Source organism: Argiope bruennichi, chromosome X1 (genome assembly GCF_947563725.1).
Source record: "Argiope bruennichi chromosome X1, qqArgBrue1.1, whole genome shotgun sequence".
In the NCBI taxonomy this organism is placed as follows: Eukaryota; Metazoa; Arthropoda; class Arachnida; order Araneae; family Araneidae; genus Argiope; species Argiope bruennichi.
In genome coordinates, this window is record NC_079162.1 from 120,822,429 (window position 1) to 120,894,517 (window position 72,089).

General features: G+C 28.4%; 1 protein-coding gene and 1 long non-coding RNA gene across 5 annotated transcripts; both read right to left on the reverse strand.

Annotated features, from left to right (window-relative positions):
- Window positions 1-12,161: 12,161 nt before the first annotated feature.
- Window positions 12,162-37,881, reverse strand: LOC129958044 (uncharacterized). Of its 4 annotated transcripts, XR_008783111.1 has the most exons (12): window positions 37,717-37,881; window positions 35,511-35,566; window positions 33,053-33,108; window positions 29,859-29,914; window positions 27,406-27,461; window positions 24,952-25,007; window positions 22,494-22,549; window positions 20,036-20,091; window positions 16,842-16,897; window positions 14,362-14,417; window positions 13,705-13,760; window positions 12,162-12,866 (listed from the first exon to the last, which is right to left on the reverse strand). It is a non-coding gene; the product is annotated as an uncharacterized LOC129958044 (long non-coding RNA). The 4 variants fall into 4 exon arrangements; XR_008783114.1 differs by lacking the exon at window positions 22,494-22,549; XR_008783112.1 differs by lacking the exons at window positions 29,859-29,914; window positions 33,053-33,108.
- A 7,951-nt stretch (window positions 37,882-45,832) lies between these two features.
- Window positions 45,833-47,626, reverse strand: LOC129959387 (uncharacterized). The gene has a single exon (XM_056072206.1). The coding sequence runs from the start codon at window positions 47,624-47,626 to the stop codon at window positions 45,833-45,835; it is 1,794 nt and encodes a 597-aa protein (XP_055928181.1).
- Window positions 47,627-72,089: the final 24,463 nt, after the last annotated feature.

The window sequence follows — 72,089 nt, forward strand, 5'->3', positions numbered from 1 at the left end:
TAAAGATTTCTAATCGGTTTGAATTGAGTGCTCTTAAAATGCGGATTCATTGAATTCAAGGTGTATTTTTTTATTAAGATTATATTAACTTATATATAGAAATTTTCAAGGACCTATTAATAGTTAAAATCTTGCTGTTTTGTGTAACGTGGCATCTTTTGCAATATATATATATATATATATATATATATATATATATATATATATATATATATATATATATATATATATATATATATATATATTTCCAGTTGAAAGGAATGCTACTCGAAAAAAGAAAATGTTCATTGATTACATTTCTTTCCTCCATTATAATAAATATTCTGTTATTTGACTATGTTTCTTTTCATCATTGTAATATTGTATTACTTTAAGTTGAAAATGTTTGATTTTTTTCACTATATTCAGATAATTGAGGATTTTAATTTTACCTAATATTGGGTCCAATTGCAACATTCTAAAAATCGATCGTGCAGTTGTCCCTGAATCTGTTGTAAAATCCATGGACTGTGTGTATTCTCTATGGATGCCAGTTATTACGTTGAAATAAATTCTACACTGTCGGTCCTAGAATATTGAGTTTTGGACTGATTATTCGTATATTAGCATGAGAGTAATTTGAAAAATTAGCCAAATTATAGTTTAAATGATGCTGCTATTTAATTCGTTACGTAGGATGTTACTAGAAGGATGTTAGCGATTCGAAAAACGATGATTATATTCTTCCACAAGCAGGACGGCATTATGATTATACACAGAACAAATATTCAGCGTATCTTAACTTTCCTTATTACTGAACATATCATTGTTTTAGAAAACAAGCAAATAATTTTAATTTCTTAGACGGCTTTCTAGTGCTTCTTCGAGATATATTAAATGTTCAGTTTCTCAAGTTTTTTCCATCTTTTTTTTTATATATATAGAATCAAAGTTGCAACTAACGACTATTTAAAGTGAGAAATCTTATGCATTATTAGTAAATTTCTTTGAGGTTATGATAATTGGATGATGTACTACTAGAAAAATAATTGAATGTGACAATTTTTATTTCTTGAATAAATATTTCAGAAACAAACGTTTCATTGAAATTAGCGATTAGTCCCTCTAAAATTAAAAATGAGCATATCTGCAAATTTTGCATATAAAACAGGAAACTGTGGATAGATGAATGAAAGAAACGTAATTTTCTCCTAGAGTTAGTATTTAGGGAAATAAAAGAAATGAGAATTCACTTTTCATGGGTCAACATTGAATATATATATATATATATATATATATATATATATATATATATATATATATATATATATGTATATGTATATGTATATATATATATATATATATATATTTTAGTTTCCCATAAAATTGCATTTGTTTGTGTGTGTATATATATGTACGCACATGCAAATTTTACAAAAAATCAAAATGTTCAACTGCATTTTGAAAATTCGTCATTTAGAGAGAAGGGGGGGGGGAACAGTTTATCAATTCTGACTCTTAAGTTCGTCTCGATAAATAAATAATAATAATAAAAGGACTGGGTTGTTTGTAATTTTCAGTTCACAAACTCGATTCATGAATCTGACAGCTTAATCGTATTAAGCAATTTCAGCTTTAAAGAGACGTAAGGATTAAAATTATTGAAATTAAAAGTAAAGAATTATTTTAAAATGCTCTGTTTAGAAGAATGAAATTAAATATTTTGCAGATTCTTTGTCTGGATATGTTGCTGAATGCAACTCTCCTAAGACATTTTTATATTAACCCTCTATTTATTGAGGGGACTCTTAAATCTTCTCATTTTTCTCATGACATACAGCATTAATATGAATACTTTGAGACCCACTGGGTTATTATAGTCCAGTTTCACAAAGTTTTATTTTCAGTTCATGGATGCCGGCAAAAGTGTTTGGCACTGTTTGAAATATGTGTCATTACGAGAAAGATATGAAATGAATGATTTTAGTGAAGTTGAGGCAAGACAGCATTCAAAGTGTGTAGAATGTAATATATTCCTGCCTGTAAATGATAATTTTTTTTTCTAAAATCATAAGAAAATATGCTTTCTGATCACAACAAAAAGTAATAAATAAAAAATATTGAAATTTTTTTTTCTATATTTTGTGCAAAATTATTTAATAAATTTATTGTTTAATTTTTTATATCTTCCAAATTCCCATTGAAATTTCAAATATTACTCTAATATTTGACATTTTAACGGTAATAATACAATATTTACATTACATCGGTCTTCATCAAAATTCGTTTAAAATGCTGAAAGCAATTTATAATTAGTCAATATTGATCAAATTTCTCATCAGAATGTTTGCTTCTATCTTATGCTGCTTTCCTTCTGCTAACAGATGTATGTCTCTTTGCTCTAATTCTGCAATGGATCATGATGAATAACTTTAACAAAGGCAAGATGGTGAAAAATAATTTAAGACAAAGAACAACAACAACAGCAAAAGAAAAACAAAAAATCAAGACGATTAAAAATTCCGGACATTGCTTTTTAAAGTGAAAATTAACATTCACTTGAAGAAGCAGAGCCCGAATTTGTTAATTAATCTGTCTCTTTTTTTTTCCTTCATTGTCTTAAATCATGATCAAATCCCTTATTTGATAAAATACTTTGTGTGATGTTGTTTACATACTTAAAGAAACATGTACAGTGGTACCTTGAGTAATAAAAGCGTAATTCGTTCCAGAGTCTTACTCGAAAGAATGCTACATCCTTGTTGCAAACAAAACAAAACAAAAAAAAAAATCATCCAGAGAAAACCATGTACAATGGGAAAATCTGTTCCATTCCAGAAAAAAAAATATTGTAATATAAATTACTATTTTTAATGCATGCTTTTTTTTTTTTTTTTTTTTACAAGAAAACTGTCTAAAGACATTTGTCTCAGGATACGCTTCGAAATTTGGCGAAAATGAAGCACAGCATTATTCGTAAATTAATTAGAAGTGTGTATAGCTCCTATCTTATCAGGGTGATAAGACAGTAGCTTTCAGCATCTCCTTTATTTCACTGGAAGGCTGCAGTTCTGTTGAAGCTATTATTTTCTTCTTTCCAGATCAAATCTCCTCTGCAACTTCTGCAAAAATTTATTTAGTTTTTATTTACTAAGAATTAGGATTTATTTATTTATTTATTATTTATTTTTTTGCACTTTAATCCTGTTTCTTTGTTACATTTTTTCGATACCACAAAACATAATTATTATATCACACATCATAAGTAAATCTTTCATTTATTGTTCATTTGGTGTCAAATTGTGCTTGGTTTTTAATTTCACTAAAATTCACCTTTATTCTATTGCAACATAAAGATATCTCTCTACATAGATTACATGTTCATTTGAATTTGAAATAAAAACTGATGTTCAATACACATTTTCATTTTTCAATTATTCAAGTGCATGCGACTTGGTTTTTCAGCGCAATTTGTCAAAATTTTACGCTCGTACCTACTTTCTCGTAATTTTCGGGTACGAGTAAACGATGTAATTTCTTCCCCCATACCAATCTTGAGCGGTTGTGCGCAAGGGAGTTTACTTTCTCCAACTCTTTTTAACATCTATATTAATGATCTACCCAGAGCTAGTAATTGTCACTTAGCAATTTTTGCAGACGATACCGCCATACTCACACAGCATAGGGATCCACATACAATCATAGCAAACTTACAACAGTACATGACCGTTTTACAGTGCTGGCTTATCGGCTGGAAAATAAAAGTCAACCCAAGTAAATGCGCGTGCCTCCTTTTTTCCAAAAAATTGGTAATGCCTGACTTAGCCCCAATCCAAATATTCGGCCAACCCGTCTCCTTTGTAAATGAATACAAATACTTAGGGTTAGTTTTAGACGCAAAATTAAGCTTTAATAGTCATATTAAAGCAGCCCTTTCCAAAGCTACTAAAATGAGTATTAAACAGCTTAATTGCTCCATGCAGTAAGCTATCGATTAGGCTCAAGCTTCTGCTCTACAAAGCTATTCTAAGACCAATTCTGATGTACGGCTCCCAAATATGGGGGGCGACATCAGCCACTAACATCAAGAGGTTGCAAGTTTTTCAAAACAGACAACTGAGGAAAATAGTTAACGCACCCTGGTATGTCAGAGGAAAAATAATACACAACGACCTCAAAATTGAACCTGTTTCGGAATTTATTAAAAGAACGTCAATTAAGTTCTTTGAAAAGTTACCCCAGATTCGCAACGAGTTATTGAAATTACCAGCATATGATCCAACGTTACCCAGCTCTAGGAAAAGACCTAGAGCTGCAATTGATAATGTTTACATTAATTTCCCAGCCGTAAAAACGCTGACAACATCCTAACTTTGTTGCCAATCTGGTGGCTTAAAATTCTCAAAACTATTACTGTTTAGGCCTTAGATAGCTACGATGTGCTACAAGCGTGAATAATTTTCTGTAATTTTTTATTCAGCCCAATTAAAGTCAGTCCCCATAGAAAAAGGCACGTGCAACGTAAATCCATTAAAATTATCTATTTACCCCATAAATAATCTTTTCATTATTTTAATTAAATAAATTGTATCAATTTTTAAATATATAAAAAAAATTAATTATCAAATTTCATGACGTTAGAGCTTTACTGCGCTCGTCTAAACTAATTTCAATTAATTTTAACTTTCCCTAAACTAACAAATTAAAGTATCTATTCCAAATTATGATGTGGAGATGCTCGTGACCACTTTGTCACATCGCGGATAGAGATGCATAATCCACGATTTTTTGAATAACAAATAATATTGCTATTGTTATTTTTAAATATGCATTCCAAATATCTGTTATTTCAATCATATTATTAATTAATAATTATTACTTAATATTAAATATAAAATTTATTAAATATAAAATTTATTAATTATAATTAATACTTAATTTACTAATTTAAGTAACGTGTGATTGAATTAATTTATCTGTTTCAGCTTACTTATTAAGTTTTTTTTTCTCAAAACTATTTATTTAATTTATTTATTAGAGTGAACCATTTTCTGGAAAAGGTGAGTTAAAAATATATGTCATTTCTTTAAAATGTTTACTTTAGTCCTATATTCTGACAATAGATGGCGCCAGCAGTAAACAGAATACATGTAATCAAAGTCAATCATGTCACGAGCAATTAAAAATGATCTGTATGGAATAGTTCATCATCAAATACGAATATCGGTCACTCCCGTAAAGTGGAGCAGTGACTTCGCACTTTCCAGTGAAGCCTCGCACTTTCCGGTGAAATCACCGCTCCGATAAATTTCAGTGATATGCAATTCAATGATACGATACGATAATTCCAATAACCGGTCCGTTCACTTTTCAATCCAATCACAGATTTCTTTCGAGAGCTTCCATTGGACAGATCGTATCGATTGTTACTTTCCAGTGAAGTCACCGCGCTGGCAAATTTCAGTGATATCGTATCGATTGTTACTTTCTATCGTGATCCAAAACCTGTAATCGAAATATCATCAGTAAGATCGTATCAAGGATTTGAATCACACCCCTCTTTGAAAAGTATTGATCACTTGTATTTGTGACTTTTTGATATTGGTTACGTAATAACCGCTCTTAAAATATTCGTCATCCCTAGATTCTTCTGCTCTTTATTTTTTTTTTTTTTTTTGGTATAATACATCTATTACTCCTAACTGAATTCCATGAGCATAGCACAATTGCTGATTTGCACCAATCAACTTTCCAACTTTTTTCTAACTGTTGCTGCATTAGTCGTTATGGATACAATATCTTCTTCCAAGGATAACCCATGTTTCACTAATTTAGATTTAAGCAATTAATTAAGCCATTAATTAGCTAATTAATTTCGCCCGTTAGAGAGACATAAAAACAAAAACGTATATTATTTTGCTATGTTGGCGATCCCTGAACATTTAAACAATTTAAACAAGGCAATTTAAAAAAAGGAGAAAAAATAAATAAAAAATTAAATAAAAAAAGGAGACAATTTAAAAAATTTCTAGTAAATACCGAAAAACCGGTATTTAAACTTGTGAATACCGGTATTACAAAATTGTACAAATGGCTCAAAATACCGGTATTCGGTATCCCGGTATTGCAATCCCTAGTCGTCACTCCATTTAAATTGCTGTTTTCCTTTGGTCCCGATAAGGTCTCATACACAATAATGTAAAATAACCTTCCATTACCCGTCACCAAATTTAATTCTGCTCCGGATAACTTGTCCCCCTCAAAAATAGCCAACTGCATCTTTCTTCTCCATTTTGCAAACCATCATGTTGTCTTTTCAGCCCAGTCCCTTTAAGAAAGCCAAACCTTTACTGAGAATTTTTGATTACACGTACCACTTCAGAAAAACATCTATAGCTCCGCATTCCTTTCATTCAAAGCACTCTTCTCGATGAGGGGCTCTGTCAGGTGTAAACGTTTTTCTCGACCACTCTTGAGTGTGATTTCATTTCATAGCGAGTAAGCCCTGCTATAAGGGCTATTTTTTCTCTTGTAATTTCGTTGTTCGATTTCGTTTTTAACATGCCAGGAAAACGAAAACGTACCTGTTATTCTTTAAAAGGGTAGGTGGGTGGGAGAAAGACTTAATTGCACTTTTTGAAAAATCAAATGTTTTGGAAATAACTTTTGACACATGAAAAAGTTATCCGGCTTATGTTATTCTTATTGAATAATTCATTATATCTACGTTCAAATCATTCTTTTCGAAGAGCATGGAAAACAGTTTTGTTTGTTTAGTAAAGAAAGTAGTCCCAAGTTATCAATATTAAAATTTCTATGGATAAACAAAAAATATATATATAATTTTTTTCATTATTATTCTTATATATGGTTTTTATCTTTTATTTAAGTGTATAGTGTGCATTTTTTCTAAGTTTTTTAAGTACAAGATCAAACAACAATTCGAATTTCTTATTTAAACCATTTTAAAGTATGTAAGCTATAATAAATCAAATTTTCTAAGCAAGTTTAGCAAAACTTAATTCAAAGCATTTTTTTTTTACATTTTTTTATGATAATGCCTTATAGATCAAAGAAACATCCATATTTGCATATATTCCATTCATATCCATGCAATTATATATTCTAATTAGGGATTGCAATACCGGTATACCGGGATACCGAAATTTTGAGCCATTTGTACAATTTTGTAATACCGGTATTCACAAGTTTAAATACCGGTTTTTCGGTATTTACTAGAAATTTTTTAAATTGTCTCCACTATATGTCCAGGGATCGCCAACATAGAAAATAATATACGTTTTTGTTTTTATGTCTCCCTAACGGGCGAAGTTAATTAGCTAATTAATGGCTTAATTAATTGCTTAAATCTAAATTAGCGAAACAGGGATTATCCTTGAAAGAAGATATTGTATCCATAACGACTAATGCAGCAACAGTTAGAAAAAAGTTGGAAAGTTGATTGGTGCAAATCAGCAATTGTGCTATGCTCATGGAATTCAGTTAGGAGTAATAGATGTATTATACCAAAAAAATAAAGAGCAGAAGAATCCAAATACTGTGGATATAGAAACTTCGAATTCCGACAGTGAAGGGAGTAAGAGTGAGAGTGATATTGACAATGAAGATAATGACAATGTAATTGTTGAAGAAGATATTGCTAATGAGGATGAAATATTAACCCATCAAGAATTGCTTTCTATAATTTATAAAGTTCGAAAAATTGTTAAGATATTTAAACGTTCCCCTACAAAAAATACCATATTATAAAAATATATACTAACTGGAAATAAAACAGAATATATGATTATAATAGATTCTAAGACACGTTGGAACAGTTTACTCCTAATGATGGAACGACTGTTGAAATTTAGAAATCCAATCCAAAAAGCAATAATCGATTTAAACCTGTAAATTAATTTTTCAGATAGTGAATTCGACTTAATATCCAGAACTATGTCATCTCTACTTCCAATAAAACTGACTATAGAGGCATTATGTCGGAGAGATTTTAATTTATTAACAGCTAATGTAACAATAACTTTCATGTTGCAGTCATGAAAGAACAGCACACATCAATATCTGAAGAATTATATATTACACTGAAAAATCGCACAGAAGAAAGGCATACCGAAATAGAAAATGTCTTATGGTATTTACATAATTATAATGATTTTAAAAATGAAAATGAAAAAGAAAAGAAAAGAATCAATTCAAATCTGATTAAGTTTATAGTAAATTTTCTTAAAAATTTTTACCCACAAACCTATCCACATTCAGAAGAATTCGGTTCAGTTATCGAAGGTTATGATGACACTAATGTCGATAGTGAAAAGGAATTGTCTCTTGAACAAAAATTAGAATTAGCAATAAATTAAAAAAAAAAAAAATAAAAAAAATAAATTCACGGAACCAAAATGCAATACAGAAATTAGCTATATCCAAAACTATCCGACGAGAAATTGATTTATTTGAAGATGAGGGATTAAGAGGTAAATACTTGGAAAAAGTATATCGCGCATTGCTATCAGTATCACCAACTAGCGTAGATGCCGAAAGAGCGTTTTCGACAGTTGGTAATTTTTACACAAAATTACTTTTCAGGCTTAATGATAGTACAATTGATGCATTATGTTTTTTAAGATCACATTTCAAAAATTTGTAATAGTACCACAGACTGAATAGTGATATTTACACTTTTTTTGTGATTTAAATAAATAAGTTGTTCCTTTACTTTTTTGTGATTCTTTATATACTTTTATAATTTATAAGTTACATATTTTTTGTGATATTTACACTCTCTTATAAAACTGGCAAATAAAACAAAGAAACACCTGTCTTTTCGTTCTTTTTCTAAAATTTCTAATACCGGTATCCCGGTATTAAGATCTAAAAAATACCGAATACCGGTATTGAAATTTTGGTCCGGTATTGCAATCCCTAATTCTGATAGGCTCTTTCGTAACTATTGTTCACCAATGACATACGGTTAATAATACACAAGTACGTTGCGAGAAAGTTTATGAGAGACTACAATTGCTAGTTTGTTTTGTTTTCTGAACATTATATATATTTTTTTATTCAATACTGATTTTCGTTTTTCAAAAGTAGACCTATTTTTCACATATTATTAAGAACATACTGAACAATAAATGAGAAGAGAAAAATGAAATCATTTTGAAGATTTTAGATGCACCCAAAAAAGTCACGGAAATTTTTATATAAAACCTGGACAAATCAAACAGCAGAAATGATAGCCACCCTTCCATTGAGCGGATTTTCGATACCTTCAATAACTGTTCTCTGTACAGCTTGTCATAAGTTTCTATTACCTATTTTTTTTTAATCACTCCCCCACACCTACTTGCTTTTTCACTTGCGACGTCATGATAGTGTTCTGAATTCTAAATACAGCGATCTCGGAGGAGACCAATCAGCGACGCGATGAAAGGAGAAATTGGAGGGGGGGGGGAAACACTCCCCGAGAGAATGCAGAGGCGAAGCGTCAGCCAAAGAGCATTTCTCCTGGTGAACGCCATCTGTTGGTAGCTGTAGAAAACTCACCAAGAGAATAGTGAGGCGAATGAGCAGTTATTCTGGTGAAGGGAAGGGGGATTTTTTGAGTACGCCCCGTCTGTTGGTGGCGCCGAGAAATTGCAGAGGCAAAGGCGTCAGCCGAAGGAATATATCTCCTAATGATGGGTAAAGCGGCGTGTAGCCGTTGTCTCTAGGAAATCAATGAACAGACAGCCGCTCCGAGATTTTTTTCCCCCGAGTTGGGAACCTTTGAAAGGATAATCAAACACAGTATTTTAAGTGAAATTTTATTTCTGAAATCGGTATAATTTTTTCAAGGTATTTACTGACATTTATTTAAGCAATTTACTTATTGGAGAAAAAAAAAAAAAAAAAAAACTGTTGCATTCGAATAATGGCGGCTTTCTGCACAGACTTAGGACGCTGTCGCATCGATACCTGAGAGGTGTGAGGTTGGGTGGGCTCAAAATTTATTCGACGCATATTACAGTACTAAGCCGAGGCTAAAATTTCTACACTGAAGACTTGTTCACAAACAATTTCCTTTTTCTTTACAAAAAAGAAAGAAAATAAATTAATGAAAAGAGCCAAATGACGCGTGAGTTAAAAGAAGCGCTGAGGAAAACACAAAGAGAAAATGTCATATCAATAAATGATTTCAATAGCAGTAATATTCAGCAAGTTTTAAGATTACAAAAATTAGAGAAAAAACGATATTAAATCAGCAATATCTCTTAAACGAAAAGTATAAAATCAGTCTTTTATTTATCCAATCAACAGTGTGAATTTTGAATTGAATCATTTACATCAACTGTCGATTCCCAGTGTTCGTACAAAGATTTTTCTTTTCTGCTAAAATAAGTGTTGCTGATGTTGAGGAAATTCTCTTTTCTTGAAAATGTCATCACAATTCAAGTCGGATACTCTTGTTTTAAATGATGTAATATCATTTAAATTAGTAAGAATAATTTCGCAACATTTTCCTACATCAGTGAAAAATTCTAAATGTAGTAAACTGCAAATGGTAGCGAAATTTTCGTGAAAATTCTTTAATTAACATTTTTCCAAATTGAAATCAACGAAAATCCTCGATTATGAATCAACGAAAATGAATCATAATGCAAGCGGAAACAGATTGTTCTCTGTTCTAAAATGTATCAAGATCGATTTCAGGAATAACTTAGTTAAAGGCATTCAATGAACTGTTGCTCTCATTTTTTTTAAAAAAAACTAGTAAGGTCTAGTTTGTCCACCGGGGTGGGGGGAGGGAGGTATTAGCTATATTTAATTTCAGTTTAATTTTTAGGATATAACTTCCAATCTATAATTTCCTCAAACTGTCAGATATTAGATTGTTTTATTTTTATTTTTTCATATGTATTCATAGACATTTCCAATGGAGATCATAGTGCTGTTAAAAACGTAAATGTGCTGCACATCTATCTTCTAAAGTTTTTAGTACTGCAACTCTTTTTTTTTTTCTAGCTTCTAATAATAAAAGAAATTTAAACATTAAAATATTTAATGAAACAATGAAAACGGTTTAAATTTTAGGGCAACAATGTAATATAGTTTTGTAAATTAGGTAAAAAATGATTTTTAAAAAATATCCAAATTCTGAAAATTTTTCCATGCCTCTTAAACAGGTATTATTAAAGAAGAAGTTTTCCAAATTCTAAAATGATGTAAAATTAATTCATATTTTCGGAAGATACCGCGAAAAAAGATATAAAGATATTCGAAAGATACCGCGTGTTAATTAAGCTGTAAACATAAATACTGTTTGCATATCATTAAGTGAAGCGATGCATTGCAAAGCAAATACATGTATCCTTTGCCATTAACAGATTGAAATGGAAAAATGGGGCCAAATTTCAACTTTTCAAAACAAGCTTTATTTTTTTTTTTTTTTACGAAAAAACATTTGGAAAATTCTTTTTTCATAAAAAAATAGCACAGTGTTAAAAGCAGAAACATTATTAAATCATCAAAATATTCTGCAAGATGAAACTTAAATCCCCCCTCCCCGAAATACTCTACAATAAAATTTAGTCCTTGACAATACTAATTGAATAAGCTTAAACAAAGAATCATTACTCACATTCTAACAAAGTATGGTTTTATATGTTGTATGCAAAATAATTTTATATTCATAATAAATAACAAAATTTAACAAAATATTTGAATAAAAAGGTATCAAAAATCATACCCTCCCCCCTTTTTAACTCTTGGCAGAAGATTTCAAACATACTCTCGTCCATTCATTTTTGTTAATTTTATTCAACTAATATTCAAGTATAAATCAGTGATATTAAGGAAGCATGAACTTAATTTTATTAATATGTATTAGTAATTATTTACATAATGTTTTGAATATTAACAATAATCATTTACACAAGCATTTAAGTAAAATGGATTTGTGTTAAAATTTTAATTACTAAAAAGTGATTAGAAATGCATTTAGAACTTATGCAAGCATTTAAGAAATAGAATTGTATTAAACTTTTAAATAAAGAAATGAAATTGGAATAGAAAAGTGCACAAATGCATGAAGATGGAAGACAGGAAATTTCTGTAAATTTTTTACTCCTTGCCAATAAAATTTACTTTAACTAAACAAAGACATTTACAATGTTCCACAAAAATAATAATCTGATGTAAAATTCTCCTTTTATTACTTTAATTATATAATGAATAAATACAAATTAAATATCAACACATACTATAGAGGTTGTGAATCATCATAAGGCAGAATAATCTATTTCAACTAAAAAATAATATTATATCCATCAATGAGTGGTAGTTCTAAAATCTTATTGAATCCATGCTTTCAATATGATATTATTCCTTCTCCAACAAAAACAACAGATGTTTAAATATATTCAACAGTCAATGTTTTCAGAGATGAATGTGAACAAAGATCACTTATGAAAGAATTTTTTAAAATTAAAATTGTGTTAAAATGTTAAAATTAGATATTTAATTAAGTCAAATAATATAAGCTTAAACTTAGAAATATATGGACAGTACAAATTTATTTAAAATATCTGGGCTTCATTAATACATATGGGTACACTACATTCAATGGAAGTTATCACCTTTAAAGTTTCAGGCAAAATTTTACATATTACATAACATTGTTCAATATTGAAAACATATCAGAAACATTTTACAATATATTTATAATACCAACAACATCAAAGAGCATAAATATAATAAAAAATAATTTTTCAAAAATTTAGCATATACTGAAATTGTTATGTATGAGGCTTCAAAAGTCCATTCCGAGAAAAGACCAAAGCATTTTGATTATAAGAGGAAATCATTACAAGGCATATTTTAATTTGCACCTGAAAAAAATATATAAAATAAACACTACTGTAATTAAATCAGAAAAATTATGAAATAAGAAAAAATAAATAAAACATCAGACATTTCTGAACATTTTTATATACTAAAGACAAAAATGCAATAATTTCAATTGAAATTAATACAAGCAAGATCATTTATATATATAGTATATAAAATACAAAGTAATGAAGAAATAATATACTACCTTACAATGGAAATGTGAAAAAATATGTGAAGATAGAAGACAATATATTTCTTTACATTTTTGACTCCTTGCCAAAAAATCATTTTACTCCAATTAAAAAAAAAAAAAAAAAATCTCCCATTCACCACCAAATAAATAGTTTTTAAAATAATCTGAGATATAAAATTTTCATTTCATTACTTATTTACTTTAAAATACTAAAGACATACTGAAATGGCTGTTTATGAGAATAATGAACAATGATCTCTTATCTGACAGAAAAAAAAATTATATCCATTAATGTGTGGTTGTACAAAAAACTCATGATATATTAAATTTACTAATTTTGTACTTTAAATATGTCCATATTCAATCTCAAAGGAATTTAAATATATTTATACATCAATATTGTCAGACCTGAATGTTAACAGTGATCACTTATACAAGCACTTTTTTAAAAACTGAATTGTGTTAAAATGTCAAAACAAGAATGTTAATTTTGTTGAAAATATTTTGTAAAATTGAAACTTGAAATATATGGTATTCATGAATTTATATATAAAAACTGTGCTTTAAAAGACTATATGAGTGAACTACATTCAATGCAAACTACAATTTTTAATATTCATGGCAAAATTTTATAAATGACTTACCATTGCTCAATATTCAGAATAAATCACAACATTCTTGTCATGACCAAAAGCATCACCTGAAATAGAAATATAATATCAATATAAAAGGATATAATAACAATGACAAATATGAAAAAAACTGAGCAGCCGTCAAAAAAATAAGTATTTTGATTTTTTTATGTACAGTGGAATAAAGACCTGACAAATACAAACTTTAAATTCACATAGAGTACTGAATGTGAATATGGTTCTTCATGTTAATAAGACTTTCAAAGATGTAATATAACAATAATTAGTAATAAGCATTGAATGTCATTAAAAAAATGTAATAATAAACAGTATAATAAAGAAGTGTATAATTTTTTAAAAAAATTAACACATATTGGAATAGTTATTGATGAGTATAATGAAGAGTCATCTGTCATATGCCAGTAAAAAAATGTTGCATCTATCAATGATTGTATGGTAATTTTAAAATCTCCTGATGCATTAAATTTACTCAATCTGCAATTAAAATCTGAAATTATTTATTCTTAAATTTAAAAAATTGAAAGAATATTACATCCATTAATGTCTGGGAGTTCTAAAACCTTCAGGATTTTTAAATATGCTTAATGAGTACTTTAATTTGGATATCACTCATCCTTAAATCAAAATAAATATTTATAAATTACATACCATTGCTCAATATTCAGAATACATCACAACATTCTTGTCACTACCGAAAGCACCACCTGAAATAGAAATATAATATACTTATAATTTTATCATCATTAAAGGATATAATAACAATGACAAATGTGAAAAAACTGAACAGACGTGAAAAAAAATTATTCTGAAATTTTTATGTAAAGTGGAATAAAAACCTGGCAAATACAAACTTTAAATGCACATAGTGTACTGAAAGTGAATATGGTTCTTCATGTTAATAAGACTTTCAACAATGTAAAATAAGTAACAATAATTAGTAATAAGCATTGAATGTCATTGAAAAATGCATTAACAGTAGAATAGAGAAGTATATAATTTTTAAAAAATTTAACACATATTGGAATAGTAATTGATGACCATAATGAAGAGTAAACTATCATATGACAGTAAAAAAATGTTGTATCCCTCAATGATTGTGTTATAATTTTAAAATCTCCTGATTCATTAAATTTACTCAATCTGCAATTTAAATCTGACATTATTTATTCTTAATTTTAAAAAAACTTGAAAGAATATTACATCCATTAATGTCTTGTAGTTCTAAAACCTGCAGAAGTTTTAAATTTGCTTAGAGAGTACTTTAATTTGGACATCACTCATCCTTACATCAAAATAAATATTTCAATATATTAAACCATCAATATTTTCAGAGTGAAGAGTTAACTATGATCACTTATGCAAGTATTTTTTTAGAAAATAGATTGGTGTTAAAATTTTAAATGCTGAAATGCAACAAGAATAGGAAAGTGCATAAATACATGAAAATGGAAGATGGGATTTTTAAAAATTTTAGACACAATGCAAATAATATTTACTTTAATTTAAACAGAGAATGGCATTTAGCAGTTTCAACTTTTATAATAAACTTCTTAAAATGCATTAGTATATGAAATTTTATTTTCTGTCCTTTTTTACTTCACGTGACTTAAGGCATATTGGTATGATAGTTCATGAGCATAATGAAGAACTATGTATTATCTGCCAGTAAAGAGTACTATATCCATCAATATAAATCATTTGGTATGGTTGAAATTCAGTTAATTCGTTTTTAATGCACAAAGTAACAATGATTGTGGATATGGTTTTCCAGGTTAATATGGCATTCAAAGATGTAAAATGAATAATAATAATTATTAATGAGACTTTAATGATTCTTTAGAATTGAATAATAAAAACAAAAAGTACAATACGAATGAACCTACTACACTCAAAAGAATATTGAAATTCAAATAATAAATCACTGAAGGTAAATGGAGAAAAAGGCTTCAAAAGTTCATTCTGAGTAAAGACCAAAGCATTTCGATTATAACAGGAATCAATTAAAAGGCATATTTTAATTTGCATCTGATAAAAATATATAAAATAAACACTACTGTTATTAAATCAGAAAAAGTATGAAATAAGAAAAAATAAATAAAACCTTATACATTTCTGAATATTTTTATATACTATAGACAAAAATGCAATAATTTTAAATGAATTGCACGCAAGCAAGATCATTTCTATATATAGTATATAAAATACGAAGTAATGAAGAAATGTATTTCAAAATAATTACAACACATGTAAAAAATAGTTAGCGCATTCTACTTAAAAAAATGGTTCAAAACAAATCTAACAATTATAATAACGAAAGCAATACTCTATATGTGTCACTAAAGATAAAAAAAGAATTGTTTAAAATAATTATCTAAAAAAATTTTGCAGAAAAAATATCATGAGTAAAATTCTGTATAAATTCAAAACTTTCTAAAATTCAAATTTTTCAATGCACAACAGAATAAAACCATTATAAAAGTAGAAGTGATTTTACTATCTAACAATGGAAATGTGTAGAAATAGGTGAAGATAGAAGACAAGATATTTCTTTACATTTCTGAATCTTTGACAAAAAAAATTTATTTTACTCCAATTAAAAAAAAAGACACCTCACATTTCTTACCAAAAAAAACAGTTTTTAAAATACTCTGACATATACATTTTTCATTTCATTACTCAATTATTTTATAATACTAAAGACATATTGACATGGCTGTTTATGAGCATAATGAACAATAATATATTATCTGATAGAAAAAACAAATTATATCCATCAATGTGTGGTTGTTCTAAAATCTCATGTTATATTATATTTACTAATTTTGTACTTGAAATATGTCCTTTTTCATTCTCAAAGGAATTTAAATATATTTATACATCAATATTCTTAGAGAAATATTTAACAACAATAACTTATAAAAGCATTTTTTTAAAAACTGAATTGTGTTAAAATGTCAAAACAAGAAATTTAACTTTGTTAAAATTATTTTGTAAGTTTGAAACTTGAAATATAAGACATACATGAATTTATATATAAAAACTGTGCTTTAAAAGACTATATGAGTGAACTACATTCAATGCAAACTACAATTTTTAATATTCATGGCAAAATTTTATAAATGACTTACCATTGCTCAATATTCAGAATACATCACACCATTCTTGTCATGACCAAAAGCATCACCTGAAATAGAAATATAATATCAATATAAAAGGATATAATAACAATGACAAATATGAAAAAAACTAAGCAGCCGTGAAAAAAATAAGTATTTTGATTTTTTTATGTACAGTGGAATAAAGACCTGGCAAATACAAACTTTAAATGCATATAGAGTACTGAATGTGAATATGGTTCTTCATGTTAATAAGACTTTCAAAGATGTAATATAACAATAATTAGTAATAAGCATTGAATGTCATTAAAAAAATGTAATAATAAACAGCATAATAAAGAAGTGTATAATTTTTTAAAAAAATTAACACATATTGGAATAGTTATTGATGAGTATAATGAAGAGTCATCTGTCATTTGCCAGTAAAAAAATGTTGCATCCCTCAATGATTGTGTTGTAATTTTAAAATCTCCTGATGCATTAAATTTACTCAATCTGCAATTAAAATCTGAAATTATTTATTCTTAAATTTAAAAAATTGAAAGAATATTACATCCATTAATGTCTGGTAGTTCTAAAACCTTCAGAATTTTTAAATATGCTTAATGAGTACTTTAATTTGGATATCACTCATCCTTAAATCAAAATAAATATTTAAATATATTAACCTATCAATATTTCCAGAGCAAACAGTTATCTATGATCACTTATGTAAGTATTTTTTTAGAAAATTGATAGGTGTTAAAATTTTAAATGCAGAAATGTAACTGGTATAAGAAAGTGGATATATATATGAAAATTGAAGATGGGATTTTTAAAAATTTTACACACTATGCAAATAATATTTCCTTTAATTTAAATAGAGAAACTGAGCAGCTGTGAAAAAAATAAGTGTTTTGATTTTTTTATGTACAGTGGAATAAAGACCTGGCAAATACAAACTTTAAATGCACATAGAGTACTGAATGTGAATATGGTTCTTCATGTTAATAAGACTTTCAAAGATGTAATATAACAATAATTAGTAATAAGCATTGAATGTCATTAAAAAAATGTAATAATAAACAGTATAATAAAGAAGTGTATAATTTTTTTAAAAAATTAACACATATTGGAATAGTTATTGATGAGTATAATGAAGAGTCATCTGTCATATGCCAGTAAAAAAATGTTGCATCCCTCAATGATTGTGTTGTAATTTTAAAATCTCCTGATGCATTAAATTTACTCAATCTGCAATTAAAATCTGAAATTATTTATTCTTAAATTTAAAAAATTGAAAGAATATTACACCCATTCATGTCTGGTAGTTCTAAAACCTTCAGAATTTTTAAATATGCTTAATGAGTACTTTAATTTGGATATCACTCATCCTTAAATCAAAATAAATATTTAAATATATTAACATATCAATATTTCCAGAGCAAACAGTTAACTATGATCACTTATGTAAGTATTTTTTTAGAAAATAGATAGGTGTTAAAATTTTAAATGCAGAAATGTAACTGGTATAAGAAAGTGGATATATATATGAAAATGGAAGATGGGATTTTTAGAAATTTTACACACTATGCAAATAATATTTCCTTTAATTTAAACAGAGAATGGCATTTAGCAGTTTCCACTTTTAAAATAAACTTTTTAAAATACCTTGGTATATGAAATTTTCTTTTTTACTTCACGAGACTTAAGGCATATTGGTATGATAGTTCATGAGCATAATGGAGAACTATGTATTATCTGCCAGTTAAAAGTACTATATCCATCAATATATAGCATTAGCTTTGGTAGAAATTAGGTTAAATAGTTTTTAATGCCCAAAGCGCAATGATTGTGGATATAGTTTTCCAGGTTAATATGGCATTCAAAGATGTAAAAAGAATAATAATAATTTATAATGAGCCTTCAATATTTCTTTAGAATGGAATAATAAAAAGAAAAAGTACAATAAGAAAGATCCTACTACACTCCTAAGCACATTCAAATTCAAATAATGTCACTGAAGGTAAATGCAGAAAAAGGCTTCAAAAGTTCATTCCGAGTAAAGACCAAACTATTTTGATTAGAGCAGGAATCCATTAAAATGCATATTTTAATTTGAATATGATAAAAATATATAAATATATATCTACTGTTATTAAATAAGAAAAAGTATGAAAGAAGAAAAAATAAATAAAACTTTAGACATATCTGAATATTTTTATATATTATAGACAAAAATGCAATAACTTCTACTGAAATTAATGGATGCAAGATCATTCCTATATATAGTATAAAAAATACGAAGTAATGAAGAAATATATTTCAAAATTATTACAACACAGTTAAAAAAATAGTTAGTGCATTCTACTTTAAAAGATGGTTCAAGACAAATCTAAACATTATACTAACGAAAGCAATACTCGATATGTGTCACTAAAGATAAAAAAAGAATTGTTTAATATAATTATTTGATAGAATTTTGGAGATAAAAAATATCGAGTAAAATTCTGTATAATTTCAAAACTTTCTAAAATGACAAAGTTTTCAATGCACAGCAAAATAAAACCGCTTTAAAAGTAGAAATGATTTTACTATCTAACAATGGAAAAGTGTAGAAATAGGTGAAGATAGAAGACAAGAAATTTCTTTACATTTCTGAATCTTTGACAAAAAAATTCATTTTACTCCAATTAAAAAAAAAGACACCTCACATTTCTTACCAAAAAAACAGTTTTTAAAATACTCTGAATTATACATTTTTTATTGAATTACTCAATTATTTTATAATACTAAAGACATACTGACATGGCTGTTTATGAGCATAATGAACAATAATATATTATCTGATAGAAAAAACAAATTATATCCATCAATGTGTGGTTGTTCTAAAATCTCATGTTATATTATATTTACTAATTTTGTACTTGAAATATGTCCTTTTTCATTCTCAAAGGAATTTAAATATATTTATACATCAATATTCTTAGAGAAATATTTAACAACAATAACTTATAAAAGCATTTTTTTAAAAACTGAATTGTGTTAAAATGTCAAAACAAGAAATTTAACTTTGTTAAAATTATTTTGTAAGTTTGAAACTTGAAATATAATACATACATGAATTTATATATAAAAACTGTGCTTTAAAGGACTATATGAGTGAACTACATTCAATGCAAACTACAATTTTTAATATTCATGGCAAAATTTTATAAATGACTTACCATTGCTCAATATTCAGAATAAATCACAACATTCTTGTCATGACCAAAAGCATCACCTGAAATAGAAATATAATATCAATATAAAAGGATATAATAACAATGACAAATATGAAAAAAACTGAGCAGCCGTCAAAAAAATAAGTATTTTGATTTTTTTATGTACAGTGGAATAAAGACCTGACAAATACAAACTTTAAATTCACATAGAGTACTGAATGTGAATATGGTTCTTCATGTTAATAAGACTTTCAAAGATGTAATATAACAATAAGTAGTAATAAGCATTCAATGTCATTAAAAAAATGTAATAATAAACAGTATAATAAAGAAGTGTATAATTTTTTAAAAAAATTAACACATATTGGAATAGTTATTGATGAGTATAATGAAGAGTCATCTGTCATTTGCCAGTAAAAAATGTTGCATCCCTCAATAATTGTGTTGTAATTTTAAAATCTCCTGATGCATTAAATTTACTCAATCTGCAATTAAAATCTGAAATTATTTATTCTTAAATTTAAAAAATTGAAAGAATATTACATCCATTAATGTCTGGGAGTTCTAAAACCTTCAGGATTTTTAAATATGCTTAATGAGTACTTTAATTTGGATATCACTCATCCTTAAATCAAAATAAATATTTAAATATATTAACCTATCAATATTTCCAGAGCAAACAGTTAACTATGATCACTTATGTAAGTATTTTTACAGAAAATAGATAGGTGTTAAAATTTTAAATGCAGAAATGTCACTGGTATAAGAAAGTGGATATATATATGAAAATGGAAGATGGGATATTTAAAAATTTTACACACTATGCAAATAATATTTCCTTTAATTTAAACAGAGAATGGCATTTAGCAGTTTCCACTTTTAAAATAAACTTTCTAAAATACGTTGGTATATGAAATTTTCCTTTTTTTTTACTTCACGAGACTTAAGGCATATTGGTATGATAGTTCATGAGCATAATGGAGAACTATGTATTATCTGCCAGTAAAAAGTACTATATCCATCAATATATAGCATTAGCTACGGTACAAATTCAGTTAAATAGTTTTTAATGCACAAGGAGCAATGATTGTGGATATAGTTTTCCAGGTTAATATGGCATTAAAAGATGTAAAAAGAATAATAATAATTTATAATGAGCCTTCAATATTCCTTTAGAATGGAATAATAAAAAGAAAAAGTACAATAAGAAAGATCCTACTACACTCCTAAGCACATTCAAATTCAAATAATGTCACTGAAGGTAAATGCAGAAAAAGGCTTCAAAAGTTCATTCCGAGTAAAGACCAAACTATTTTGATTAGAGCAGGAATCCATTAAAATGCATATTTTAATTTGAATATGATAAAAATATATAAATATATATCTACTGTTATTAAATAGGAAAAAGTATGAAAGAAGAAAAAATAAATAAAACTTTAGGCATATCTGAATATTTTTATATATTATAGACAAAAATGCAATAACTTCTATTGAAATTAATGCATGCAAGATCATTCCTATATATAGTATAAAAAATACGAAGTAATGAAGAAATATATTTCAAAATTATTACAACACATTTAAAAAATAGTTAGTGCATTCTACTTTAAAAGATGGTTCAAGACAAATCTAAACATTATACTAACGAAAGCAATACTCGATATGTGTCACTAAGGATAAAAAAAGAATTGTTTAATATAATTATTTGATAGAATTTTGGAGATAAAAAATATCGAGTAAAATTCTGTATAATTTCAAAACTTTCTAAAATGACAAATTTTTCAATGCACAGCAAAATAAAACCGGTTTAAAAGTAGAAATGATTTTACTATCTAACAATGGAAATGTGTAGAAATAGGTGAAGATAGAAGACAAGAAATTTCTTTACATTTCTGAATCTTTGACAAAAAAATTCATTTTACTCCAATTAAAAAAAAAGACACCTCACATTTCTTACCAAAAAAACAGTTTTTAAAATACTCTGAGATATACATTTTTCATTGAATTACTCAATTATTTTATAATACTAAAGACATACTTGCATGGCTGTTTATGAGCATAATGAACAATAATATATTATCTGATAGAAAAAACAAATTATATCCATCAATGTGTGGTTGTTCTAAACTCTCATGTTATATTATATTTACTAATTTTGTACTTGAAATATGTCCTTTTTCATTCTCAAAGGAATTTAAATATATTTATACATCAATATTCTTAGAGAAATATTTAACAACAATAACTTATAAAAGCATTTTTTTAAAAACTGAATTGTGTTAAAATGTCAAAACAAGAAATTTAACTTTGTTAAAATTATTTTGTAAGTTTGAAACTTGAAATATAAGACATGCATGAATTTATATATAAAAACTGTGCTTTAAAAGACTTTATGAGTGAACTACATTCAATGCAAACTACAATTTTTAATATTCATGGCAAAATTTTATAAATGACTTACCATTGCTCAATATTCAGTATACATCACAACATTCTTGTCATGACCAAAAGCATCACCTGAAATAGAAATATAATATCAATATAAAAGGATATAATAACAATGACAAATATGAAAAAAACTGAGCAGCCGTCAAAAAAATAAGTATTTTGATTTTTTTATGTACAGTGGAATAAAGACCTGGCAAATACAAACTTTAAATGCACATAGAGTACTGAATGTGAATATGGTTCTTCATGTTAATAAGACTTTCAAAGATGTAATATAACAATAATTAGTAATAAGCATTGAATGTCATTAAAAAATGTAATAATAAACAGTATAATAAAGAAGTGTATAATTTTTTTAAAAAATTAACACATATTGGAATAGTTATTGATGAGTATAATGAAGAGTCATCTGTCATATGACAGTAAAAAAATGTTGCATCTATCAATGATTGTATGGTAATTTTAAAATCTCCTGATGCATTAAATTTACTCAATCTGCAATTAAAATCTGAAATTATTTATTCTTAAATTTAAAAAATTGAAAGAATATTACATCCATTAATGTCTGGGAGTTCTAAAACCTTCAGGATTTTTAAATATGCTTAATGAGTACTTTAATTTGGATATCACTCATCCTTAAATCAAAATAAATATTTAAATATATTAACCTATCAATATTTCCAGAGCAAACAGTTAACTATGATCACTTATGTAAGTATTTTTTCAGAAAATAGATAGGTGTTAAAATTTTAAATGCAGAAATGTCACTGGTATAAGAAAGTGGATATATATATGAAAATGGAAGATGGGATATTTAAAAATTTTACACACTATGCAAATAATATTTCCTTTAATTTAAACAGAGAATGGCATTTAGCAGTTTCCACTTTTAAAATAAACTTTCTAAAATACGTTGGTATATGAAATTTTCCTTTTTTTTTACTTCACGAGACTTAAGGCATATTGGTATGATAGTTCATGAGCATAATGGAGAACTATGTATTATCTGCCAGTAAAAAGTACTATATCCATCAATATATAGCATTAGCTACGGTAGAAATTCAGTTAAATAGTTTTTAATGCACAAAGAGCAATGATTGTGGATATAGTTTTCCAGGTTAATATGGCATTAAAAGATGTAAAAAGAATAATAATAATTTATAATGAGCCTTCAATATTTCTTTACAATGGAATAATAAAAAGAAAAAGTACAATAAGAAAGATCCTACTACACTCCTAAGCACATTCAAATTCAAATAATGTCACTGAAGGTAAATGCAGAAAAAGGCTTCAAAAGTTCATTCCCAGTAAAGACCAAACTATTTTGATTAGAGCAGGAATCCATTAAAATGCATATTTTAATTTGAGTATGATAAAAATATATAAATATATATCTACTGTTATTAAATAAGAAAAAGTATGAAAGAAGAAAAAATAAATAAAACTTTAGACATATCTGAATATTTTTATATATTATAGACAAAAATGCAATAACTTCTACTGAAATTAATGGATGCAAGATCATTCCAATATATAGTATAAAAAATACGAAGTAATGAAGAAATATATTTCAAAATTATTACAACACAGTTAAAAAAATAGTTAGTGCATTCTACTTTAAAAGATGGTTCAAGACAAATCTAAACATTATACTAACGAAAGCAATACTCGATATGTGTCACTAAAGATAAAAAAAGAATTGTTTAATATAATTATTTGATAGAATTTTGGAGATAAAAAATATCGAGTAAAATTCTGTATAATTTCAAAACTTTCTAAAATGACAAATTTTTCAATGCACAGCAAAATAAAACCGCTTTAAAAGTAGAAATGATTTTACTATCTAACAATGGAAAAGTGTAGAAATAGGTGAAGATAGAAGACAAGAAATTTCTTTACATTTCTGAATCTTTGACAAAAAATTCATTTTACTCCAATTAAAAAAAAAGACACCTCACATTTCTTACCAAAAAAACAGTTTTTAAAATACTCTGAGATATACATTTTTCATTGAATTACTCAATTATTTTATAATACTAAAGACATATTGACATGGCTGTTTATGAGCATAATGAACAATAATATATTATCTGATAGAAAAAACATATTATATCCATCAATGTGTGGTTGTTCTAAAATCTCATGTTATATTATATTTACTAATTTTGTACTTGAAATATGTCCTTTTTCATTCTCAAAGGAATTTAAATATATTTATACATCAATATTCTTAGAGAAATATTTAACAACAATAACTTATAAAAGCATTTTTTTAAAAACTGAATTGTGTTAAAATGTCAAAACAAGAAATTTAACTTTGTTAAAATTATTGTGTAAGTTTGAAACTTGAAATATAAGACATACATGAATTTATATATAAAAACTGTGCTTTAAAGGACTATATGAGTGAACTACATTCAATGCAAACTACAATTTTTAATATTCATGGCAAAATTTTATAAATGACTTACCATTGCTCAATATTCAGAATACATCACAACATTCTTGTCATGACCAAAAGCATCACCTGAAATAGAAATATAATATCAATATAAAAGTATATAATAACAATGACAAATATGAAAAAAACTGAGCAGCCATGAAAAAAATAAGTATTTTGATTTTTTTATGTACAGTGGAATAAAGACCTGACAAATACAAACTTTAAATGCACATAGAGTACTGAATGTGAATATGGTTCTTCATGTTAATAAGACTTTCAAAGATGTAATATAACAATAAGTAGTAATAAGCATTGAATGTCATTAAAAAAATGTAATAATAAACAGTATAATAGTGTATAATTTTTAAAAAAAATTAAAACATATTGGAATAGTTATTGATGAGTATAATGAAGAGTCATCTGTCATTTGCCAGTAAAAAATGTTGCATCCCTCAATAATTGTGTTGTAATTTTAGAATCTCCTGATGCATTAAATTTACTCAATCTGCAATTAAAATCTGAAATTATTTATTCTTAAATTTAAAAAATTGAAAGAATATTACATCCATTAATGTCTGGGAGTTCTAAAACCTTCAGGATTTTTAAATATGCTTAATGAGTACTTTAATTTGGATATCACTCATCCTTAAATCAAAATAAATATTTAAATATATTAACCTATCAATATTTCCAGAGCAAACAGTTAACTATGATCACTTATGTAAGTATTTTTTCAGAAAATAGATAGGTGTTAAAATTTTAAATGCAGAAATGTCACTGGTATAAGAAAGTGGATATATATATGAAAATGGAAGATGGGATATTTAAAAATTTTACACACTATGCAAATAATATTTCCTTTAATTTAAACAGAGAACGGCATTTAGCAGTTTCCACTTTTAAAATAAACTTTCTAAAATACGTTGGTATATGAAATTTTCCTTTTTTTTTTACTTCACGAGACTTAAGGCATATTGGTATGATAGTTCATGAGCATAATGGAGAAGTATGTATTATCTTCCAGTAAAAAGTACTATATCCATCAATATATAGCATTAGCTACGGTAGAAATTCAGTTAAATAGTTTTTAATGCACAAAGAGCAATGATTGTGGATATAGTTTTCCAGGTTAATATGGCATTAAAAGATGTAAAAAGAATAATAATAATTTATAATGAGCCTTCAATATTCCTTTAGAATGGAATAATAAAAAGAAAAAGTACCATAAGAAAGATCCTACTACACTCCTAAGCACATTCAAATTCAAATAATGTCACTGAAGGTAAATGCAGAAAAAGGCTTCAAAAGTTCATTCCGAGTAAAGACCAAACTATTTTGATTAGAGCAGGAATCCATTAAAATGCATATTTTAATTTGAATATGATAAAAATATATAAATATATATCTACTGTTATTAAATAGGAAAAAGTATGAAAGAAGAAAAAATAAATAAAACTTTAGACATATCTGAATATTTTTATATATTATAGACAAAAATGCAATAACTTCTACTGAAATTAATGGATGCAAGATCATCCCAATATATAGTATAAAAAATACGAAGTAATGAAGAAATATATTTCAAAATTGTTACAACACAGTTAAAAAAATAGTTAGTGCATTCTACTTTAAAAGATGGTTCAAGACAAATCTAAACATTATACTAACGAAAGCAATACTCGATATGTGTCACTAAAGATAAAAAAAGAATTGTTTAATATAATTATTTGATAGAATTTTGGAGATAAAAAATATCGAGTAAAATTCTGTATAATTTCAAAACTTTCTAAAATGACAAATTTTTCAATGCACAGCAAAATAAAACCGCTTTAAAAGTAGAAATGATTTTACTATCTAACAATGGAAAAGTGTAGAAATAGGTGAAGATAGAAGACAAGAAATTTCTTTACATTTCTGAATCTTTGACAAAAAATTCATTTTACTCCAATTAAAAAAAAAGACACCTCACATTTCTTACCAAAAAAACAGTTTTTAAAATACTCTGAGATATACATTTTTCATTGAATTACTCAATTATTTTATAATACTAAAGACATATTGACATGGCTGTTTATGAGCATAATGAACAATAATATATTATCTGATAGAAAAAACATATTATATCCATCAATGTGTGGTTGTTCTAAAATCTCATGTTATATTATATTTACTAATTTTGTACTTGAAATATGTCCTTTTTCATTCTCAAAGGAATTTAAATATATTTATACATCAATATTCTTAGAGAAATATTTAACAACAATAACTTATAAAAGCATTTTTTTAAAAACTGAATTGTGTTAAAATGTCAAAACAAGAAATTTAACTTTGTTAAAATTATTGTGTAAGTTTGAAACTTGAAATATAAGACATACATGAATTTATATATAAAAACTGTGCTTTAAAGGACTATATGAGTGAACTACATTCAATGCAAACTACAATTTTTAATATTCATGGCAAAATTTTATAAATGACTTACCATTGCTCAATATTCAGAATACATCACAACATTCTTGTCATGACCAAAAGCATCACCTGAAATAGAAATATAATATCAATATAAAAGTATATAATAACAATGACAAATATGAAAAAAACTGAGCAGCCATGAAAAAAATAAGTATTTTGATTTTTTTATGTACAGTGGAATAAAGACCTGACAAATACAAACTTTAAATGCACATAGAGTACTGAATGTGAATATGGTTCTTCATGTTAATAAGACTTTCAAAGATGTAATATAACAATAAGTAGTAATAAGCATTGAATGTCATTAAAAAAATGTAATAATAAACAGTATAATAGTGTATAATTTTTTAAAAAAATTAAAACATATTGGAATAGTTATTGATGAGTATAATGAAGAGTCATCTGTCATTTGCCAGTAAAAAATGTTGCATCCCTCAATAATTGTGTTGTAATTTTAAAATCTCCTGATGCATTAAATTTACTCAATCTGCAATTAAAATCTGAAATTATTTATTCTTAAATTTAAAAAATTGAAAGAATATTACATCCATTAATGTCTGGGAGTTCTAAAACCTTCAGGATTTTTAAATATGCTTAATGAGTACTTTAATTTGGATATCACTCATCCTTAAATCAAAATAAATATTTAAATATATTAACCTATCAATATTTCCAGAGCAAACAGTTAACTATGATCACTTATGTAAGTATTTTTTCAGAAAATAGATAGGTGTTAAAATTTTAAATGCAGAAATGTCACTGGTATAAGAAAGTGGATATATATATGAAAATGGAAGATGGGATATTTAAAAATTTTACACACTATGCAAATAATATTTCCTTTAATTTAAACAGAGAACGGCATTTAGCAGTTTCCACTTTTAAAATAAACTTTCTAAAATACGTTGGTATATGAAATTTTCCTTTTTTTTTACTTCACGAGACTTAAGGCATATTGGTATGATAGTTCATGAGCATAATGGAGAAGTATGTATTATCTTCCAGTAAAAAGTACTATATCCATCAATATATAGCATTAGCTACGGTAGAAATTCAGTTAAATAGTTTTTAATGCACAAAGAGCAATGATTGTGGATATAGTTTTCCAGGTTAATATGGCATTAAAAGATGTAAAAAGAATAATAATAATTTATAATGAGCCTTCAATATTCCTTTAGAATGGAATAATAAAAAGAAAAAGTACAATAAGAAAGATCCTACTACACTCCTAAGCACATTCAAATTCAAATAATGTCACTGAAGGTAAATGCAGAAAAAGGCTTCAAAAGTTCATTCCGAGTAAAGACCAAACTATTTTGAATAGAGCAGGAATCCATTAAAATGCATATTTTAATTTGAATATGATAAAAATATATAAATATATATCTACTGTTATTAAATAGGAAAAAGTATGAAAGAAGAAAAAATAAATAAAACTTTAGGCATATCTGAATATTTTTATATATTATAGACAAAAATGCAATAACTTCTATTGAAATTAATGGATGCAAGATCATTCCTATATATAGTATAAAAAATACGAAGTAATGAAGAAATATATTTCAAAATTATTACAACACATTTAAAAAATAGTTAGTGCATTCTACTTTAAAAGATGGTTCAAGACAAATCTAAACATTATACTAACGAAAGCAATACTCGATATGTGTCACTAAAGATAAAAAAAGAATTGTTTAATATAATTATTTGATAGAATTTTGGAGATAAAAAATATCGAGTAAAATTCTGTATAATTTCAAAACTTTCTAAAATGACAAATTTCTCAATGCACAGCAAAATAAAACAGCTTTAAAAGTAGAAATGAATTTACTATCTAACAATGGAAATGTGCAGAAATAGGTGAAGATAGAAGACAAGAAATTTCTTTACATTTCTGAATCTTTGACAAAAAAATTCATTTTACTCCAATTAAAAAAAAAGACACCTCACATTTCTTACCAAAAAAACAGTTTTTAAAATACTCTGAGATATACATTTTTCATTGAATTACTCAATTATTTTATAATACTAAAGACATACTGACATGGCTGTTTATGAGCATAATGAACAATAATATATTATCTGATAGAAAAAACAAATTATATCCATCAATGTGTGGTTGTTCTAAAATCTCATGTTATATTATATTTACTAATTTTGTACTTGAAATATGTCCTTTTTCATTCTCAAAGGAATTTAAATATATTTATACATCAATATTCTTAGAGAAATATTTAACAACAATAACTTATAAAAGCATTTTTTTAAAAACTGAATTGTGTTAAAATGTCAAAACAAGAAATTTAACTTTGTTAAAATTATTGTGTAAGTTTGAAACTTGAAATATAAGACATACATGAATTTATATATAAAAACTGTGCTTTAAAGGACTATATGAGTGAACTACATTCAATGCAAACTACAATTTTTAATATTCATGGCAAAATTTTATAAATGACTTACCATTTCTCAATATTCAGAATAAATCACAACATTCTTGTCATGACCAAAAGCATCACCTGAAATAGAAATATAATATCAATATAAAAGGATATAATAACAATGACAAATATGAAAAAAACTGAGCAGCCGTCAAAAAAATAAGTATTTTGATTTTTTTATGTACAGTGGAATAAAGACCTGACAAATACAAACTTTAAATGCACATAGAGTACTGAATGTGAATATGGTTCTTCATGTTAATAAGACTTTCAAAGATGTAATATAACAATAATTAGTAATAAGCATTGAATGTCATTAAAAAAATGTAATAATAAACAGCATAATAAAGAAGTGTATAATTTTTTAAAAAAATTAACACATATTGGAATAGTTATTGATGAGTATAATGAAGAGTCATCTGTCATTTGCCAGTAAAAAAATGTTGCATCCCTCAATGATTGTGTTGTAATTTTAAAATCTCCTGATGCATTAAATTTACTCAATCTGCAATTAAAATCTGAAATTATTTATTCTTAAATTTAAAAAATTGAAAGAATATTACATCCATTAATGTCTGGTAGTTCTAAAACCTTCAGAATTTTTAAATATGCTTAATGAGTACTTTAATTTGGATATCACTCATCCTTAAATCAAAATAAATATTTAAATATATTAACCTATCAATATTTCCAGAGCAAACAGTTATCTATGATCACTTATGTAAGTATTTTTTTAGAAAATTGATAGGTGTTAAAATTTTAAATGCAGAAATGTAACTGGTATAAGAAAGTGGATATATATATGAAAATTGAAGATGGGATTTTTAAAAATTTTACACACTATGCAAATAATATTTCCTTTAATTTAAATAGAGAAACTGAGCAGCTGTGAAAAAAATAAGTGTTTTGATTTTTTTATGTACAGTGGAATAAAGACCTGGCAAATACAAACTTTAAATGCACATAGAGTACTGAATGTGAATATGGTTCTTCATGTTAATAAGACTTTCAAAGATGTAATATAACAATAATTAGTAATAAGCATTGAATGTCATTAAAAAAATGTAATAATAAACAGTATAATAAAGAAGTGTATAATTTTTTTAAAAAATTAACACATATTGGAATAGTTATTGATGAGTATAATGAAGAGTCATCTGTCATATGCCAGTAAAAAAATGTTGCATCCCTCAATGATTGTGTTGTAATTTTAAAATCTCCTGATGCATTAAATTTACTCAATCTGCAATTAAAATCTGAAATTATTTATTCTTAAATTTAAAAAATTGAAAGAATATTACACCCATTCATGTCTGGTAGTTCTAAAACCTTCAGAATTTTTAAATATGCTTAATGAGTACTTTAATTTGGATATCACTCATCCTTAAATCAAAATAAATATTTAAATATATTAACATATCAATATTTCCAGAGCAAACAGTTAACTATGATCACTTATGTAAGTATTTTTTTAGAAAATAGATAGGTGTTAAAATTTTAAATGCAGAAATGTAACTGGTATAAGAAAGTGGATATATATATGAAAATGGAAGATGGGATTTTTAAAAATTTTACACACTATGCAAATAATATTTACTTTAATTTAAACAGAGAATGGCATTTAGCAGTTTCCACTTTTAAAATAAACTTTTTAAAATACCTTGGTATATGAAATTTTCTTTTTTACTTCACGAGACTTAAGGCATATTGGTATGATAGTTCATGAGCATAATGGAGAACTATGTATTATCTGCCAGTTAAAAGTACTATATCCATCAATATATAGCATTAGCTTTGGTAGAAATTAGGTTAAATAGTTTTTAATGCCCAAAGCGCAATGATTGTGGATATAGTTTTCCAGGTTAATATGGCATTCAAAGATGTAAAAAGAATAATAATAATTTATAATGAGCCTTCAATATTTCTTTTGAATGGAATAATAAAAAGAAAAAGTACAATAAGAAAGATCCTACTACACTCCTAAGCACATTCAAATTCAAATAATGTCACTGAAGGTAAATGCAGAAAAAGGCTTCAAAAGTTCATTCCGAGTAAAGACCAAACTATTTTGATTAGAGCAGGAATCCATTAAAATGCATATTTTAATTTGAATATGATAAAAATATATAAATATATATCTACTGTTATTAAATAAGAAAAAGTATGAAAGAAGAAAAAATAAATAAAACTTTAGACATATCTGAATATTTTTATATATTATAGACAAAAATGCAATAACTTCTACTGAAATTAATGGATGCAAGATCATTCCTATATATAGTATAAAAAATACGAAGTAATGAAGAAATATATTTCAAAATTATTACAACACAGTTAAAAAAATAGTTAGTGCATTCTACTTTAAAAGATGGTTCAAGACAAATCTAAACATTATACTAACGAAAGCAATACTCGATATGTGTCACTAAAGATAAAAAAAGAATTGTTTAATATAATTATTTGATAGAATTTTGGAGATAAAAAATATCGAGTAAAATTCTGTATAATTTCAAAACTTTCTAAAATGACAAAGTTTTCAATGCACAGCAAAATAAAACCGCTTTAAAAGTAGAAATGATTTTACTATCTAACAATGGAAAAGTGTAGAAATAGGTGAAGATAGAAGACAAGAAATTTCTTTACATTTCTGAATCTTTGACAAAAAAATTCATTTTACTCCAATTAAAAAAAAAGACACCTCACATTTCTTACCAAAAAAACAGTTTTTAAAATACTCTGAGTTATACATTTTTTATTGAATTACTCAATTATTTTATAATACTAAAGACATACTGACATGGCTGTTTATGAGCATAATGAACAATAATATATTATCTGATAGAAAAAACAAATTATATCCATCAATGTGTGGTTGTTCTAAAATCTCATGTTATATTATATTTACTAATTTTGTACTTGAAATATGTCCTTTTTCATTCTCAAAGGAATTTAAATATATTTATACATCAATATTCTTAGAGAAATATTTAACAACAATAACTTATAAAAGCATTTTTTTAAAAACTGAATTGTGTTAAAATGTCAAAACAAGAAATTTAACTTTGTTAAAATTATTTTGTAAGTTTGAAACTTGAAATATAATACATACATGAATTTATATATAAAAACTGTGCTTTAAAGGACTATATGAGTGAACTACATTCAATGCAAACTACAATTTTTAATATTCATGGCAAAATTTTATAAATGACTTACCATTTCTCAATATTCAGAATAAATCACAACATTCTTGTCATGACCAAAAGCATCACCTGAAATAGAAATATAATATCAATATAAAAGGATATAATAACAATGACAAATATGAAAAAAACTGAGCAGCCGTCAAAAAAATAAGTATTTTGATTTTTTTATGTACAGTGGAATAAAGACCTGACAAATACAAACTTTAAATTCACATAGAGTACTGAATGTGAATATGGTTCTTCATGTTAATAAGACTTTCAAAGATGTAATATAACAATAAGTAGTAATAAGCATTCAATGTCATTAAAAAAATGTAATAATAAACAGTATAATAAAGAAGTGTATAATTTTTTAAAAAAATTAACACATATTGGAATAGTTATTGATGAGTATAATGAAGAGTCATCTGTCATTTGCCAGTAAAAAATGTTGCATCCCTCAATAATTGTGTTGTAATTTTAAAATCTCCTGATGCATTAAATTTACTCAATCTGCAATTAAAATCTGAAATTATTTATTCTTAAATTTAAAAAATTGAAAGAATATTACATCCATTAATGTCTGGGAGTTCTAAAACCTTCAGGATTTTTAAATATGCTTAATGAGTACTTTAATTTGGATATCACTCATCCTTAAATCAAAATAAATATTTAAATATATTAACCTATCAATATTTCCAGAGCAAACAGTTAACTATGATCACTTATGTAAGTATTTTTTCAGAAAATAGATAGGTGTTAAAATTTTAAATGCAGAAATGTCACTGGTATAAGAAAGTGGATATATATATGAAAATGGAAGATGGGATATTTAAAAATTTTACACACTATGCAAATAATATTTCCTTTAATTTAAACAGAGAATGGCATTTAGCAGTTTCCACTTTTAAAATAAACTTTCTAAAATACGTTGGTATATGAAATTTTCCTTTTTTTTTACTTCACGAGACTTAAGGCATATTGGTATGATAGTTCATGAGCATAATGGAGAAGTATGTATTATCTGCCAGTAAAAAGTACTATATCCATCAATATATAGCATTAGCTACGGTAGAAATTCAGTTAAATAGTTTTTAATGCACAAAGAGCAATGATTGTGGATATAGTTTTCCAGGTTAATATGGCATTAAAAGATGTAAAAAGAATAATAATAATTTATAATGAGCCTTCAATATTCCTTTAGAATGGAATCATAAAAAGAAAAAGTACAATAAGAAAGATCCTACTACACTCCTAAGCACATTCAAATTCAAATAATGTCACTGAAGGTAAATGCAGAAAAAGGCTTCAAAAGTTCATTCCGAGTAAAGACCAAACTATTTTGATTAGAGCAGGAGTCCATTAAAATGCATATTTTAATTTGAATATGATAAAAATATATAAATATATATCTACTGTTATTAAATAGGAAAAAGGATGAAAGAAGAAAAAATAAATAAAACTTTAGGCATATCTGAATATTTTTATATATTATAGACAAAAATGCAATAACTTCTATTGAAATTAATGGATGCAAGATCATTCCTATATATAGTATAAAAAATACGAAGTAATGAAGAAATATATTTCAAAATTATTACAACACATTTAAAAAATAGTTAGTGCATTCTACTTTAAAAGATGGTTCAAGACAAATCTAAACATTATACTAACGAAAGCAATACTCGATATGTGTCACTAAAGATAAAAAAAGAATTGCTTAATATAATTATTTGATAGAATTTTGGAGATAAAAAATATCGAGTAAAATTCTGTATAATTTCAAAACTTTCTAAAATGACAAATTTTTCAATGCACAGCAAAATAAAACCGCTTTAAAAGTAGAAATGATTTTACTATCTAACAATGGAAATGTGTAGAAATAGGTGAAGATAGAAGACAAGAAATTTCTTTACATTTCTGAATCTTTGACAAAAAAATTCATTTTACTCCAATTAAAAAAAAAGACACCTCACATTTCTTACCAAAAAAACAGTTTTTAAAATACTCTGAGATATACATTTTTCATTGAATTACTCAATTATTTTATAATACTAAAGACATATTGACATGGCTGTTTATGAGCATAATGAACAATAATATATTATCTGATAGAAAAAACAAATTATATCCATCAATGTGTGGTTGTTCTAAAATCTCATGTTATATTATATTCACTAATTTTGTACTTGAAATATGTCCTTTTTCATTCTCAAAGGAATTTAAATATATTTATACATCAATATTCTTAGAGAAATATTTAACAACAATAACTTATAAAAGCATTTTTTTAAAAACTGAATTGTGTTAAAATGTCAAAACAAGAAATTTAACTTTGTTAAAATTATTTTGTAAGTTTGAAACTTGAAATATAAGACATGCATGAATTTATATATAAAAACTGTGCTTTAAAAGACTATATGAGTGAACTACATTCAATGCAAACTACAATTTTTAATATTCATGGCAAAATTTTATAAATGACTCACCATTGCTCAATATTCAGAATACAACACAACATTCTTGTCACTACCGAAAGCACCACCTGAAATAGAAATATAATATCAATATAAAAGGATATAATAACAATGACAAATATGAAAAAAACTGAGCAGCCGTGAAAAAAATAAGTATTTTGATTTTTTTATGTACAGTGGAATAAAGACCTGGCAAATACAAACTTTAAATGCACATAGAGTACTGAATGTGAATATGGTTCTTCATGTTAATAAGACTTTCAAAGATGTAATATAACAATAATTAGTAATAAGCATTGAATGTCATTAAAAAAATGTAATAATAAACAGTATAATAAAGAAGTGTATAATTTTTTTAAAAAATTAACACATATTGGAATAGTTATTGATGAGTATAATGAAGAGTCATCTGTCATTTGCCAGTAAAAAATGTTGCATCCCTCAATAACTGTGTTGTAATTTTAAAATCTCCTGATGCATTAAATTTACTCAATCTGCAATTATTTATTCTTAAATTTAAAAAATTGAAAGAATATCACATCCATTAATGTCTGGTAGTTCTAAAACCTTCAGAATTTTTAAATATGCTTAATGAGTACTATAATTTGGATATCACTCATCCTTAAATGAAAATAAATATTTAAATATATTAACATATCAATATTTCCAGAGCAAACAGTTAACTATGATCACTTATGTAAGTATTTTTTTAGAAAATAGATAGGTGTTAAAATTTTAAATGCAGAAATGTCACTGGTATAAGAAAGTGGATATATAAATGAAAATGGAAGATGGGATTTTTAAAAATTTTACACACTATGCAAATAATATTTCCTTTAATTTAAACAGAGAATGGCATTTAGCAGTTTCCACTTTTAAAATAAACTTTTTAAAATACGTTGGTATATGAAATTTTCCTTTTTTTTACTTCACGAGACTTAAGGCATATTGGTATGATAGTTCATGAGCATAATTGAGAACTATGTATTATCTGCCAGTAAAAAGTACTATATCCATCAATATATAGCATTAGCTATGGTAGAAATTCAGTTAAATAGTTTTTAATGCACAAAGCGCAATGATTGTGGATATAGTTTTCCAGGTTAATATGGCATACAAAGATGTAAAAAGAATAATAATAATTAATAATGAGCCTTCAATGTTTCTTTAGAATGGAATAAAAAAACAAAAAGTACAATAAGAATGATCTTACTACACTCCTAATAATAGCGAAATTCAAATAATAAGTCACTGAAGGTAAGTGGAGAAAAAGGCTTCAAAAGTTCATTCCGAGTAAAGACCTAAGTGTTTAGATTATAACAGGAATCCATGAAAATGCATATTTTAATTTGCATCTGATAAAAATATATATAATATATGCTACTGTTATTAAATTAGAAAAAGTATAAAAGAAGAAAAAAGAAAAAAATTTTAGACAATTCTTAATATTTTTATATACTATAGACTAAAATGCAATAATTTCAATTGAAATTAATGGATGCATGATCATTTCTATATATAGTATATAAAATACGAAGTAATGAAGAAATATATTTCAAAATTATTAGAACACAAGTAAAAAATAGTTAGTGCATTCTACCTAAAAAAATGGAGCAAGATAAATTTAAATATTATACTACCGAAAGCAATACTCGAGATGTGTCACTAAAGATAAAAAAAGAATTGTTTAAAATAATTATCTGATAGAATTTTGCAGAAAAAATATCATGAGTAAAATTCTGAATAAATTCAAAACTTTCTAAAATTACAAATTTTTCAATGCACAGCATAATAAAACCTTTAAAAAAGCATTTGTGATTTTATTACCTAACAATGGAAATGTGTAGAAATAGGTGCCAAAAAAAAAAATCATTTTACTCCAATTAAAAAAAAAAAATACGTCGCATATTCCCCACCAAATAAACAGTTTTAAAATACTTTAAGATATAAAATTTTCATTTCATTACTTATTTACTTTATAATACCATAGACATACTGAAATGGTATTTATGAGCATAATGAACAATGATCTAGTATCTGATAGAAAAAGCAAATTATATCCATCGAATTGTGGTTGTTCTAAAATCTCATGATGTATTAAATTTACTAATTTTTTTCTTTAAATATGTCCTTTTTCATTCTCAAAGGAATTTAAATATAATTATGCATCAATATTGTCAGAGCTGAATGTTTACAATGATCACTGGTACGAATTTACCATAAGTTTAAGCTGGTTCATTTCAATTTTTTAATAAGTGGATTGTATTCTTATTTAAAATTAAACGACAATTCGGAAGCCAACTTTTTATTTCATCGAGGTTCACCAACCCCACAACGATTCAATATGAAACAGAAGCGGATAGCGAAAGAACGATCATACAATGTTTACGGAACAGGAATGAGTGTCTCTGCGCATGCTCAGATTTAACTGGGGAAAATGATTAATATTCGCTATGTTTCGTGATCGTTCTCTCGCTATCCGCTTACGTCAGGAGCATCATTAGGATGATTAATTTTTTCGTGTTTAGAAAATCAAAATTTTTTAAAATACTTTATCATTTACAACTCATAAAAAAAAGTAGGAACGTTTTTTTTCAACGTATATTTAAAGTTAATTAAAAAAGTATTTTATAAATAAGAATGTTTTACGATTCAAACTTTAAAAATAGGGCTGATTTTTGGTTTCTTAAATATTTAATGAAACTTAATAGTAAAACTAATGTGTCTTCAGTACTATATTAAGGATGTAAGTTAGGAAAGTATGGTTATGTTTTTGTTTTTTCTTATATTGAAAGTGAAATAAAGGTTAACCTTATTTAAAAAAAAATTTTTTTTAAATGCTTTATTTAAAAATGTTAGTGATCAAATGCCCTTATCTATGAATTTAATATAATAATTTAGAAAACTTAAAGAAATATATCTTCCTTTGAGGAATTTCTGAGAATAGCATTTGAAATCATTTTAAAAAGGGCTTTTGAACAACAAGGAAGTATAAACCAGCATATTAATTGAATCTGCTGTTTTTCTTCATACTTGCTTTTGTTAAGCATTTTAGTTAAAAAAATTTCTTTTTTTTGAAATTGAAAGATGAACTGATAAAAAATTACAAATTCTAGATCTTATTTTTGTAACAATTTGAAGAGAGAATAAATAATACAATAATTATATATAACGCTAAAGATTCCAACTCTCATCTTAATCCTAGTTCATAAAAACCAGGATTATTTACATCACGTTTAATAATTTTTCTAAAAATTTAATAAATTTTCTACTTAAAGACTCCATGTATTAATCAATGAATTTTTTTAATGAAATAATCACTTTAATTATTTTTGCAATAAAAGTGCTTTGTGTACATAATAATTTTAAATATAATAAGTATTTACATCCTATCAATGGAACGAAAATTTGATCCTAAACTTTTTTTGAGCAAAGAATTTAAGGGGATATTCTTCTACTGATTTCAATCATTCCTTAAATTTTATTTAAGTCTAATAAATAATTGAAAAAATAATAATAATGAATTATAGTTTTGAAGTTCAGTTCTGGCAAAGAAAGAAAAAAAACTATTTGTCAAATTAACTGTGATAAACGTGAACTATTCTGCAGCTGCATTTTTTTTCCTTCAGTGGTAAGGGCTTTCTTTTAAAACATATACACTTTTTGTTACTGAATATACTTTAAGTTTAATGAATACTTAAGTTTTTATCATGGTAGAATGAGAGAAAGATAAGTGAAAAAAAAATAATCAGTTTAAATTAATAATAAAATGTTTATCAAGAGAGACAAAAGTAATATTTAATAAGATCCCCCTTCCCAAATTCTTTGGATTCTTAAAAATAAACAATATTTAGATAAAATTTAACATGACTATTTACTCAAAAGGGAGTCAATCATAGAGTAACTATCTTGGTCATGTCTTGCTGAAATAGTTTTATGTAGTTAGGCAAGTAAGATAAAATAGAAAATCTACATGTTTCACCACCATGATTGATATGCATTTATCAGAAACAAAATTAATCAGTAATCCAAGAATAACTATTAACCATTTCTTCTTTTTTAAAAAAAAATCTTAATGACTCATATGATTTCAACTTTTGTCCATTCAGGACAACTGGTGTAACTGCCAAGATTTTTCAGCAATTTTTTTTTAATTGAGAGAATAAAATTTACTTTCTCATTCCTTCAAATATTGTTACGAAATTTCCCGAGTTCGTTTGGATAGTGGGAGTTATATGGTGTGGAAAACACTCAATCAGCAGGCGGCGGTAGAAAATAAAACAACGACATTTATTTACACGAAGACACACAGTACAGCACAAAGACGACAACTATATACAGCACAGAAGACGATTATCTTCAGCCGAGACGTGCAGCAACAACAGCAGCATACAACAGTATACACAGCAGCTCTACTCCGCTAGTCCCTGGAAGACGAGTTCTTCACCGTCGCTTCCGACTACTCTTCGACTCCACCGGTTCACGACGACTACTACTCTTTCGCTTCCGACTACTCTTCGACTCCGCTGGTTCGCGACTGCCCGGCAGCTGCGGCTGCTTTCTTTTATAGGTCTCAGGAGGCGGGGCTAGAAGCCTCTCAACCAATCAGGAACGTTCGAGGCGTATCTCTGTTCCTACTGGACGGATCGGGAAAATTCTCGATGTTTCGGGTATAATCTATTTTGGCGCCAAAGTCGCCAAATTCGTCGCCAAGCTCTGGGACCTCCCATGGAACCAACTATGCTGGAAACCCGCATCACAGATTCGTAACAATATATTTAAATAATACAAATATGTTTTTAAAAATTTGATTTCTAAACATTTTAATTTAAATAAAAAGTTCAATTTTTTTGTTTGAAATTATAAATTATAAATATTAATAATTTTATATTTTTATAAAAATCTGAAAAGATATATTATGTTGCCATACCAAAATGGTAGTGTTTTTATAGAAAAGATTTCTTATATCATCATATTCCTTTTATTAATTTTAAGCAATAAATATTTTGATATTTTTACTTGAAATTTTTCTAAGCTAAATGATAGAAAAAGTGTACTGAAATGTAAAACTGAATGCGAATAATAAATTAGAAGAATTATAAACAATTTTGAAATTTTTATTACCGACATCAGAACTACAAAATGCATCTGATTATTCTTTACAAAATATAATATGAATACTGCACTAAGTTATAAATATAAATATTTTTCAAATATCAAAATCACAAAACAAATCTTGAAATTATAAAGTAAATTATTATGAGTATAATTTAATGTAGAATTTACAAAAGTTTTACAATGTATAGGTAGAAAAGATAAAAATTAAGGTAAGAAAAAAAAAAGATTAATTCTATAAAATATTTGAAAATCAGGCAACATAAATATAATTGCCATTGCATACAAATTATAAAAATTAAAAAGCATAACAAATTCTGAATCTTCTGGACTAATTAATAATACAAAAACTCAAACAATATAATTGAAGAGATTTTGGGGAAAAAATTTGCAGAATAGTAATAGAACTCTAAATTGACGAGATAGAGTTGAAAATAAAGTTTACAACCAAATATACATAAAATATAACATACATTGTGCCATTATTGAAAATCAATGCTATTTCTTATGAACTTCATGAAGTAATCAGCAATACAATAATTCAAACAAAAATATAATGAAAATTTAAAATTATAAACCTTAAAAAAAATGCAAAATATAGAGGGTTAAAGCTATACATGAGTGATTTGACAGAAAATCTAAAATAATGTAAAATTTAAAAATGAATCTAAAATCATATATGTAGGATTATTATATTCCTTATTAAACCTTATCATCATATTCCTTGTATTATAGTTGAAAAAAAAAACATTGCTTTTGGATATGCACTAATCAGAAATATACAAAAATTAAAATAACAATGAAAGTGATATATGTAATTGTTAAAGAATGTGATTAATAAAATATATATTGCAAAACAATACAGAACTATCAAGAATTTTATATGGCTGTTGCAACATAAACAGTTTTAATATATATATATATATATATATATATATATATATATATATAGTAAGATAATATACAGTGGATAAAAAAAGTATTGGCAATTGCCTATAAATGATCATATTTGCTAACAAAGTATGTTTGCAAATTTTATTTTAATATAGCGATTACAGAAGGAGAAAAGACAAACAAATATAACGAAATTTTCTTTTAAATATTTTTTTAGTCAAAATCTACGAGAAAATCCAAAATTTACATGATAAAAAAAGTATTGGCAAAATTATGAAATTGACAAAATTATGAGCGAAAACAAAATCATTATATGTTTAGTACTTTGTATGCATACCTTCTGCATCTATAACAGCTTGTAATCTGTTTCTCATAGAGGAAACTAAGGTCTTTGTTGTACTGTTGGGAATTTTGTACCACTCTTGCAAGAGTAAACGTTTGAGGTCGTCTTTACTTGAAATTTTATGTTTCCTGATTTCTAGATCCAGCAGGTGCCATAAATTTTCAATTGGATTGATGTCAGGCTATTGAGGTGGGGTTTTTAACTGGTGAGGAGCATTGTAGAGTAGCCATTCACGGGTGAGATTCTCTGTATGCTTGGGGTCATTGTCTTGTTGAAAAACGAATGATGTTCCCAAGCCAAGATTTTGGGCACTGATTTTTAAGTTATGGCGCAAAATGTCAATGTATGTACGTGCTGTCATAATACCATCAATAAAATACAGGTTGCCAACTCCATTAGCTGCCATACAGCCCCAAACTAAGACGCTGCCTCCACCATGTTTTACAGTAGCAGTTAAATGTTGCTCTTCCAATTCAGTATTTGGTCTCTTCCACTCATATCGTCGTCCATCACTGCCGAAAATGTTAAACTTTGATTCGTCGGAAAAAATAACTGTGATCCAAAACTCTTCGGATAAATAAACGTGGGATTTTACGAAATCTAACCTCTTTCTTCTATTTATTTGCGAGATTAATGGTTTCTTTCTAGCTGCCCTTCCATAATAACGTCTCTCGTGTAAAACATTCCGTACAGTCTGTACGCTGAAAGTCTTTTGCGAAGTGAAAGCATCATCTCTAGCTATCTGGGGTGCACTTATTTTAGGGTTTTCTTAACCTTGTTAATAATGGCACGTTTTTCTCTTGCAGAAAATATTCGAGGTCGTCCACTTCTAGTCTTATATTCCGTTGATCCTGTTTCCTTCAACTTTTTTACAACACTTCTGACAGTAAATAAACTTATATTCAACTGCACTCCTATAGCACGATAAGTTAAACCTTCATTTCTGAGCCTAATAATCATATTTTTAACACTAACGTCCAACGTCCAATTCTTACAATTTCGAAGTCATTTTACTGCAGTAATCGCAAAATAATGCATAGACACTTTTGGAGTAGTTTTGCAGATTTTATACCGGTAGAGTTATTTATCAGTCGAAACAAGTGACTTCAATGTAACAAAATTTGCATACCAGTTAAAACTTCGCCAATATTTTTTTGACATGTAAATTTTCGATTTTGAAAGAAAAAATCGTAGAAAATGCAAATTAAAATAAAAGCTTTACTATTTTGATATATCTAAGATGTCTTGTATTTAATTACGACAGCTAAAATGGCATAACATTTTATTTATTTGTCAATATGAATAAATTAAGGTAATTGCCAATACTTTTTTTACATACTGTATATGATTAAATAGGAGAAAATGATAATAAAACAAAACATTTTTTTTTACATAGCTGATATTTATAATAGTGTACATTTTTATTTTTAATAATTGTAGTTTCAAAAATTTTATAAAATTAATCACTCAAATGATTAAAATTCTAATTCAAACCACTGCATTGAATAATTTAATTAAAATTATTTATATGCCTGTCTATGCATGTATATACATAATTCTAGATAATGACACATTTAATGTGTTAAATAAAAATCTAAATCAAAGAAAAAAAATTACAGAATAAATAAAACAAATAGTCTAAAAGTATTTGCATACAATAATAAACTTAAAATAATATTATATCTGATAAAGGGTGCGAAGTGTGAAATGGATGCAAAAATTAAGCACATGAGCGAAATGTTATCGATTAGAGCTGCCTGGCGGATATTTCTCCTGAAAAATTTTCTATGTCCGTTAACATTACATGATCGTTCTCTCGCTATCCGCTTCTGTACGAAACTGTTTTGAAAACTGATCCCATGTCAGCAGGGTTACAATAAATTTTATCGCTGAAGCCAAGCTATCGCATGGTTGCAACATTCTATAACAAACAGCACCAAGAAGGCGGTAACATTCCGCCCCGCTTTGCGTATTTATGCAACACAGTTACAATTCAAGATTCAAAGTTATAATCAACAATATACAACAAAATATTTTTTTCGAGTTCAAACATGAAAATATATATAAAAAAAGACATAGAAATATAAATAAGTATGAACCATAAATGTACAATTAAATATGTAAAAATAGAAAATAAACATTTGAATATGTACAGAACAATATACAGTTTTTTTATGTACAGATTAGAAAATCAAGTCTGAATGGGTAGGAGGCAAATTTTAGAGATTGGTCTTTTAAAATGACCATTTTTAGTTTTGACAATTACAACACGAATTTTGCCGTCGTGTCCGGGAATAACTTGGCTTATTCTTCCAAGACACCATTTAAAAGGTGAAAGGTTACCCTCCTTTAGTAAAACCATATCATTTTCCTTAATATTATTTCTTGAAAACTGCCATTTTTTTCAGTCTTGCAAATAATTTAGATAGTCAATCGACCAGCGTTTCCAGATTTGTTCTATTATTTTTGTCAGTCATTGCCAACGGGTTAGTTTACTGTCTAGTTCATTTATTACTGAAGGCTCTGGAATAGAATTTATGGGCCTGCCTATTAAAAAATGGCCTGGAGTTAATGGTTCTAAGTTCGAAACATCGGAAGATAAAGGTGAAATAGGTCTTGAGTTTAGGATGCCTTCTATTTGTGTAACAACAGTTAAAAATTCCTCTTAAAATAATTTTGCATCAGCAACAGTTCTTTTTAGATGATGCTCGAAGGACTTAACCCCAGACTCCCAGAGTCCTCGAAATTAAGGGCCCGAGGGGGAAGAAATTTCCAGGAGATATTTTCCATTGCCCAAAACCTGGATAAATTTTCATCAGGAAAATTAACAAGTGAAGCTAGTTTTTTCACTTCTTTGTTGGCTCCTATAAAGGTTTTACTATTATCACTAAACAAGGGTGAGCATTTCCCTCGACGTGAGAAGAATCTTTTCAGGCAAGCAATAAATGCTTGTGATGTCAAGTCAAAAACTATTTCAAGATGTATATCCTTAGTAACTAGGCAAACGAAAATAGCTACATACACCTTATATAAATTAACCTTTCTTTGATTTTTGTACCTTATTAAAAATGCACCGCAAAAGTCTATACCTGTGTTAGAAAATACAGGGTCGAGATTTACTCGCTCTGGAGATAAATTCCCCATTAATTGGTCTAAGGGTAGGTTTGCACCTAAAACAAGTTATATAGTTGCGCACAACCTTTCTTGCGATATTTTTGCCTCCAATGGGTCAAAATTCTTGCCGAACAAAATGTAATAATGATTGAGGTCCTGCGCGAAAATTCTTTAAGTGATAATACTGGAAAATTAGAGTGGTAATTTTGTGCTTTTTAGGCAGTATTATCTGATATTTATGATTATAACTAACATCTGCATGAAGCAGTCTACCACCTACTCTTAACAAATTGACTGCATCTAAAAAGGCATTTAAGTGACATATAGGACCCTTCTTCAAAGTTTCTCCGTTTTTTAGGGCCTTTATCTCTTTATAAAATTCACTTACCTGAATAATCTCCATTAATTTTCTTTCTGCTATTTCCAATTTACTATTTGTGATTGGACCGGTAATTTTTGTTTTATTCTTAATATTGAATAAAAACCTGCAAAGAAAACTGCAACTAAATATACGAATTAATTTTAAATAGTCATTACTTATGGCTAAAAAATCCTCAAGAAATGAAATATTGTTTACAGAAGATAAATTAATGTTTGACTGTGATTTAAGTTCAGTCAGATATTGTTCATCTGAAATTACAGACTCATCAAGTTCAACACTAGAATGTTTTTTTAGAGTCCGGTAAACAGTCAGGACCACATCACCATAAGTCGTTGGTTAAGAGTTCATGAGGGTTCAAACCTCTAGATATTATATCTGCAGGATTAAGTTGGGAAAGAATATGTTTCTTCTGGAAGTTTTCTGTTAGAGTTTGTATCTCTGATACCCGGGTAGCAGCAAAAGTTTTTAGTTTATATGGAGGTGTCTTTATCCAGACAAGTGCAATTGTTGAATCTGTGTAACAGTTGTTTCACTGATTAGCATCTGAAGAGAAGAACGAATTCTTTCTATCAACTGCGAGAGAAGGAGACACGCTGACAACTCCAAACGAGGGATCGAAATTACTTTAATGGGAGCGACTCTTGATTTACTGGCAATAAGTTTATTGGCAGCTGTGCCATCTTTCATAATAGATTTCATGTAAACTACTGCTCCGAAAGCAGCTTCAGAAGCATCAGCATAACCTACTATAACAGTTCTTTCATAAGATTCTATCAAGATATATCTAGGAATTTTGAGATTTTCGATGACTTTCAAAGATGTCACAAAATTCGACCATTCTGGCTGAATTGACTGAGGGAGAGCATTTTCCCAGTTCAATTGTTGGATCCATAATTTTTGCATAAAAATTTTGGCCTTTGTAATAACAGGACTAACGAGACCTAATGGATCATACAAACGAGCGATGACTGATAACACGTTTCTTTTAGTGTAGAAAGGCTTGATCTTTAAGTCTACCTTAAAAAGAAAATAATCTTCTTTTGGTTGCCAATTCAGACCCAAAGCTTTTACTGAAGAATGTCGATCAACGAGAAAATATTGTTGTTTAGTTTCCTCAGAGCTATTATTTATGAGTTCAGATGAATTTGAAGTCCATTTATGAAGCTCCATGCCACAAGTTTGCAGCATTTGTATCAACTGCCTTTGTAATTCCTGGGCTGCTTCTAAAGTAGCAGCCCAGGGCAGCCCACCCGAGACAAAATCGTCCATATACACATATGTTAGTGTAACTTGCGAAGCTAACGGAAATTGTTCCGCTTCATCCAAAGCGAGTTGCTTCAAACAACGAATGACCAAGAATGGAGCCGATTTTGTGCCATAAGTAACAGTGTTAAGACGATACGTAATTGGAAATTGATTCATATTATCCTTCCATAATATTTTTAGCAGATTTCTTTGCGATTCATCAATTAATATTTGACGGTACATCTTCTTAATATCGGCCGTAAATGCGTATTTATAAGTCCTAAACCTAGTCATTATTTCAAAAATATTTTCTTTCACTGCACCGGCAAGAAGCAAATCGTTTAAACTTTGTCCCGATGTACTAGGGGCACTGGCATTAAATACAACCCTTAATTTTGTAGTTGAGTTTTCAGGTTTGTAAACTCCATGATGCGGCAAATAATACGATCCTTCACAAAGGTCATTATTCACCTTTTCCATTTGACCCAAACTTTCATATTCTGCAATAAATTCCTTATATAAATTTTGCATCATGGGATTCTTATACAATCGCTTAACTGTTTGGTTAAGTCTAACGTTGGCTAAGGCTTTAGAATCACCCAACAAACCTTCTTTCATCGGCATTTTAACTACAAATCGACCATCCTTATTTCTAGTGTGGGTTTCTTTAAAATGCGCCTCGCAAAACTCTTCTTCACTACTAAGAATAGTATTTTCTTCACTAATATTTTCCACTAACCAGAATTTTTCGATTACATTTTCTATATTCTCATTTCGAAAAACTAAACTACATAAATTAGTACAGGGCTCCTGATTGTTTGTATTTACATAGCCACCAGCGACATAACCAAATACAGTATTTTGAAATATTAAGGAATTTAGAGATGAACGTATTTGTTCACCCTTAACAATTTCAAAGAAGGTTTCAGCACCCAAAAGGGCATCGATTTTGGAACTCCGTGTAAATTCCGGATTCCCAAGCATAACCTGTGGAGTTTCTAAATTCTCTAAATTAACATTTGTAGCCGGAACCATATCCGTAATTTTATCTATTACAAAAAAGGTTTATGATAAAAAGAAAGATCCATTACTATTAGCTATATTAGCAACAGCCTCATATTCAATCGAAGTAGAAATTCCTCCCAATCCAGAAACCGATGTATTTATTTTTTGTCTTCGTAAATTCGCGCTGTCAGCAAACTGCTTTGTTACAAAATTTGCCTGAGAAGCGCTATCAAGAATTACTCTAACTCTTGAGAAGTGGCCATAAATATTCTGAATAAGTACTATTGCAGTTGGAAGTTGAACGCTTTTATTTTTTATAAGTAAGCAGGCAGAGGAAGTATACAGTGAATCGGCCAAGGTCACATCTGTTGTGGATAAATCAGTTCTCTGCTCCGAAGGAATTGCTTCGGAATGAGTAATATTTTCTCCTCCGATCGAAGGTTTGCTATGTCTGTGCAAGAGATAATTATGATTACCATTGCAGATGTAACACAAGTACTTAGATTGGCGACAAAAAGCTAATTTGTACCCTGGTTTTAAGCACAATACACAGAGAGAGAGTTTTTTAACCATATTAAAAAGTTCCACAGCATTTAAATCAAGAAAACTTTTGCATTTATAGATAGGATGATTTGCTGATAGACGACAAACAGGACACTTTGATGAAGTGTCATTTACCTTTGTTACTAAAGTGTACGTGGTTTAGAACTTTGGGAAATAAATTTAGATTTTGGAGGTTGAACAATATTACTTTGCAAATTTTCTAAAATTTGACATCTTTTTTCAATAAATTTTGTAAAGGTATCCCAATCAGTTAGCTCATTTGACGTCAAAGTCATTTCAAATTGTTTACGCGATTCTTTATCCAATTTCTGCATAACAATATTAATCAACATAGCTTCACTTAGTTTATCCAAATCTAAATCCAATAATTTTAGAGCTCTTAAATGTTTATGCAATTGATGAACTAATGATCTTAAATCTTTGTCACTTTCATTGTGCAACTTTTCAATCGAAAATATTTCTTTAATGTGAGTATTAACAGTAAGTCTTTTATTATCAAATCTATCCTCCAAAACTTTCAATGAGGAATGAAATGTATTGTCATTCGATATCATCCGAGCCGCACTTCCAACTAAGCATGATTGTAAATAATAAAGCTTTTGCGACTCTGAAAGTTGTTTGTTAGAAGAAATTAACGAGTCAAATTGAGCTTTAAAAATGTTCCATTCCTCAAAATTACCCGAAAATTTTGGTAATGGGATTTCTGGCAGCTTGATATTAACATCATTAGATTTATTAATTTTTGCATTCCCATTTTCATGCATGCAATTATGAAAAAGTTTTTTCAAGCTTACCTCCAATTTTAGGAGATCCGAGTCGATATCCTCGAAACTATTTTCAATTTCCACTAAATCTTCATCTCTTTTCACAACTTTGTAGTAGTCTTGTCTTAAAAGTTCAAAATGTTGATTTAATTTAGGCATTTTATCCAACTTGACTTCAATTTCTTCTATTTCAATATCCTCTAACTACTGATCCTTTATTGACGTTAATAGTCTAGTTATTTGCGCCTTGTTTCCACCACGAGTCCTATTTAACGAAGTAATGTCTTTCTCCATTATTATTTACTATTCAAGTCGAAATTTAATTAAAATTCAAACTCCGGCTCGACGGTCCAAATTTTATGGTACGAATATACCATAAGTTTAAGCTGGTTCATTTCAATTTTTTAATAAGTGGACTGTATTCTTATTTAAAATCAAACGACAATTCGAAAGCCAACTTTTTATTTCATCGAGGTTCACCGACCCCGCAACGATTCAGTACGAAACTGTTTTGAAAACTGATCCCATGTCAGCAGGGTTACAATAAATTTTATCGCTGATGCCAAGTAAGCGCATGGTTGCAACATTCTATAACAAACAGCGCAAACAAGGCGGTAACAATCACTTATACAAGCACTTTTTTGATGAACTCTTTTTCAGGTCCCAGAAAATTCATAATTTTAATTGCAAGTATATCCACCAGTTTTACAAATAACTCCATGAAGCCTTTTCCTGTGCTTTTATTATGGTATGGTGTACATTTTTCTAACTGTACATCTTGGCCGATATAATATATTTTATGTGTTATTTTTTGTAACTTCCTTATTTTTCCACTAGGAGCGATGTAACCTTTCTCAGTAAATTCAGTACGATCACTTTTCTATACATACACTTACCGAAGGTCTCAAAGAAGAGGCAAGTTTGTGTGCTGGTAAATGATTTTGAACAAGATAAGATTGCAGGAGGAAGGACTTTCCTTTTGCCAAATTGATGAAAGACTGGATATAAAATTGTTGCTGCTGTGTACAATTGCTGGCAAGTTTGCATGCCTCTTTCATTTTATAATATAACATCTACAAGGATTTCTGAGAAACAGTTCCATTACATTTTAGAAGTTGCTTCTCATGCGTTTTTCATTTATTTATGATCTTAAATATCATCTATTTTATGCATTGTTGCAATAAATATGTTGTGTTATTTTCTCTGGCGATGTACTTCCTTTTAGTTGTAAACAAGTTTGATTTCTTTTGATTGAGATAATACGTCCAAAATTGCTAAATATTTGTTGATGGACTTAATAACACATTTGAAGTTGCATTTCATTTCATGAGGATTCTATCAAATAGCAGGTTTACTACTTTAGTCCTAATTATTATGCAAAATTTTAAAAAAGAATAAAAGACACATATTTCTGAATATTAAAAATTTTTTTAATTATAAGCATTGTGCATTTTCATAGTTCCTTTTTATATTATTAAAAAGGGTTAGCTAACAAAATTATTCTCTTAGAAAATCATGATAGAAATTAGTGAACTTATTTTTCTGCATTTATCATCCATTACAAATAGAACTTGAAACTTGAAATTAGCAGTTAATGAAATATATATATATATATATATATATATATATATATAAATATATATTTGGTTGAAGCGGAATGCATGTCTAAAGACATAGATGAGGCATTTTAAGTTTTTAAATTAATTTTAATATTCATTCCGGGAAAGCATAATTATTTACAAGCAGAGACACGGACAAGGCACGTCCTCCAAAGCGCGGCACAAAATCAGAAGTGAAGAAGGAACGAAACAACTGATCACTAGTCTTATATAACGCGGGATTTCCGGTCACGTGACGATGGAATACATGTGTTGTTTCCATCTGGATGGTATTCCGATGGAATACCTTTGACAAGGGCAACGGAAGTATCAGTTTCATTGATACGTAGTACTGATGGCGCATTATTTTTAAAAAGGAATTAATTAAACCGAAAGTGGAATTAGTTCAGGAAATAAGAGAATATTTTATTATGGGCTAAAATAAGATAAAGTTTTGGAAATTAATTTGGTTAAATTAAGAGTTTATAATATATATATATATATATATATATATATATATACCGATGTTAGAGACAAGGAAGCAAAGTGAAATTGGGATATATTGATGGATTTGTACATTAGTACATCAAGTCAGAATTATAATACTATTCTTTAATTAGTCTATACCGCAGTTCAGTATTTTATAATACTGTTCTTTAACAGCTGTTTAAAAGAAAATGCTAGCTCTTTAAGAAGAATCTTGAATACATAATCTCAACTAAAGCACTCTCTGTTGTACTTGATTGTATTAGCTGTATTTTAATGGCAGATTAGTAATTTCTATTTTTAAATAAATCAATGACGTTTATTTTCTGTATTCAAAATATTTTTATTGTTATAATAATGTGTTATTTATAATAATTTGCTATCTTTTTTAGAACTATGCCAAGGTCATGAGGCTCTTCTGTGGAACACTTGTCAGGAAAGCTTATAATCGTCCTCCTGATGATAATCCTGCAACAGTAAAATACTTGAACACAATTGCTGCTTCAGCATAATTATAAAGTAAATTGGTATGAAAAAACATTCTGATTAATGATTATTTTGTATAAAATTTTCTGTTAAATTTCAATATAATTTTCTGGGGAGGATGGAATATAATTAAGATGAATAAAATTTTATTTTGCAAAAAAAAAAAAAAAAAAAAAAAATGTGACAAATTTTTTAAAATTAAAGTGTAGAAAAGTTTTATGTGAAAACAGTTAAGTGTTTTTATTGAATGTTCATCTATAATTTTGCTGTTAAGAGATTGTTTAAAATTCATTTGCATTTTATTAAAAAAAATTCAGCTAAGAAACAGTTGTCAAGCTTTTAGATAAAACAAGGAGATAAACATTTAAAAAATTCTTCGATTATTATAAAACTATTACAGAATAAACCAAAAAAATATTTTCAGACCTATGAAATATATCATAGAAGTTACTCGTTAAAGTTTACATTCTTATGTGTCTGAAAATAAGAAACTACTGGGTTGAGTAAGAATCATAGATATCGAACTCTAAAATTTCTTAATTAATTGAAAGAATAAATTGCTGACTTTTTATTCAAAAATGGTTGTTTACTGCAATCCAAAACTTTTCTTTTTCATTTTAGGATTTTTAAAAAAAAGATCCAATCATAGATTTTTAGTTAATAGATATAAATTAAGTATCCTTTACTTTTTACAATGCATTTGTTGATTCAATAAATTAAAACTGAGTTTTGGCTATTCCTAAAAAGATATGCATACGCCGATATATATAATCCAAAAGCAAATAATTTCCTTTTCAGTAATGTACAATCAACAAAGATTTTTCAGTAATTCTATTGAAAAGGTTGTTGATTAAGAATAATTCTAGAAATATTGCCACTCCATTTCCAGAATTTCCACAACATAACCGAAAATAATTAACAATTTAGCTACGATTTAAGCAAACTATATCATAAGAGATGCTGCAAGATTAAATATATTGTTGTTCTACTGGAATATTGGAATACATACTAAGATGATGTTAATTGATTTCGTTAAGTGTATTTCAAAGTGGAATCAATGAAATAGTTTTAATTCATAAATTTTATTTTTGTTCACAAAATTTTATATTAATTTAACTTTAGTTGTTTTTTATGATTCCTTATTAAATACTTCAAAATCTCACAAATTTTATATTTACTGACTGTAAATGAATTTTTATGTGACTGAAGTATGATGTCAGAGTTTTCTTGATCAGAAAATTCCTGGATTCAAGTCTTAGTAGCCCCGAAGATCCATCACAGGTGTTAACTTAGTATGCATTAAAATTCATATCCATGTCAAATTTCTCTTGTTGATGTGGACTAAATACTTACTGAATGGAGTGCAATATCATCAATTGCCATCCTTATGATTTCATCATGTTCTAAATTATCCATTTCGTTTACATTAAGTTATCCATTACAAGAGCCTTTGTAAAATTTAAGAGTAGGATTTTATTTAAGCAAATCTAAATTCCTCTTTTCATATTGAAGAATTTACTTGGCATCAAATTTTAAATGTTTTTTGTGCGAATCTTGATAAATGAAAGAATTTTAAGTGTGTCTATCCTGTTTGTTACCCTTCCTTTTTCTGTGACAGTTTTTATAGGGCTGTTTTATAATTTTTCGAAATTAAGCAGGTATTTGTACCATCCATCATATTCAAATTATTCCTTATTATTCGAAATCTATAAATATTGACATCAAGCAAAATATATTATTTAATGAAATAATTTACCTTCTCTATATACATGCTAATCGGATTTGCGTAAATTATGCTTAATTTCATATCAAATTTTCCAAAGGAAATCTCCATTTCTTCTTATAGACATTCCCTCATATTATGAGATATATAAGAAAAATATGCTGGAGGCTGTCTCAATTTACACAAATGTAAAAGAATATGTTATTCCTATAATTTTATCCTTTGCTTTTTACAATGCATTAGCTTATTCGATAAATTAATATTTCCGCTTTAACTGATGTTAAAATATATAGATATATTTCAAAATATTTGTCAGAATCTGCAATTATATATTTTTATTTTCGCAATCATTTATGGAGTGAAAATTAAGAAAAAAAAAGACAAATTTAATATTAACAGAAGTTTATTGTATTTACTTCTTCATAAATAGCCGTGGATATTCCAATTTGAAATTTGCTTCTTTATTTTCAGTGTTTAAAACTATATTTACGATGGCCAGTGATTTGACATTTTTTTTGTCATTATATATATGGCGTGAAAGATATTGAAAATTTTTAAATAATTAATATAAAATAATGAAAAAATTCTCATCTAGGGACAGATGATGTAATAGCTGATACTCGTACATGAAATTTTTATAATTGTCTTTAAATTCTGGATTATTTCACTATTAAAATTAAACATGAAATTGCAGTAAGTTTTGAGTCATCCAAATTTTTAGGTAATTTATGAAATGGGAGTCTCACCTCAACCAGCAATGAATTAATTAGATACATCTTCTGAAAATAGGTTTCACAAAATTGTACTAGTATGAGAAGATTAATTTTTGTCCCCATAATATCCTCCATTTCCCAAAACCCTGTGACTTCCTAATTCATTATCATTTCATAAATATTGATGCGAAATGAAGTACCTGAGCTGATATTACCATTTCGCAACTTCCCGGTCATCTAAAAACCAACGATATAATTTTGCGCGATCAATCCGCATTGTGAGATGATAAACTAACTGGGCATTAAATTAGCGAGGGGGGTGGGGCTCGGCCCTTAAAGTAAGGCCGGTCTGACTGGGTACATTAAAAGATAAGTTCATCAGGTGCGAAACATTTTCAGTTTTATTGCATGCAATGGAACACAAGGGCTGTAACTTTCAGCTCCTTTTAGAGGGCTATGTTATGATCGGATTGTGAGTTCCACGGTTTCGCGTGTTGAATCCGAAATTTATCTCCCCTAACTCTACAATTGGATATCATGCTTTTTTCCGAAGAACATTCAGTTTGTTAAGGCGACTCTCCGAAATGAAGCTGCCATTTGTTCAGAGTCGAAAATAATCCTTACTTTGAGCTCCTAACCTGTGATTTCTTTAAGGGTTGCTATTGTGATAGGCAGGATTTCTCGGGTTTTGCATCCGGTGAGGCAGAATTCAGGCTAAGAGGAAGATTTTCCTCTTGGGTTGATTACACTGAGTCATTGGCCGATTGAAATCTCTGTAGGAATTTTAGTTGGTGTAAAATATCGGTACTCTCCTGTTAATAACTATTATGTATACTAGAATGATGTTTTCCTTTACAAAAGTAGTACAGGAAAGAATTACATGGTTTTTTTTTTATGTTTGTCAAAAAAAGGCAGTTTATACACAGATATAATTGTTTCCTTTATTGAGGACAGTGACGTAACTAGGGTGGAGCAGTAAAGTAAGATAACTTTAAAGTTCCACTTTTAATTTATCTTTATCAAAAAAATTATCTATTGTGTTTTATTAAAAATATTTTCTGAATTCTGTTTTAGTTTTTGGCATTGGATTTATACTTTTCTATTTCTAAAATTTCTTAAAAATTGTGACATAACATTAGAATTTTTATGAGAATGGGCCTTGTATTTTCATTTGTAAAGCATTGCTTAGTAATTACGTTTTCTAGTTTTTAATATTGGTCGTCGAAAACTCCAAATAGATTACAGAGCAAAACATCACAAACTAGCTTTTATTTTTTATGAATTAAAGTATTATTTATAAAAAAGCATATTTACATGAACATTTATAAGCACGAATTGCATACATTAATTTAAAATTAAATTTGATTCACAAATCAAAGTAATTGAATTAATTTCAAAGTGTCAGCCAGAGTTAATATAGTTGTTGAATTTATTTTTGTAATGCTGAAAACTGTAATCGATGCAAATGAAGCAAGAAATAAATTAGAAAATACAAAAAAAAAAAAAAAAAAAGTTATTATTGCTTGGACTAAATTCAAATGCATAAACAAAATGATAATGAACTGGATGTTTTGCTGCAGATGAAGTTAATGGTTCAGGTCCTTTATATTCGAAGCGGTGCTAGATAGAATGTTTTTCTAAAAAAATGCAAGATTTAATCAAGATTCAGGGTGAACAACATCATGAAAAGGGCTTAAATTTGAAAACCACTTTTAAGCACCTTAAAAGTGCTTCATTTTCAGAAAAGGACCTTAAAAAGTACTTAATTTTCTCGTGAAGACGAAGAAAGCTTTTCATTTTGTTTTGTTCCTCCACAAGTTGAATATGATAATTCGAAATCATGGTCGTAAAGGCTTTGATGTATCAAAAAAGAAAACCAACAAAAGGGAAGAATTCGCAGAAGTATTCCAGGGCTTCCAGCATATATTAAGATGGCACTTAAGAACTCCCCCCCCCCCTTCCGACCCCATTTTTCCCCTCCCTTTTTCAACAATGTGCATTGCCATTTATTAAGATACTGAAATAGTTATCTGGAAAGGGCAGTACGAAATGCGTATTTACTTAATGCGAACCGAAAAACATTCCAAATTTAATTTTGAATGTTTTAGATGTAAAATAATTTATTTAAGTTATGCTCGGTAAGTATATATTTAAACTTTTATGTGTTGTTAAAGAAGAATATACGATATGGTCCGATCAACAGAAAATATGAAAATAGCAGGATGAAAACAGTATATCAAACATGGAAAAAGCTGCTTTCTAAAAACACTAACATATTCGATCAGCATTCTCATTAATATGTCGTTTTTAAGCAATCGCCTGAACGACCTACAACAGGTATTCAACTATTGTAATTAATTAAGATATACAATTACGTTAGTCAATTGCGTAAAATCTTGTATGATGAAATTTTAAGTTGAAGCCTTAAATTTTCAATTATCGTGATATCTTTCGCTGTATTTTTTTGAATGTCCCCATCCATTTGAACATTTTTATTTGTTGGATTAATCTTATTAAATTTGTTTTGATTAAGAAAAAAGAAACTGATGGATCTGGTACTTAAATATTTTTAAAGAAATAAAAAAAAAAGTGATTTGCAGTTTTTTTTCAGGGTTTAGGTTCTATCACCTATCATAAAGCCATTTAAGTTAGGAGCATGAAATTCGGGATGTTATTTTTTGGGCATTAGAGACACACTAAGAACGGATTCCCCAAACTTTTAATTCGAAGTGTAATTAAAAAATCGAATTTTAATGTGTCCTAACATCAAAGCATATTATCGCATAAAAATTATTTTAATACCGCTTTAAAGGTTAAAAAAGAATAGCTTTTGAATAATAAAAAAATTGTTTGGTTGAATGTAATTTTTTAAAAATAATTTCTGAGGAATTAGTTTTGGACACTGTTTATAACAAAGATTTTTACTATAATGAAATTCAAAATGATATTGCTTCTTCAAATCTTTGAATCCCATTATTCTATAGCTGTTAAAATTGTAGTAAAAAGGAAAAAAAAAAAAATGTTTTCTTTGCTTTTATTTAAACAAAAAAAATTTAAAGCATGTTCATTAAATAAAAATCTTCATTTGATAAATTTTGTTAAATTTTGAAGCAATTCCATATATTATTTCGTGCTGGCTTCAAGAAAGATTTTTTTTTAATGCTTCAATTGGCATTCTTACTTTTTCGTATACAAAATTCGTATACAACTCGTATATTCGTATACAATTTTTCGTATACAACTCGAGATTTTAATGAATCTTCACGTTTCATACCTCCTTGAATTCGAAAACACATTTTCGGAAAATGTCTGTCTCTGACTAAGATAACACAGATACACTTTGAGCTAGATTGATGAAATTTGGCATAAGGTCTTCACATCAAACTTGTAAATTTCGATCAAATTTTCAGCAACATCCTTTTAGATGAAATCTGCTTGCCTGCCGATTGTTCGATTATAAATTAGCATGATAACTACAAAACGAAGAGGGCAAGATTGTTAAAATTTGGTACACAGATTTAATATGTATTGTATAAACACCTATCAAGTTTTGAGCCAAATCCAACAAGGGGTTCACCGCATGTTGGTCTGTACTTTTAGAAATATGTAAAAGCGATAGCTCAAAAATGTAGTGAAATGTATCAAATTTTGGATGTAATTTTGTGAATATAAGTGTAGTTTTGAGCCAAATTTTTGTTTTAATCAATTAAAAAGAATGCGTTTAAAACCCAAATTCGCTCTTCGGAAGCTTTCAAATGCATGCCAGAGATGAATTGAATGTCAGTGCAGGATGAAATTTTTTACTCTTTCCATCCCAGACATATTGGATCTGAATTGTTGTTGCTTGTATAATAATTAAATACAAAATTTGTGGTTATGCTGAGCTTCTACATCACTATCGACATTTTCAGAAATATTGCATCTAACTGATATTTTATTTTAATTTTAAGAAATGTTGAAAAATCTCACAGATTTTTATTGTTAATCTTTTAAAACTTGACTTAATTTTTTTTAGTATTAATAGTTTTTTTTTTCATTTTTATTATCATTTCTATGTTTATTATCATTTCATTTGTCAAATCCAAAAAGGCATAACTTTACAATAGAAGAAGATGTTCAAATACAGAAATAAATATTAAAATTTAAAAAAAATATGTATTCGAAGTTAATTTTTAAGAATTATTTTTCAATAAAAACTTTACATTATTATAAAACAGAAAAAAAAAAAATATGCTTAGAAAATACGCAGTTTTTGTATGCATACTTATACAAAGGTACTTAATTTCTTCGGCTAAGGTGCTTAAAAGTACTTAATTTTTGCAGCAGTTTCTCACTACGCACCCTGAGGTTGTTTATCATTTTGAGTAAGTTTGATTTCATATCATAAATTGGTTTTAAATTACGATAACTGCACATTATTCAACCAATTATGAGTTAATTGTTTGTTGTTGGTATTGCATTTTTCCATTCTTTTTTCTTGCAACAGCTGCTACACTGACTACATTGAAACAGACTAAACTGTTTTAAGATAAAAGACAAGTTTTCGTGAACCGAACTAAAACAATAGGCTTAAGGTAGACAGGAAATTAAAATCAGAGTGTCGACGAGTTTTCCTTTTTGAGGAACGCCTATTTCATCGATATACAGGGTGTTTAAAAACTCACAGACAAAAATTTAAGGAGTGATAGGAAACATCTAAACAAGCAATTTTCACCATACAATGCATGGGCGGAGAACAAGCAGTGAACCGTTAGGAGGTATCCGTTACTATCACATGAAAGAACGAAACACCAAACGGATAGAGGAGGTACTAAATAACTTTATTGACAACTTGTATGGCAAAATTACAGAAACTGCTCAAAAGAGCAACCACCTGCAGTAATGCGGCGCACTTTTTCAAACACACCCGCCATTTCTCGGACGGCGCGGCAGCAACAGAAATCCTGGCAATTAGGTCCTCGTCGGATACGATGGGGCTTTCGCAGACGAGACTTTTCAAATGGCCCCACAGGAAAAAGTCCAGACATGAGAGATCGGGTGAGAGTGCCGGCCAAGGTGTGAGCCCACTCCGACCAGTCCATCGCCCCGGGAATTTAGTGTCTAAAGCGGTGTTCCTACGACCTGTCCGCCTACAAACAAGGTACGTTTTCCCCTCTCTAACGGTTTTTTGGGATTCTTTAATGCCTGTCCAGTTTACCGACAAATTGTCGGTAAACAGGACAGACATCAAAGAAAACCGCAAGAAAGGGTCAAGGGGAGAAAGTGTGTCCTGTCTGCAAACGAACAGGTCGTAGGAACGTCGCTTAAAGCGCTCCGCACATCCAAGCATGGTAGGGGTGTAATCTTTCGTTCTGTAGTACTCGCCAAACAGTCGAGTGAGGCACAGTTACGGCACGGGAAACCTCTCGAGTACTAATATCCGGACGATCTTCCACTCTTTATAGAATGTCCTCTACAACTTGTGGTGTCCACACACTTCTGCCACGCTCTGCATCATGCATGTTGGTGACAAAGGATCCCGTTTCACATAGGCACCGATGCAATTGCTCGAACAATTTTCGGTCTCGCACATGTCTTCTCGGGAAACGCTGCCTGTACAGCCTTGCGCCTTCGAAAGCATTCCCATTTACCAGACCTTATATAAAATGCATGTCCGCCTTTTCCCGATTACTATACGTCGCCATATCTTCAGAAATTAACGGTAGAAATGACGATGTGTAAGAGAACTCGGACTTTAGGCTTTCCATTACAACGCCATCTAGCGGTTCACCGCTTGCTCTCCACCCATGCATTGTATGGTGAAAATTGCTTGTTTAGATGCTTTCTATCACCCCTTAAATTTTTGCCTAGGAGTTTTGAAACACCCTGTATTATAAACGAAAGACTAAATTTCGCCTTAACTAGAATGCTGCTATGGTTCGTAAAAGGTTCATTCGAAAGCTGATGAAATCAAGTGTTTGATAAATTTGACACATTTCAGCTAGAATGATATTTGCGATATTTAACACTAAAGATTTTGTCGGTTATTCGATTTTCAATTCGTCAAGTTTTTGGCGCTTTTAAGTCTATTTTAAATCCAGATATCCTGATGAAAATAATGTCATTTTATAGAATATTTCTGTTGTTTTAAAATATTTTTTTATTTTACATATATTTTCGTCAGAAACCTTTTAAATTAGGATTTTTCCAAATTGGTTTCCTATCAAGATAATCAATTTATTCACCATAAGCAGTGAATGGATAGAATAGAATCGCCATTTTGTTTTATGATCATCATGGGTTCTTCTATCACTCTTTCGATTAACAAACATAACTATATATATATATATATATATATATATATATATATATATATATATATATAGAGAGAGAGAGAGAGAGAGAGAGAGAGAGAAATTGTTAAGTTTTATTTAAAATGTCTTAGAATTTTTTTAAATAACTCAGATACTAAAGCAATCTTTTGAAAGTGACTGACACATTAAATGTTTTGTTATTACAGATTTTCGTAATATTTGTTACTTAAAAACTATTCATATAGTTATTAAATTTGAATCATTATTTCGAAGTGAGAAATAGGGTGATTCTACATTGCATCATCGGCCTACTGCAATGGTCTTCATTTGTGTTTTTGACCCCGTAAGTTTACTTATGTGCTCATGTTCAAAAGTGCTTAATTTTATTGGTTAAGTTGCTTAAAAAGTGCTTAAAAGTACTCAATTTTTGTAGAAGTTTCTCACTACGCACCCTATGCTGGTCCTTGTTCTGAAAAAAAAATCAGTCAATCCTTTTGAACAACACTGTTTTCTTAATTTAGTTTTTTTTTTTTTTTTTTTTTGGATACAATTCTTAATCTATCTAAGTTATTTTGCCAATTTGGGTAAAATTTATTTAGAAAGTACAGAAGAAGGACAATTGGAAAACTATAGTCTGGAACTCAAAATAATAAACAATCTGAATTTGCACAAATTCTTAACCTATCAATCCATTAATAGTCCACACATTAAAAAAAAATTATTGCAGTGAAATAAAAATGCAAAGCACAGTTAACAACTCTACATTGACAGATGAGGATCAAGTAGATAAATATACGCAGTCCTTATCTGTCATTTCAGATACGAGCTTGAAGAGAAATTGGGTATTAATTTAATTGATTCGCATCTTAAGAAAGTATTGAGAAAACAAACTGTTGTTCATCAGCGTACACGCACCAACTTTGATTCATTAAAATATCATTGAATATTTGGGAGTGAATTAATGAATGAAAAGTAGTAAAAATAAGCTTTTAATAATTTTTAGGCAGAAGATAGTGTAAAATAAAAACCAATATTTATTGAGATGAGTAATAATTCTTGAGCGTTTCTCAAAAATTATTTGTTAAATTTCTCCGTACATTTAACCTGGATTTTCATGTTGGAGTTAGCTGGATACTTGTCTTCCTTTTTATTAAGTCTGTAATTTGAGATATTGCTTCTTCTCAGTACACGACATGGTCGACACGATCTCGCGAGTTGTTTCGGCGGCTTTAACGTTTCGATTAGATGCTATGGTGTCAAAAATGCTCAGTCATGATCTATAAATACTCAAAAATAATTAAAATTAGAACATAGAGCATTAAATTCCCTTTCAATTAATATGAATAAATTTGTCAATACACTTAATTTGAGTTATTTTTGTTCAAATTTTTTAAAAAATTACAGCAAAATGTATTAGGAGTTTCCTCAGTAGTATCACTATAACCTACACTATTTGAGGTATGTTGAATAATATTGAGAATACCGTATCAGCAATATTGTACAATTAAAAAAAACATTGATAGAGTAAAATTCTAATAAAAAAATTTAGTTTCAGCACGGAAGATATAAGGAAAGCCTAAAGCTTAAAACAGAAAATGCACACCTGAAAGGCAACCAAAATTCATTTCTAGATTAAGGCGCATGAGGAAGAAATCGGCATACATAAAGATACCATGAAGAAATCGGGCTATTGCGTTGTTACATCGAAATTGTTCGTTTCAAAAATGTTCTTCGTAATGCAACAAAGTTGAACCACAATAGATAGGTGTATACATGACTGGTATAAAAATTACAATAGTGCAGATTACATGTTTTATACATCAATAGTAAACTGAAGTTGTAGATAATACCCATTTAGTTTCTCTATAAACTGAATATTGTATATTGTAACTTCAATTTAATTTGTATAATTATATACACTCATGTCCAAAATTAAGGTCACAAACATAAAATCTGAGAAAAATGGAAAACTATTCACTGTATTGCCACGAAATTTGGCACAGAGGTTCACTACAATGGAAGAAAGAACATAGACACATAAAAACGCGGAAAAGATTTTAATTGGGAATAAAGAGCCGGGGTGTATCAAAAAGTGTTACATTATGAATCAGAGATAAAGCATTTATCTCGGAAAAAGCCTGTCTAATATGGAGTGCGACCACCGTGCACTGTTATATAGGCTTCACAATGAGCTTTCATACTGTTAATGAGGGTGTCAATAAATGCTTGGGGCAACAAAGCCCATTCTTCCAAAAACGCGGTTTTTAACTCTTGGAGAGTATTAGGAGGGGGGTTACGCTGTGCAATGGCTCTTCCGAGACCATCCCAAACATGTTCAATAGGATTGTGATCCGGAGACCTCGAGGACCAGTCCATACGTCGAATATCCTCTTCATCAGGAAAAACATCAAAGATCTTTGCTCTGGGTAGACGCGCGTTATCGTCCATAAATATGAAGTCTCGGCCAAAAGCACCCCGGAACAACCTCACATAGACTTCAAGGATCTCATCTCTATAGAGATGTGCATTGACAGCACCCGCATCGAAGACGTGCAGTGGTGTACGACTGCCCAACATTATGCCATCCCAGACAAGGATTCCTCTGCTATCAAATCTGTCCCTTTCTTTTACGTAAGAGGGATGATAGCGAGCTCCTCGCTCTCTCTAGATGAAGAGTCGACGAGTGCCACTCTGTGTGGTAAATCTCGACGCATCACTGAAACGAACATGCCCCCATTCTTGCTGTGCCCAAGACTGATGTGTTAGGCACCACAAGAACCGGGTTTTTCTGTTGGATGCAGTCAAAGGGACGAACTCAACTGGTCGCCGGGCATAAAGGGCCCTTTCTGCTAGACGTCTATATACTGTTTGTCTGGAAATTCTTATTCCAGATGCAACAGTAAGGTCAAGAGCAACTTGAGGAGCCGCTGTCAGCCTATGCCGTCGTGCGCTTAATGCCAAATAGCGAACCTGTGCCGGCGTCTTTGTTCTGTGACGGCATGACCGGCCTTCCTGGTTACAGTACCACTTGTTTGGAATTGATTCCTAACCTGGATACCACTTTCGGTACCACTTGTAATCACTAAGCCACCTCCGCTTGAGACTGCCTAGCTTCACGCCTGCCGATGGCTCTCCATCTTAATGAATCGTCTAAATGATAATGAGAACTCATTCTCACTGGAAACATGTTAAATTTTTTGTTTTAATTCAATATTCACAAAACTGCAGACAAAAATCCCTGATTCCTAAACTGTCTAATTTCACTAGTTCCTCAAAAACTAATGCTAAACAAAAAATTTTCCCACAACAAAGGTTAATATCATGTTGCCGGTCCTTCACAATATATAAAATATAATTTGTTTAAATTTTACTGGTATACATTTAGAATTACTTTGAAAAACATTTTTGTGACCTTAATTTTGGACATGAGTGTATTATCTCTAAAAATCTTCATTATTCCTTTTGTGCATCTATCTATGCTTCTATTTTGACAATCATATCACGAAATCATATTTGTTTTTAAATATTTCATATTTAATTAACTATTTTAATAAATTATAATGGAGGGAAAAGCCTAATTGCAAAGAAAAAGAAATCGCTCTAAGATTTTAAAAGAAATATGCAAACTTTGATGGGAAAAAGTAAAAGAACAATAAGTGACAAATATATTACTGAGTTAAAAACTCCAAAATAAAATACAATTGATTAAGAGATTAATAAATGGTGTAAAAATGGCAAATGTATATAATCCTTTCTTTTTTTTAACTAAAAAAAATTTATGTAATTGTTTGAGCAAAAAAAAAAAAAAATATCTGCACATATTACAAAATAGTCAATTTATCCCACTCATTACATTTTATGGCCTAAACTTGCAATGTATTTGTTTTGCTTCAATGCAAAATTAGAGCCCTTTATTCATTATTTCAAATTAATCAATGTTTAATTGCTACATCCTTGTTTATATTACGAGAAAATGTATTAAAAAGTGTAAGAATTTTTTTTTATATCTCATAGGCATGATTTTTTATATTGCATGTACAGAAAAAAAAGTTAAGCATACTTTATTGCGAATATTTAGTCAAATGGCTTCAAGCAACACACTTCAAAAACGATATTGTTCCTTAGAGTAAAATAGATTTTTTTGCAGTATAGATAATGCAGTAAAAAAGGCTGCACAGAAAGACCAAATAGATACTGTAGTCCCAAAATCATGCCAAATGTTAAAGCAGGAAATTAGAAGAGAGATGATTAAGTGGTTGCTGGATAGATGGATCATGTCGAGCAAAGGACGCATAACATATAAATTCGTACCGAAACCAAAAATTATAAAAAGAAAATTTCACCCAATGATAGTGCAAATTATATCGGGACATGGAAAATTTCCTGAATGCTTCTACAGATTCGAAAGGATGCAAGGCAACAGATGGATATGTGGGGAAATAAGCTCAGTCCAGCACTGCATAATAGAATGTGTCGAATTCAAAGAAATTAGAGGAAGACTCAATATGAATAGTAACTTTAACACAATATTGCAATACCTTGGGAATTAAAAAATTTCAAAAGAAATTACCGGAAAGATTTCTAGCCCTTACCAACAGTTTGAAGATTCTTTGGACTTTTGTTGGCTGTTGTTTTCTTATGCAAAAATTTGGATAGTTAATGAACATAACAGCCAGTCACAATAATTCCTGTTTACACGGCTAAGTTCTGTGACTAGTTCAATGGGGTGACTGGTTGTAATGCTATGTACCGCTACATTTATATGCAAATGTTGAAAAATATTTATCTTCAAAATTATTATATTTACTGTAGCTCTATTTGATTAATTCATTTTTGTTGTTACTGAAATAATTTATATGCGGTTAAAAAAATCTTGAAGATTAAGAGCTTCGTTAAATTCGAATCATATTCATAGTAAAAAAAAATCCTTCGTTTTAATTGATTAAATATTTCCACCATCATGCTTAAATTAAAATAATTTAGTTCCTACAACCTGCGTTTCGATCTAAATACTAAAATCTAGAAGAGAATATAACCATAATTTTTCTAGAATTGAGCATTCTCTGAGCATTGAGTGTTTTTCTAATGTTCCCTTTGCAATTAAAACTCAAGAGAATCATTAAAAATAGTTTTAAAAAGAAAAAAAATTTTTGATGGCCAGTAAAAGAAATCGAGAAATTCTTTTATAAATATTCTATCAAATTTTTAACAATGAGAGTAAAATTTGGGTCAGTATTTGAATTTTTAAAAAAATTAAGAGGCTGAAAATTTTCAATGAACTAATTAATACTTAATTGGCTTTAATTAAATGTGAAATTAACTATTATGAGTTATTTTGAATCTAAATTAGAGATATTGGGCTTTCTTCCCTGTCAGATTTGTCTTGTCCTTACCGTCGGTAAATCTCTGTTGCCGTCTCTACTCCACTCTTCCGGCACCTTTGATAGATATTCCGATAGATTCCGTTCAGCAAGAACACCTGTTGCCGATAACTAAGCAACTGCAACCATGCCATTGATCGAAGTGCCGCAATGCAACAAGGTAGGTGATTAATTGAATGATTTAAAACTCCCCTGTCTTTATTTCAGTTTTCAAAAAAACCTACATTGAATTAAAACAAATCGTTTTGTTTTGATATAACGAATAAAATTATTTCTTCCACACACGTGAAATTTGAATACCAAAACTAATCATATAAGGATTTTACTTTTATAAATATTTTAAATTTCACATTATTTTTGGTCTTGACAATGAAGTGATGTAAAGCTGAGGATGGTTGCTGAATTCTGTCTAATTAAGATTTGGTATTTTTAAATGTTATTAGATATTTGTTATTTTAACTTAGATTTTTTGGATAACTTTTGTTTTATAGCAATTAATATAAAATAGAACAATAACAATTTCATGCCCTTGAAATTATTATCCTTTTAACTGAATTATTCCTTTTCATATCTTGGGCGAACCAACTGGTGACTGACGGCAGTGTGTTGTTGAGTGGTTATTAATTAATATCTTGTGATGTTCTTCGAGAAAAGGTTACCATATAATAAAAATAAACTTTTAAATGAATTTGAAGTTATATAGAATTAGTTAGATATTGTAAGATGTGTGGTTTTTCAAAAATACGTTATTAATATTAATTACGAATTTTTGGCCATAGTTTGTTTTGTATCATTTTAAATGTCAAATTTAAATACGCTTCAGATTATTAAAGAATTTATTAATTAATCAGATTTTACACATAGTCTTGAAACTGTTTTCCGGGGCGCTTACCTTACTGTGGATGCTCGCTAAGAGGTTATCGCCAAGTAGTAAATAAAGCGAGTGATTTATTTAAAAATAGAAGTTCATGGAAAAAATATTTATTAAATTTTGTTTTTTAGAAGAATCTTCTGAAATTCTATTTCCCAATTCAGTACTGTTTATTATTATTTTTTAGATAAATTTTATGCTGAATTATCTTTTGTTAAGAATCTTTCCAGGATCCGCTGATACAAATGTAATGAAAGGAGATCTTAAGGGTTTAATTATTTTTCAATATAGAATTATGAAATCATTTACTTAATGAACTCGTCAAATTCAGAAATTCTTAATGGAATATTTCTGTAGTTTAAATAGAAATAATGTCTATGCCAACGAATATTTTTTAGATAAATAATAGTTAGTGAAACTATTCAGTAACATGAAATTACTAAAGATTCTGTTAATCAATAAGATTACAGTATTGTGTTCCTTTACGAGAAAAAAATATACAGACCAAAAAATTAAATTTACAATTAAACATTAATAAATGGGAATAAAGAGTAAGTAATATTTTTTAATCTCTTACTTTCAATTTGATATCTTTTAAATAACTTTTCATTAATTGTTAATATAATTTCGTATACAACCTTTTTTTCTTTATATTTTTCAATTATCAATTTATTTTTAGTATTTATTCTTAATTTCATACTTTCATTCAAAATTGCATGAAAAGCATTTAAGTTAAAGTAAATCTTGCATGAGAAATGTCCTTTTTCCCTGGTTTATTTTAATTAATTTATTTATATTTGACATACATTATTTCATGTTCTTAGTTTTTTTTTCAGGCTATTTTTATTACCAGCTAGGCTGAAAGTTAGTTTTAGAAACAGAAGCTAAAAACAGTTCTAAAGTAAAAATTGTTTGCTTGTCCGTACTGCATGGTGATACATCCCATAATAAATGCATGTATCAGTACGCCATAAAAAATATGTTACTGTACATACCGCTTCATGCAGGGTTCTTGACAGCATCTGTAGAAATGTATCTGTAGATATGTAGTTCTTCAAAGAATTTCAAAATATTTCCATTGCGATGCAAGAGGTTCAGGGAGTTCATCATTCGAATTCACCTTTAGCTGCCATAACTTTTGAAGAAACATTTTTGCTTTTGTTATAACAGGTTCAATGAAACCTAAGGGATTGTACAACCTAGCTATCACACTCAAGACATCTCGTTTTTGTATAAGATGCCTTCTCAGGAATTGACGTCTTAAATGTGAGGATATTATTTGTAGGTTTCCAAGCAGTTTCTAATGTTTTTACTGATGGTTCAGCTGTAGATAAAAATTTGTGTTCCTGATCGCTAGATACCCCTCTGCTCCAAAATTTCTTTGAATGTGAATTCCACTTGTGTAGAGTCATTCCACCAGCTTTTAGTATGTTTCGAAGCTGGGATTGATCTAAGCTTGATGTTCCAGAAACTATATAATCCCATGTAAATATCTTGCTGAATGACATCTGAAGCCAATGGAAATCTTGATGATTCATCCAAAACTAACTGTTTCAGAGTGAATCAAGAGGATAGAATCAAGAGGATAGTCTATTTGATAATTTCATTGCTTTTAATTTATCGCAGTGATACAATGAAGGAGACTGCGTTTTACAGGCGACACACATCTTTGATTTATTAGATTTAATAAAAAGATATTTTGATCTTTCATAGTTTGATTTCGCAGGAATGTTACTATTAATACTGCTTAAAATTTGGCATCTTTTTTCTAGAAATTCCAAACACAGATCAAAACTAGGTACTTTATTATCTTTTAATGCTAGCTCGTATTGTTTTCTTGCTTCTCGATCTAGTTTGTCAAGTATAACATTTAATAATAAAGCATTAAAGAGTTTATCTCTTTCAAACTCCAAGATTTTTAACTATCTAAGATTTTTCTTAATATTATCCAAAAGCGTGCGTAAATCTTTAGCAGACTCTTGTTTCTTTGCTTGCAAGTTTATAATGTTTTTAATGTGACCATCCACAATAACTCTTCTGTTTTCATATCGTTGATCTAAAGCTTTAAAAAGCGAAGAAAAGTCTTCATCAGAAGTTTAAATGATTTTAGCTTCTCCCTTTAAAGAGCCGCGTAAATAATGAAATTTTTCATTTTCAGAAAGATTAGGGTTTTCATTTATGAGACTGTTAAACTGCATTTTAAGTAAATTCCATTCCCCAAATGTTACGCTGAAATTCGGAAGAGGAATTTTAAGTAACTTTATTGGAACCCCTTTTGGCTGGTCATTGTTTGCAATATGAGAATTTTTTATAGAACCATCAATATTAGGCATTTTCAAAGATTTTGAATTATACACTAATTCATTTAAAGAGGTATTGAGACTTATCTCTAACTTTTGAAGATCGTCTTCAATAGAATCAATGGCTGCTTCTGCTTCCGACAACTCGGTGTCAGAAGCGTTCTTACAGTAATCGTTTTTCAATGTTTCAAATTTATCTTGTTGCTTTAACACAATATCCAGTTCAGCCTTTAGTCCAGGCATCTTAAGCTCTTTAATACTTTTATCGAGGAACACATTTTCAAGTTTTGTTACCTGTCCTTTTATGTTACCACGTCTACGATTCCATCGTATCATTAGCCACGATAACTTGTTTTACGGTTTGCGAGAAAATAAAACAATAAGAACTATGTATCCACAAGGCGAAGGTTGTTTCTATCCTTTCTATCTACGGTCGCTATGGACAATTATGTGCTGGCGTGCTTAATTGTAAGCAAAATTAGCGGACTGTAATTTCATGAAATATATTTATTGAGAAGAAGCGTTATGCGTTACAGCGTTGAAGTCTACTCCACGTCCATTACCGAGAGCGTCACAAACAGGCGTGGCAATTGGCGGAGAGTTCGTTCGCCAAGGCGAATTAGATACACACTATGGAACAGTAAGAAGTAAATCTTTTAAGGATAATTTGTTCGGTTATTTTTCTAATTGAGGGGAGAAGTGAAATTGGTCTATAGTTAGTGGTGTCCGTTGGGTGCTTATCTGGTTTTGAGACTATAGCAGCTGTTTTCCATCTTGTAAGGAAGTAGCTAAAAATAAAAATTTTATAGATTAATATAGTTATTTCGAAAATAATATTATCGGGAAGATTTTTGATCATTTTATTATTAATTCAGTCAATTCCGGGTGATTTGTTGAGTGTTAACTTTTTGACTGTTAATTTAATTTCATTAGGGGGGGGATCTTTAATTTCTCTCATTTATATATGGTTAAATTTGAATTGGACGATAGTCTCGTTGACTATTTCTTTAGTTTCTAAATCTATTGTGTCATTATTTTGGAATTGCCTTTCAAGGTTATTTGCTATGCATTCGGATTTTTCTTCATCTGAGAGTGCCATTTTATTGAATCCAGTGAGGGGAAGGATATTTTTAAATTTCTTTTTAAAGGGCCTTACAAGTTACCAATTAGTACCATCTTCAGTTCGTGAATTTATAATTTTGAAAACGAAGTTATTTTGTTCAATTATATAATTTAAATTAGCGATTTTTTTTTTACTGAGTTTATTTGAGATTTTCTTGAAGGCTGGGTCTCTAGTATTCTGGAACAAATTTCTGACAGGGTACGTTCCCTATTTAATTTTTTAATTTGTGGTTAATCAATGCAAGTTTGATTAGGTGTGATGGAGTGAGATGCAGCGATTTTATTTTGGTTAATTAGGTCTAGTTTAATTACAGCATCTTCGATTTGTTGCTAAGTCTCTATACTAATGAAATTCAGATTTTTTTTCCTTCAGATTATTTTTAAACAGGTTCCAAATGGTTTTATTTTTTCAGGGGTTGTCAGGGAGTGAATAATTAAAAGAAGTTTAGCAGCCTCTTCACAGCCTCTGTAAGATGCCTCGAGCCCTAATTAATTGAAGTTAATGCATTGTGGTTCAGGTAGCTTTTCTTTAATGGGGCATTAGTTTGTTGAGTGATTCTTATTGCAATTAAGACATCGCGGTTTCATTTCACAACAGTTCGCTTTGTGGAGAAAAAGGTTACATTAGTAGTATCGATTAACTGATCTACGACTTCTGAATGTTTCAACATTAACTTTCAGATAATTGACATAATCTATGTTAAAAATATTTTGTGCTTCATGAGTGCGACGTATCTCTATCAGAAAAAAGGGCAGCGATCTTCTAGTTCTCAGTTGAGTAACTTTATTTTTTGGGAATTTATGCTCGTTAGATATATATTTTCTAATTTGCTCATGGCTATAGTAGTGCGGTAACCCTTCGATAATTACTATAAGAAGCCTTTAATTTCTTGGCCTAATTATATAAAAGTCATATCCTTTCAAGAAATTGGTGATTTTTCTGTGCTGTTCAGCATTAGAAGGAATAACCACTAGCTAGTTTATTGTCTGTCGCTCCACATACTTTTCTAATTTGAGTTAGGATTTCATCATATTTGGATCAATATTTCAGAATGAATGATGGAATTTTCGTTCATTTTTTATTTATCTAAGGGAGCAACTTTGTTATTTATTTTGGTAGTTTTGTTAGGGGAGCTAAAATTATTGTTTGTTAATTTGGCCGTCTTTCTCTTAGTCAGCGATTGCATCATTTTACTTAGGGACTTTGCCGTTGCTCTATTTAAATAGTCACTACAAGAAGGAGAATTGTCTAACTCACCAGTGAGTTCTCCGATTTTATCCATAAGCTCCTGGTGTTTATCCTGAGTTTCAGGGTATTCCGGGTGATTTGTATCGAATTCAACTTGTATCCATAACTGGACAAAATTTGAAGAGCCTTCGTCTTGTAATTTATATTATTCTGCTTTGCAGCTCTAATAAGAGCCGTTGATCACATAAGCATTGCTCAGTTCCCTGAGCCTCCTCCTCCATAATAGAATCGTCGGCGCAAATGCATTTCCTCCTCTGATATATTGCCGTTCAAGACGGCAGTTAGCGACAGAATTTGATATAGGTCATTTACTTCTGCGCATGGCATTTAAACTTTCATCCTCAAAACTTTCGTTGATGAGTCTGCTATTAACGTCCTCCGTCGTAATATGAACTGGATTGTTTATTTACAGTTGAAGTTAGAATTTTGATTCATTTACTTTCCTCTTATTATCAGTTAAAAGATGAAATACTGTTGTGTTGCTGGATACTGTAATGCGAAACACAAGAGGAGGTTGCTGTGACAAAAACGGTTTATAAGTTTCCTTTCAACAATCCTGACTTGTTGAACAGTTAATTTCTTAAGGATTTGTTTTATTAGTGAATCCTTCACTGATAACTTAAAATCCAACTTTCTTATTGTTATTGATTGTTAACAGCATTTATAATTGATTTATTTTATTCAAAAGTGCTGTTGATAAATTGAATGCTGTATATAAGAAATATATATATATATAAATACACATACTCAGTCACTTAAAAAAGTATTGGGGCACTTGGCATGAATAACTGCAAAGCTATTTATAAAACTATTTATCACATTAGAATAAAAAACAAAATGAATCAAGAAATATTTTAACATTTTTGTAAGGAAAATTTTATAGGTATTTTATAATTATAATTTGATCTAGCTTTACAAATAGGAGTCAAAAAAGTATTGGGAC

What these genes read in the sequence shown, in the direction of transcription:
- LOC129959387 (XM_056072206.1), bottom strand. Translation starts at nt 47,626, where the DNA reads ATGGTTCCGGCTACAAATGTTAATTTAGAGAATTTAGAAACTCCACAG.